The 72,089-nt window shown below is 44.0% G+C and overlaps 2 protein-coding genes across 2 annotated transcripts; one reads left to right on the top strand and one right to left on the bottom strand.

Annotated features, from left to right (window-relative positions):
- Positions 1-12,034: 12,034 nt before the first annotated feature.
- LOC149122131 (uncharacterized) lies at positions 12,035-38,733 on the bottom strand. The gene is made up of 5 exons (XM_089313645.1): positions 38,393-38,733; positions 38,082-38,195; positions 19,288-19,460; positions 15,783-15,826; positions 12,035-13,868 (listed from the first exon to the last, which is right to left on the bottom strand). The coding sequence occupies exons 1-4, from the start codon at positions 38,731-38,733 to the stop codon at positions 15,819-15,821; spliced, it is 636 nt and encodes a 211-aa protein (XP_089169771.1). The 3' UTR covers positions 12,035-13,868; positions 15,783-15,818.
- Positions 38,734-38,967: 234 nt separating this feature from the next.
- Positions 38,968-69,309, top strand: LOC149122130 (uncharacterized). Its single transcript, XM_089313643.1, has 6 exons — positions 38,968-39,566; positions 39,764-39,877; positions 58,494-58,666; positions 62,136-62,179; positions 64,094-64,168; positions 68,375-69,309. The coding sequence occupies exons 1-4, from the start codon at positions 38,968-38,970 to the stop codon at positions 62,141-62,143; spliced, it is 894 nt and encodes a 297-aa protein (XP_089169769.1). The 3' UTR covers positions 62,144-62,179; positions 64,094-64,168; positions 68,375-69,309.
- The last annotated feature ends 2,780 nt before the right edge of the window (positions 69,310-72,089 follow it).

Raw genomic sequence — 72,089 nt, 5'->3', positions numbered from 1 at the left:
ACACCCTGGCTATAATGCCTCTTTTTAAAATGTATGTATTTGTGGGCCAGCGCCACAGCTCACTTGGTTAATCCTCCACCTGCAGCGCCGGCATCCCATTTGGGCGCCGGGTTCTAGTCCTGGTTGCTCCTCTTCCAGTCCAGCTCTCTGCTGTGGCCCGGGAAGGCAGTGGAGGATGGCCCAAGTGCTTGCGCCCCTGCACCTGTATGGGAGGCCGGGAGGCGGGACCTGGCTCTTGGCTTTGGATCGGCGCAGCGCGCCAGCCATGGCAACCATTTGGGGGGTGAACCAACGGAAGGAAGACCATTTTCTCTGTCTCTCTCTCTCTCTCTCTCTCACTGTCTAACTCTGTCAAATAAAAAAATTAAAATATATGCATTTGTTCGAAGAACTGGAGGGGAGGGACAGCATTTCACAGTTTTTGCTCTAGCAAAGGCATGTTGGCTAGGTGTCTGAATGCCATACAACAACAAAACGCATGGAGCCAAAAATTGGGTTCTCTTCAAACTAATGGATCTACTGCACAATTCCATTTTTAGAACAGACTTGAAATGATAAAATTTTAATGATGGAGAACAGCCCAGTGGTTGCCAGAGTGAGGGTCAGGGGGAAGGTGTCATTATACAGAGGTTGACTGAAAGAGTTCCTTTGCAGTGATGGAGAGTTTTGTGTCTTGATTGTGGAGGTCTCAATGCTGATTTACACGTGTGGAGAAACCCCACAGCATCACACACCAGCAGCAGCAACAACAAAAACTGATGAAAACCAAACAAGTGCCACAGTTTAACCAACAGTATTGTACCACTGCCAATTTCCTGACTTCGAAAATACGCTCGGAGATACAAGGTGTTGCTGGGAAAAGCTGTGTGAGGCACACATGTAAAATTCCTATGTGATTTTTGCCACTTTTATGGGTTTTAAATTAGCTCAAAATTTTAAAAAGTTTTAAAAATGCAAAACGGAAGTGCACTATTGCTACAAAGGTGAAGATGCTGCTTGGGATGTCCACACCCCTATTCAGAGTGCCTGGGTCTGAGTGCAAGTTCTACTCCAATTCCAGTTCCTAGCTGATGCACATCCTGAAGGGAGTGGGCGGTGGCTCAAAGCAGCTGGGTCCCTGCCACCGATGCGGCTGACCTGGATGGGGTTCCCGGCCCCAGCTTCAGGCTGGCACAGCCCTGGCTGCTGTGGACATTTGGGGAGTGAAGCAGCAGACGGGAGCTTTTTCTCTGTATATCTGCCTGTTTCTCTCCTCCCTCTCTCACAAATAAATAAAATAAATGAATTTAAAAATGTATATACTGTATCTGAGAGACCATGAATTGAGCAGAAAGGAAGAAAAGAAACTCCATAAAATTATTCAACAACTCATGGACTCACCTTCAAGCTGGCCATGAAGGGATCTGATTCTGCTGAGTGTACAAGAGATTTAGAACTAAATCAACCAATGAATCATTGCCCAAGTCTCAGACTGACCACAAAGTGGCACACATGTGGGCCAAATCTGAATCACAGTCCAAAGAAAATGAGTTGAAGCTTGTGGTAGAAATGCAGCCTGGTTATCTGCCTTTAAAAACGACCCAGAGTACAAAATATAGTATTCACACTATTCAGGAAACAATCCTGGATTATGCAGCACCGGAGAATGAGGAAACTCTCAACCTGAGTGGGAAGACTATTATTAACAGGCACAGACGCCAAGATAACACAGATGTTAAAATACTTGGGAGAGACAGTGGCACAGCTATTGTGCAAATGGCCCAACAAGCAATAGTAAACACTCTTGAAAAAAATGACAAATCAGAAGGTTAGCAAATAAGAATGTGTAGGAAGAATCAAATAGGAGTTTTGGAACTGAAAAAAAAAAAATAACAACCAAAATGTAAAATTCATTGGATGAGGCAGAGAATGATAACAGAGAGAAAAGAAAAAAAAAAAAAAGATGGGAGGAAAAAGATGAACAGAGTTTTGGTGATCTGTGTGACCACAATGAAGAATTCAGGCCACTAGAATCCTAGGAACAGAGACTACTGATAAATATAACAGGTTTTTATTTTAAAAGATTTATTTACTTATTTGAGAGGTAGAGTTACAGACAGTGAGATGAAGAGACAGAGAGGAAGGTCTTCCATCCTCTGGTTAACTCCTCAAATGGCCACAACAGCTGGAGCTGTGCTGATCTGAAGCCAGGAGCCAGGAGCTTCTTCCAGGTCTCCCACACAGGTGCAGGGGCTCAAGCACTTGGGCCATCTTCTACTGCTTTCCCAGGCCATAGCAGAGAGCTGGATTGGAAGTGGGGCAGCCAGGACTCAAACTGGCACCCATGTGGGACGCCAACACATCAGGCAGAGACTTAATCAACTGCACCACAGTGCCGGCCCCAAGAGGTTTATAAAATGGATTCAATGGGGGCTGGAGCTGTGGCATAGCATGTAAAGCTGCAGCCTGCAGTGCCAGCATCCCATATGGGCACTGGTTTGAGACTCGGGTCTCACAGAGAACCCTGCCCTGGAGCAGGAGTATCACAGGGCATCATGGTCACTGAAAGGCCAGAGTGGCTGAAGCAGAAACTGCAGTGAAATTGTACAAAATGAGACTGGGAATTCAGAGCCACGTACAGAAGGAACTGCCTCTGTTCTAAGAATATTGGCAAGGCAGAAAGAGAGGGAAAGAGGGGAGAGAGAGAGAGAGAGAGAACTGAATTCTGAAAAAAAAAATTTTGGGCTGCAGAGTGGCAGCCAGTTTGGCGAGGAGCAAGGGCAGGTGCAGGGGAGGCTGAGGCAGCTATGCCAATGTCCATGGTAGGAGAGGGGGATGAGCTCTTGAGTCAGTGTGCTGGGATGAGAGACAAAGCAACAGGCTGGTAAGTTATTTAGAAGATAAAGTCAGCCGTGTGTTGATGTGTTGAACATGGGAGACAACAGATGGAGAGGAGGGTGGAGGTCTGCTCTCAGGAGACTTTGATCTCAGTTCTGGACAGATTGGTTTGCAGGGACTTGCAGGCTTCTAAGAGGAGATACGTATTGCAAGTCTGAACCTCAGAGGAGAGATGAGGTTGCGTACAAATGTGTATGCTGTCTGCATATCGATGATAACCAAAAGTCATATTGTGTAAGAGAATGTCCAGGAAGAAAAATCTAAGCAAGCTGAGAAATGAGAGCTGTGACTGAATTCTGAGAATGCCAACATCTGCTTGCTGCATAGAAAGAAGGAGTTCAAAAAATAAACAGAGAAGACGTGTCCAGAGAAGTAGAGGAAACACCAGGAAAATGCTGTCGTGTGGAAGCCAAGGGAAGAGTGCTTCGAGAACCAGGAGTGACCATGATAACAAAGATGTTGCTGAGAATTTGAGAAGCAGAGCGAGTGGGCGTTTGATGGGCGGGTCAAGGCACTTCTTCAGGCTCCTGTGTGCCGTATCCGAGTGCCTGGTGCAAGTCTGACGATTCCACATCCCACCCAGCTTCCTGCTCACACCCTGGATGTGGCACATGATGGGTCAAGTACTTGAGCCCCTGCTACCCCCGACAAGGGAAACCCAGAGGGAGTCCCTGGATCCTGGACTTGGCCTGACCCAGCCTCAGCCCTGGCTGTTGTAGAAATTTAGGGGAGTGAATGTATACTAAGCTGATCTTCTGTATATTAAGATAATCGAAAATGAATCTTGATGTGAATGGAAGGGGAGAGGGAGTGGGAAAGGGGAGGGTTGTGGGTGGGAGGGACGGTATGGGGGGGAAGCCATTGTAATCCATAATTCGTACTTTGGAAATTTATATTCATTAAATAAAAGTTAAAAAAAAAAAGAAATTTAGGGGAGTGAACCAGCAGATGGAAAATCTACATTTTTTTAACATTTAATAGAAGAAAGAGGGCACAAAGAAATATCTCTCTTCAGTAGAGTTAACAGGATGTGAAATTATGGGAACCAAAACCACACTGGAGTGGTTGAGGGGTGAACGGGGGATGAATAAATGAAAACATTTTGAGAAGTTCAATGAGCGAAGCAGGGAGACACCACAATAGCTAGAAGGAATTTGTGGCTAGGATTTGACTAGTACTTAATGGAAGAGCTTGAACACAATTTAAAAAGCCAGCTGGCACTGCAGCTCAATAGGCTAATCCTCCACCTGCGGTGCCAGCACACCGGGTTCTAGTCCCGGTTGCCCCTCTTCCAGGCCAGCCCTCTGCTATGGTCCGGGAGTGCAGTGGAGGATGGCCCAAGTCCTTGGGCCCTGCATCCGCATGGGAGACCAGGAGAGGCACCTGGCTCCTGGCTTCGGATCAGCATGGTGCGTCGGCCGCAGCGTGCTGGCCGTGGCGGCCACTGGAGGGCGAACCAATGGAGAAGGAAGACCTTTTTCTCTCTCTCACTATCCACTCTGCCTGTCAAAAAATAAAAATAAAAAAATTTTAAAAAATTTAAAAATTTTTAAAAAGCCAATGGGAAAATCTAGTTAACAGGAAGGATGAAGCTGTGGATAAGAAAGAGTACATATAATTAATGTGCTCCAATGCTCCCAGGGAAGCAGAACTGAATAGAATCTATTACTCAATATGAGCTGTGGCTTTAGCTCCTGCGAGAGACGTCTCCCATACTGCAAGGAAATTGAGACACACACACACACACACACACACACACAGAGATAACACAGATGCAAGTCACTGGCAGATCTGGGAAGACAAGCAAATTATTACATGGAAGCTATTATTTCAATGTGGTTTATTTCTGTGAAATGGATCCGGAATAAAATGACTTGAGCCAGGACTTCTGCTTCTACATGGCAGAGCAGATGTGCCTTTCTTTCCCTCCCACCCCCAACGACAATCTGGATCCCTGGATATCACATAGGAAAAACAGAAGAAGACTCTGAAAGGTGGAGAGATGGCAGCAGACTGGCTGGACCTCGGGCTGTGAGGAACAACATGTCGGATGAATCCCCCAGGTTTTCTATTTCTCTCTTATATCCTGGACTTGGAGCTGAAGAAGCACACAACTGGGCAACACCAAGTGGCACTAAGCCCCAGCAGCACAGTACTATTTTCTGTCTCCAAAGTACTAGGAAACATGCAGTTTTGCAAGACAGAAAACTGGGTAATAACTGTTTCACTACAACAAAAATGACAGAGAAAGGACCATGGCCCACCCTCACCTGCACCAGCAAAAACCAAGAGGCAAGCTTAGACGTCCACCTTTGTGGCACTCGAGTGAGGCTTGTCTCCAACGAGGGCGCTCACAGAGAAGGGAAGGGTGAAAATCAGCCCTCTCCATCCATAACTGCCAGGGCAGCGTCAGAGGCATCGTGGTGGGAAACCAGACTTTTATGACTACACATCGGGGTAATGAGCAACTCCCCCCAATCATGGTGTCTGTGAGGACCCAGGGAGGAGCTGGAACTTCCATGTCCAAGCAGAAGTAACAAAGAATTCACCAATTTTGGATCTCAATGGAGGCTGAGCAGGGAATGTGGACCTCTACCCCTTATGTAGCAGTAACCAGGCAGCATCTACACCTTTTCCTACCAGAGCAGAGAGGTCAACCACACAGAGGATTTCATAATCCAGGGCAAGTTTGTCGCACAGTGGGTTAAGGCACTGCTAGGGACGCAGCCACCCCATATAAGAGGGCAGGCTCGCGTCCTGCCACCTGCATCTCCAGTCCAGCTTACTAATGCAGCCTGGCTCAGGGATCACAGCTCAGGTGCCTGGGCCCTTGTAAAGAGACCAGGGTGGAGTTCCAGTTCCATGACCATGACCTGGCCCAGCCTAATCCTGATTATTGCCACCATCTGGAGAGTGAGCCAGCAGATGGAAGATCTCTTTCAATCTGTGTCCCTCCCTCCCCTCTTCCCTCCCTCTTTTACTCTGCCTGTTAATAAATGAAAAAAAAAGGCACAAATGTTAAAAATATTCAGCATCTCCTAGCATAATACCCTAAATGTTCAGATTTCAATTAACATCCTTCATCATAACAAGAACTAGGAAGATTTAAAAAGGTGTCAAGTAAGATGATCAACAGATGTCAACATGGAGATGACATCAATGTCAGAATTAATCTGACAGGTCTTTAAAGCAGCTATCATAAAATTAATCACCAAATGATTGGGAACATACTTGAAACAAAAGACTGGGGGAAACTCAAAATAGAAAGTCTCAGTAAGGAAACAGAAGACATAAGTAATAATCAAACATAAATTTTGAAAGTGAATAATACAACTCCAAGGAAAAAAGAGCAAACACAGGATGGGCTCAAAAGCAAACTGAAGAGCACAGAGGAAAGAAGCAGTGGTCTTAAAGACAGATCAATTAGAATTAGATAATCTGAAGAGTGAAGACAGAAAATAGATTTTAAAAATGAACAGAGCCTCAGGTGTCACTGGGACATTACAAAAACATCTGACATGCACGATATCAGAGTCCCAGAAAGAAGAGAAAGAAGACAAGATTTTAGAGAAAAGTACTCATAAAGTAATAGCTTAAAACTTAAAATTCCATGAAAGACATAAAACATACAAGACACTGAGTGAAACCAAAACAGGATAAACCTAAAGAAAGCCATGGAAGACACACTGTACTCACATATCTGAAAACTAAACACCTAGCAAATATCTTGAAAGCAGTGAAAGCAAAGCATCTTACCTATAAAGCAACAATAATTACAATAACAGCAAATTCCTTCACAGAAAATATGGAGGCTGATATTGCACTCCCAAGTTTACAGCAGCCCAATTCACCATAGTAAAAATATGGAATCAACCTAGATGCCCATCAACCGATGACTGGATAAAGAAAATGTTATATATATATATACACACAACAAACTATTACTCAGCCATTAAAAAAAAAGAAATCCTGACTTTTGCAACAAAATCAGTGAAACTGGATATCATTATGGTAAGTGAAATAAGCCAGACACAGAATGGCAAATACCACATTTTATCTTACTGTGGAAACTACTATCTAGAAAGAGTATAAAAATGAAAATGATATGGATGTCATATTATTTAGTGTATACATAGTTATATGTTTCTCCTCTGAGTTATACCATCTACATGACAAAATACCCTTCATTCTTTTTTATGACCATTGTCATGAATCCCACATTGTGTGACATTAATATCCCTGTGTTCAAGAAAAATAATATATATGTGTATGTGTAGAATATCTACATATGAAGCAATAGCAGCAAAAATGATAAAAAAATGCTAAATCTGGGGTTGGTGTTGTGGTATAATGGGTTAAGCCACTGTCGGTGATGCCAGCATCCCACATGGGCACCAGTTTTAGTGCCAGCTACTCCACTTCAGGTCCAGAACCCTGCTAATACACCCAGGAAAGCAGCAGCAGATTGGCCCCTCAAGTGGGAGACCTGGATGAAGCACTGGCTCCTGGTTTAGCCTGGCCCAGCAGCCATTTGGGGAGTAAACCAGTGGATAGAAGATCTCTCTCTCTCTCTCTCTCTCTCTCTCTCTCTCTCTGTCTCCCTCTCTCTCTCTGTAACTCTGCTTTTCAAATAAATAAATCTTTAAAACATTGTTACATCTTAAAATAAATTTTTAAAATGCTTTGAAAAGTAAATAATGACATTTTTCAAGTGCTAAAAGAAATGTCATCCCAGAATTCTCTATCCAGTGAAAATATACTTCATCAAAACAGGGGACACGAAAATGGTCTCTGACAAATGAAAACAGAGTATTTGTCACCAGCAGAGCAATCCTAAAAGGATGAATAAAAGAAATTCTCTAAACAGAAAGAACAAGGAAGAATCTTGGAAGATCAGGAAGCAAGGAAAAATACAGTGAGAAAAAATAAGAGTAATCAAATAAGCATTCCTCACTGAGTTTACTAAATTATGCTTCATGGTTGAAGGAAGAATTAAACACATTTCTATGTGATTGTAAAGACGTCTAAAGAAAACAATTAAGGTAATTATACTATAGAAAGGAAAGGTAAAAGTGTAGAAAGGGAAGCAGCTCAATATCTCACTGTAAGTGTTAAGAGGAAAACTCTTGTGGAAAGTGAGAAGTTATGTGTGTATAATGTAGTATCTGGAGCAAACACTAGGCAAGCTGAGCACAGAGATTTATCCAAAGACACCATTGGTTTGGGTGTTTGGCACAGTGGTTAAGATGCCACTTGGAACACCAACATCCCATATCAGAGTACCTGGCTTAGAGTTACATATTTCAAAAGGTTCAATATACCAAGAAGTCGCAACATTTCTGAATGTGTATTTGTGTACACCAAACAACAGAACTGCAAAATATGTGAAGCTGAAATGATAAAGTAAAAGGGAAAATGGAAAAACCTACAATTACAGCTGGTGACTTCAACACCCCACTCCCAACAAACAACAGAACAACTAGAAAAAAAAAATATCAGCAAGGATAGAAAAATCAACAACATTATCAGTCAACAGCATCTAATCAATGTTTCTAGAACATTCATCCAACTACAGATTACATTTTTTTATCAAATGCTCACAAAATATTCACAAAGTTACATCAGATTCCAGGCTCTAAAATCATCCCCAACCAATTTAAAAGAGTTAAAGTCATGAGGAGTATATTCTTCTGCCACAATGGAATCAAGCTGGACATCAGTAACAGGAATAAAATGGGGAGAACATCAAAACACTTGGAAAATAAACAACACAGTTGGAAATAATCCATATATGAAAGACAAAGTTTCTAGGGAAATTTTTTTAAAATCTCCAAATTTAAAATCAAAATGTGTGGTACACTGCTATAGCAGTGCTAAGAAGAAAATGTATAGCACTAAATATATACACATATATATAAGAAAAGTAATGTATACATAATTAATACAATAATATAGGCTCCCATCTCAAGACCATGATGGGAGCAGAGCAAAATAAACCCAAAAAAGCAAAAGGAATGCAAAAACCTCCACTCTCAGCAATCTTATTCAATGCAATCTTGGGTTTCAATCCAGCATCAGACAAGAAAATAAAGCATACAGGTTGCAAAGGAAGAAGCAAAACTGTCCCTATGTCCAGATGCCATAATTTTCTACATAGAAAATCTCAGGAAATATACCCCTTGCCTCCAAAAATACTTTTTATACATTTTACCTGAATTTAGTAAGGTTGCAGGATACAAGGTCAATATACACAAAAAACCAACTGATTTTGAAAGTACTATCAATGAGCCCATGAATACAATAATTTAAAATATAGTATCATTAATTTTAAAAATGAGAACCTTTAGTATGTTAAAAATCCACAAAATAATCACAAAATAAATCAAGTAACATCTAATTAGAGAGATATCCTATGTTCATAATATAGTAACTATGTCAATTATCCCCAAATTGAGATACAATCTTAATGTAATTGCTACTAAGTTTATAAGAATCTTAGAGATAAGGGCAAGATTATTCTATAAGGTATATGAAAAGGCAAATAACTAGAATAACTAAAACAACTTTGAAGAAAAAGTGCAATAAATAAGTCTGTCAGGATGGGTGCTGTGGCATAGTACATTATGTCTCTCTGCAGTACCTGCATCCCATATGGGCACTGGTTCAAGTCCCGGCTGCTCCACTTCTGATCCAGCTCACTGCTGATGACCTAGGAAAGCAGTGGAGGGTAGCCCAGGTGCTTGGGTCCCTACAACCACATGGCAGACCCAGAGGAAGCTCCTGGCTTCTGCCTTCTGATCAGCCCAGCTCCACCCGTTGCGGCCATTTGGGGCGTGAACCAGCAGACGAAGGACCTCTCTGTCTGTAACTCTGTCTCCCAAATAAATCTTTAAAAATAAATAAATAAATAAATAAATAAATAAATAAATAAATCTGGTTAAAAGAAATAGCTAAATTAAGAAGACTGTGTGGCATATATAGATGGGTACATGGTTAGACGATGAGAAGAGAACAGGGAACTAAGAAATAAAGCAAAGATGTTCAACTTCATTTGACAAAAGTGAAGAGGAAGTCGACAGCAGAAAGGTAGACTTTTTACACTTGATCTCAGCGAAAAGGCCAAGAAGCGATAAAGGTAAAATTTTTAACAAATAGTCCTGGAGCAACAGGCTACCCAGAGGAAAACAATGAAACTCAACCTAAGTCTCACAGCTTGTTTAAAATGGAGCTCAAAATGAATCACAAACTTAAATATAAAATGACAAAATGTCCAGAAAACTATAAAGCAGTAAAGAATGAGGTAGGGGCCGGCGCTGTGGCTCACTTGGTTAATTCTCTGGCTGCAGTGCTGGCATCCCATATGGGCGCCGGGTTCTAGTCCCAGTTGCTCCTCTTCCAGTCCAGCTCACTGCTGTGGCCCGGGAGGGAAGTGGAGGATGGCCCAAGTGTTTGGGCCCCTGCACCTGTATGGGAGGCCGGGAAGAAGCACCTGGCTCCTGGCTTCGGATCGGCGCAGCGCCGGCTGTGGCGGCCATTTGGGGGGTGAACCAACGGAAGGAAGACCTTTCTCTCTGTCTCCCTCTCTCACTGTCTATAACTCTACCTGTCAAATAAATTTTTTTTTAAGAATTAAAAAAAGAATGAGGTAAATACTTTAAGACATGTATTTACAAACAACACAGAAGACAAAGGACTAGTATCTAGAAAATGTAAAAGACTCTCACAACCGAACAGTAAAATAGCAATCCAGTTAGAAAACACACATTCCACCTAAGAAGTATGCAGTCAGCATATATGCCCATGAAAAGATGTTCAATGTCATTACCCTTGAGGGAAATGCAAGTACAAACCACCCTGGGACATCAGTATATACCTATCAAATTGGCTCAAATAAAAATCACTTAAAATATGCAATGCTAGCAAGGATGTGCAGAAACTGGATCAACCCTACCTTGCTAATGAGACTACAAAATGGTACAGCTACATGGGCAAGCAGCTTGGTAGTCTCTCAACATTAAATTAATAATAAATTAAATTAAAATGCCAGAGGTTTTTATCCTTGAAAAATTAATTCCTACATTCATATAAAATACTTCATGTCTACAGCAGCTTAATTTTTAATAGGCAAGAACTGGAATCAACCCTGATGGACCTTAGTGGGCAATACCAGACCATCCATCCCACAGATGTTAATACAAAGGATGGAACTATGGGTACACACAGTGACCTATAGGAACTATGGGTATGCACAGTGACCTATAGGAACTATGGATACACACAGGAACCTATAGGAACTATGGGTACACACAGGGACCTACAGGAACTATGGGTACGCATGGTGACCCATATGAACTATGGATATGCACAGTGACCTACAGGAACTATGGGTACGCATGATGACCTATATGAACTATGGATATGCACAGTGACCTATAGGAACTATGGATACACACACTGACCTACAGGAACTATGAATACACAGTGACCTATAGGAACTATGGGTACACACGGTGACCTACAGGAACTATGGGTATGCACAGTGGCCTATAGGAATCTCCAGAGAACCATGCTGACTGATAAAACCCAGTCCCCAGGGTACCTACTCTGTGTGACTGCACACAAATGACATTCAGGATGTGACTCAGTCATGGAGCTGTGGGACAGACTGGAGCCTGTCAGAGGAAATGGGTGTGGCTCTATGAGGGTGACGTGAAGTCTTGTGAGGTCCAAAACATTCTCTCCCTTGGCTGTGCCCATTGTGGTCTCCTGGCTTTGGAACTGTACTGTAACTCTGCAAGAGGCTGGTTCTGCAGGAGACTGGATACAGTCTGTACTGTGTCTCACCCCATTACGTGAACTTACAGATACTGCAAAATAAACAGGAAAGTTCGACTTTAGAATTACTGAGTGAGGGAGAAGAGGCATGCTTCCGCACGTTAAAAGTGTGAAAACTTTCTAGGGATAGTAAAGGAAAAGTCAGCCCACAAGTTCTGGTAGGACCCCTGCTGTCTTGGAGATTGGTGATCAGGAATTTAGAATGCGCAATCTGCTCTGTTGTGCGAGTTTTCATTACCTGTGCTACACTGTCTGGGTATAGAAACAGAGAAAACAGGTCGTGGGGTTTGTTCAGGACAGGGACATGACAACAAGGTACAAGAACAATGAGCAACCAAGGACAATTTTTCTCAAATCTCTCCCTGTTCTCTCCATGCTGCTTGGGCTCAGAATCCTGTTTGCACTTCTTATATGGGCCGAGTGTGTGCTCAGGGCCACACGGGTCCCTGGACTCTGCCACACTGCACTGTCTGCCCTCAGCAACCGGAAACTAGCCTGGGCTCAGTCCTCCCACCCTGCACTGTTGCAGGTTCTGTGGTTAAGGATGAAGATGAAGGGGGTCACAGTGACCCGAGTTGCAATGTGGACTGAAGCAGGGAACAGAAATTCTCCTAGTCTCTACTATCTGATTTCATGGTGTAGTGAGAACTAAATGATAACACACACACACACACACACACACACACACATGAACACAGAGCCAATCATTATTGAGTCAGCCCCCAGTATCTACTGACCCAAAGGGCTTGAATCTGGCCCCACCCCCACTGCCACACATCCCTCCTGGGTGGCCGTTCCCTGATTCAAGTTTTACAACCAGCATCTGCGTAAAACAAAGCCCTGGTTTATAGTGCCTGTGGATCTCCATGGAGTACGTGGCCCGTACAATGTACTAAAGTGACCACACATATACACACCATAGGCTCTTGTGAGTTGTTAGCAGCAGGTTCCAGCACTGACAATGGAGCTACCCTGGGCCACAGGTTAAGCCCTGCCTTGGCCCTTTCCCAAGAATTCCTCACTAGCCCATGCCCAAGAGGCCACCTGACCATGATCTGTTAGAAAGCTGCCCCCTTTTCTCTCCCAGGGATGACTCTGGGTAAAGGAGGCAGTAGTGTCATCTCCACACACAAGAGAATGCCAACAATTCTGATGGACAGAGAAACACAACCTCAATTATAGCCAGGGGTCATCTCATTACTTGGATGGCCAACACTGCCCTCTGGGCTCTTTATACCACTTCTGTTTATCTCACAGTTGCTAGGAGCACTGTCTGCAACTTTACTTCTCGTAAGTAAGTTGCCCCAGGTCTTCCCTTTCTACTAAGACCAACATTTCCAAGAACAACAACCAGAAAAACTGCATAAAACAAAAGCATATGGTTGCAGGTTATTTGGGAGCTACTGAAAGATCCAGGAGTTGAGGGCCACAGTCCCATGGAGAATGGTGTGAGGTGCTTCCCACTGGCAGTAGCCACTTTGGTCTGAAGCAAGGAGCTGAGAAGCCAGCCAGAGAATGGACCAGAAGCCAAGGGAAGATCATTACCCAGGCAGAGCTTTCCACATATCAGAACCAGGGGAACAAAAGCTGGAGTTTGGGCCAATGAAAACATCCAGATCTTTTCAATGGCGATGTTTATTTATTTCAGGGAGCTGGGAGAACTCCCATCCATTGGTTTATTCACCAAATGTCCACAGCAGCCAAGGATGAAGCTGGGAACCAGTATCTCCATCCAAGTCTCCCTTGTGAGTGGAAAAAAAAAAAAAAACAATTATTTGAGCCATTATCACTGCCTCCCTGGGTCTGCCTTGAAAGGAAGCTGAAGCCAGGAGCCAGAGCCAGCAATCAAAACTAGATACCGTGACGTGGGCATCTGAGCCACTAGGCTAACTGCCAGTTTCCAGCATCTAGACCTTGAGGGACCAAAATCCCGGAGAACAGCAGGTCACAGTAAAAGACAAGCAGACCAGATGCCAGTTTTCCTACTACAACATTAGGTTAACAGACTAAGAAGTAGAGGGGAAGAAAGAATGGGAAAGAGGAGTGCAGGTTTTGGTCATTTTAGTAAGAGGCCAACTTACGGTTCTGAGAATCAGCCATCAGGAGGCGTTGGTAAACGTCACTGATTTTCACTTGGATCCCTGGAGGTCCACAGCCTAGGGGTGGAGATGAAGCCAGACTCTTCTAAGGAAGGAAATGCAGACTCGAGCCAGGGCCACCCCAAAAGATTGAGTTATGACCCTCATGCTATTTGCCTGGTCTATGATAGAGTGAATTATCTCTGGGCAATGAGATTATCATTCTGAGCCTTCATAAGTTTTTAATACAATGTCCAACTTTCAATAAGATGTTACCAGGCATGAACATAAAATAACCTCGCTGGCATCTAGTCCAGCACACTAAGGAGCTTGTAGTTCATATGCATAACAAGTGAAAAAACACTGCACAAACTCAAAACAAAAACAAAAACTTTTCCTAGCCTGGTCGGAGAAAGGAGCTCACAGGGTAAATCACTCCGGACCAAAATTTTAGACAAAGCAGCAGGGGCAGAGAATCCCAACCGCCATTAGGGGCTCTGGAGAGGAGCGGGATGGGAAAAGTCTCCTCACTCTTCATGAGCTTACTTCTCAGAGTTCTACTATGTGGGCCATGAACACATTAATGATTTTGAAGATTTATTTATTTACTTATTTGAAAGTCATGGTTAGAGAGGGAGAGACAGAGAGAAAGGTCTTCCACCTGCTGGTTCACTCCCCAGATGGCCAGAATGTCTAGGCCAGGGCCAAGGGCGAAGCCAGGAGCCTGTCTCTACCCCTGTCTCCCATGTGGGTGTAGCGGCCCAGGTACTGGGGCCATCCTCCGCTGCTTTCCCAGGGGCACTAGCAGGGAGCTGGATAGGAAGTGGAGCAGCCGAGACTCGAACCAGAACCCAGAATATATTAAATTTGGTGCAGGCTCTTGTCTCCTTCCAAGACAGAAACACAAAATGCAGACCGGCCCCACGTGCAAATAGGAAGGAGGTTATGTAGCACCCAGGAAACACACGCACACATTCAGGCCCAGGATGGGCTGCCCCACACAGAGAAATGCTCAACAAGAGCGGGCCAAGGAACTGCCCGTGGACAAGAGAAAGAGAAAAAAACGAAAATGGTACCTATGGTTGGGGTGGTCCGTGCACGCGTCAGAGATAGAGAGCAGGAAAGCACCAAGGTGGACGGCTCTGCACCGGGAATAGCACGCACAAGCGGTCCCTGGCTCTGGGCGTGCAGCGCTCCACGGAGCAAGAGAGAAAACAGCAGCCTTCATCCGCGCTGGAGGTGCAGCTCCTTCCAGCTGGTGCGCCCTCCGATTGGCTCCAGGAACCTGTGGGGTGCGAGCACGCATCCTGGACCCGGATGTGACAGGTGCATTCTGGGAAGGCGGATGTCATCACACTGACAGTTAAAGACACAGCCTTCCACTGCAGGAGAGGAAAGAGTTCCAAGGCCCCTAACCCTGACTAGTGACACCGTCTCACCGCCACGTTCTCTGAGACTTAACCCACTGCAGCACAGTGCTGGCCCCAATAGGTTTTTAAAATGGATTCAATGGGGGCCGGCGCTGTGGCATAGCAGATAAAGCTGCCTCCTACAGTGCCAGCATCCCATATGGGCACTGGTTTGAGACCCGGTTGTTCCACTTCCGACCAGCTTTCTACTATGACCTGGGAAAGCTGTAGAAGATGGCTCAAGTCCTTGGGCCCCGGCACCCACATGGGGGACCTGGAAGAAGCTCCTGGCTCCTGGCTTCAGATTGGGGCAGCTCTGGCCATTGCAGCCCTCGGGGAGTGAACCAGGGGATGGAAGGATGGAAAACCTCTCTCTCTCTCTCTCTCTCTCTCTGATCTCTCCTTCTCTCTCTCTGTATAACTGTGACTTTCAAGTAAAATAAATAAATCTTTTAAAACAAAATTGATTCAATGATTGAACCAAAAATTATAGCATTCACCTGATGAATTTTTAATGTGGATTGTTGGTATATGTGGAATATGTAAGAAAACTATGACACAGAAGAGAAAAGAAAGGACCTACCTGATGGTAAAATTTCTCCCTGATACGGCAAAACTGTTACGAGCCTATGAAAAAGAAAGTGTGTGTTATACTTCTGAGGGCAATCACTAACAATCTATAGAAACAGATAATGTATACATCACAACTGATAAATTAAAATGGAATGAAAAACCATGCAAGTCACCTGACAGCAAGAAAGGAGAAACTGAAATAAAGGAGTTCAATGTCAAAAAACAGATGATGAAATTGGGCTAAATCCAAAACTATCAATGAGTATGTTGAATGCAGCTAGCCTAAACACAGCAAGTGAAGGAGAGAAATTTTCAGAAAGGATTTTATTTTAAATGACCCCTCCTAATGCTGTCTATGACAAACTTACTTCAAAAACATCGAAATAGATAAAGTAGTAAAGGGGTAAATAAATACATCCTGTGCAACATTAATCCAAAAAATTTGAACGACTGTATTAATACTAGAGAAAGTACAATTTGGAGCAGAGAAAATTAGAAGGAGTTAGAAGGGTCATGGCATGTTGCCCAAAGGTGCAATTAAAAAAAAAACAATAAAATGATTCTACATGCATATTACATAGCAACATAACTTCACTATGCAAAGTTGACGAAAATCGAAAGAGAAATAGAAATATTTACAATTTTATTTGTAACTGTTGATGCATCAGTTAGTAACAGATAGGACTAGAAGACAATCAGTCAAGGATATTGAAGAATTGCATCAAACTTTCAATCAAATGGGTATAACTGATGTTTTTAGAATACTGCACCCAAAAATAACAGAAGACCCATTTTTTAAGTCCATAAGGAAATTCACCAATGTAGTCCATTTCTTCATCATAAAACAGACTTTCAAATTTTTTTAAAAGAAACTAAATGCTATAAAGAATGTTATTAGATGTAAATTGAATTAAGTTAGAAATTAATACTACAAAGATAGCTGGAAAACTTCCAATCTTGGTGTAAAATAACACACTTCCTTTTTTTAAAGATTTATTTATTTTATTTGAAAGGCAGAGCTACATAGAGAGAGAAGGAGAGGCAGAGAGAGAGAGAGAGAGAGAGAGAGAGGTCTTCCATCTACTGGTTCACTCCCCTATTGGCAGCAACAGCCAGAGCTGAGCCAATCTGAAGCCAGGAGCCAGGTCTCCCATGCGGTGCAGGGGCCCAAGGACATAGCCCATCCAGAAAGCTGGATACGAAAAGGAGCAATCGGGACTCAAAGCGGTGCCCATATAGGATGCTGGCATTGCAGGTGGCAGCCTTACATGCTAGGCCACAGTGCTGGCCCCACGATACACTTCTAAATCCCTAAGTCAAAGAGGAAGTCTCAAGATAAATTAGAAAAGGATATAACTTTAAAAAATTTAAAATGCAGATGTATCAGAGTTATACAGATGCAACTTAAGCAGTATTTGGAGTAAAATTCATAGCAATAAAGGCATTTATTAGAAGAGAAGAAAGATATCTATTCAACAATAATTTTTAGTTTAAAAAAATAACAAAGAACAGCAAAATAAACTAAGCCAAGCATAAGGGAGCAACTAATATGTCAAAGAGTGAAACAGATTAAAATTGAAAACAAAACAAAAAACTAGTGAACACAAAAACTGCGTCAGCAAAACTGATATATCTTTATTGCAATGATAAAGAAAAAGAGAAGACAAATTATGGAGGTGCCACACACCACATATACATTAGAAGGATAATAAGTGGGGCCAGTGCTGTGGTGTAGCAGGTAAAGCTGCCTGCAACACTGGCATCCCATATAGGTGATGGTTTGGGTCCCAGCTGCTCCTCTTCTGATCCAGCTCTCTGCTATGGCCTGGGAAAGCAGTGGAAGATGGCCCAAGTGCTTGCACCTCTGCACCCACGTGGGAGACCCAGAGGAAGCTCCTGGCTCAAGCCTGGTCCAGCCCTGGCCGTTGTGGCCATCTGGTGAGTAAAGCAGCAGATGGAAGATCTCTCTGTAACTCTGACTTTCTAATAAATAAATAAATATTTTTAAGAAAGACAGTGAGCTAAAATTCTGCTGAGCTTTATGTACTTAACACTTTATCTGAAATAATACATTTCCCTGAAAGCTATAAACTATAAGCTTAAACAAGATGAAATGAATTAATGATTCTTATAAATATCAAAGCAATAGAATTTTTAGTTTGGCAAAATCTTCTGAAAGATAGCTCTCTACTCCCTGATGGTTTTAGAGGTGAATTATGCCAAATATTCAAAGAAATGACAACAATTATACACACTGTCTTTCAGAAACTAAAAGAAACACTTTCTAAATCATTTTCTCCCACTCTGTGCAATAACTACACAGGCACAACAGAGAAAGGAATATATTTAAGAAGTGGCAGACAAGAATACTAACATGACTTTTAACTTCAATGCTTCAATGAAGGTGCTTGCATCTCTATGCAGTAGCTGCTTAAATCAAAGAGGTCAGGCCCACATATATGATTGTAGAATCGTTACCATAAATCAAATCTCCATTACTTTATATGTATGTTACTAAAAGCAAGGATATCATAAGTTATTTCCTGCAATGAACTTTCATGTATGGTTTCCACTCATCAAAACACAACTAAACGAAACCGCTGTCAGGGACACACATATTTACTACTCCCCGAGGTTATCATTTTCTGAAATCTTTGCGTAGCTACATTTGACAACTGAAATGTCATACTTTGAGGACACAGGCATCAGCCTCTCAAATCTAAGTTGTACAAACAAAAGGACAGCCCCAACTGTTTCAGTTTCATTAGGACAAGAAAGGCATCCACATTCACCTTGGAATCATATATTTGGCCAATGTTCAGTGCAGTCACACTTTTGTTCTTTTATTAAATTTTAAAACCTTAACTGATTCCTTTCTTCCACTTTTTAACCTTTTTTATGGAAGAAATCTTGAAAATTATTAGAATGATAGAATACAGCAGTAAAGTACTTGGCACATTACTGAATTAGTAACTACAGGATGAAAATGTAAGGAACTCATTCCTTACAGGCATGCACGAAGGGGACAAAGAAGAGGGGAACCATCCTTGCAGCGGTTAGCCAAACAGTTAAGAGGCTAGGAAGAGGCCTATGTAGGTCCAATAAGACAGTGCCTGGGTTTAATTCTGGGTTTCATCCTGGGATTCCAGCTTCCTACAAACATGGTTCCAGTGAGACAGCTGATGCTGACTCCAGTAGTTATCTCACATCTGCCCACTTGGGAGACCTGAACTGTGCTTCAAAGCCTTGGTTCTCAGATTCAGCCTGGTCATGTTCCAGGAGTTGCAGGAATACAGGGATTGATCCATCTATGGGATCTGTTCTTGTTTGAACTGGTACATGCCTGTTTTCTTCTTTCTCTTTTGAACAGTTTTTAAGACAGAAAAACAACCATTCCCTTCTCTGTTTTAGCATCAACTAATGCTTATTTTTAAAAAAATCACACACACACACACACACACAGAGAGAGAGAGAGAGAGAGAGAGAGAGAGATAAATAAACATAAGAGACCATACCTGCTGGTGGCCGTGGTCCCTCAGGAGCCCGTGAGGCTGTCTGCTCACTGATGGGAGGGGCGGTGTATTGCTGGAGATGCCACCATACACGGCTATGGGGCCACTGAGAAGGTGGACATGGCTGGGAGCCCACTGTTGACCTCAGCTCCATGCAGCTAGTAGTCCTTATGCTCCTAGTACATAATACCAAATGCACTGTGGCCTCAAAACCTACAACCACTGCCCATCCAGAGGGGTAGGTGGATGAGCTCCCACCCAGCAAGGGCCTGAAACCATCCTGGTCTGAGGGGCTCTAGAGCTCCAAGGAAGGGTGCAGGCTGGCCAGGTAGACAGCTGAGGAGCAGGTGCTACAGGGAGTCTTGGCAGATGGGTAGGCACAGGCATCCCTGCCTTAGTTGCCACCTAAGCTGGGATGGGGTGGGGGGTACAATGAGGAAGGAAGAACAAGTAGAATCTTCTGGACATTCTTGGACTGTGAGCCCAGTGGCCACCTGAGGCTCTCCCCAAGGGTTCGAGGTTACGAGGAAAGTGAGTCCAACGTGGTGGGCCAGAAGGAATGGGAGGATATACAGAGAGGACAGAGTGGGAGGCAAGTATGTAGGCCCTCAAGTAGGTTGAAGTAGGAGGGATGGTGGTGCAATGGTGGAAACTGGGTGGATGAGGGTCTCGTAGATGACTAGAAGTGTAAGGCTGCAACGGAGAAAACAGAAGGAGAATGAAGGCATACACAGATTACAACATTTTTAATGACAGATTTGAGTACGTGATGCAGTTGGGAACCAAATCCTGGTTTGAAATCCAAATTCCATACATGACCAAGCACCAGTTTCGATTCAATTTCCTGCTAATGCACACACATGGAGGCAGTAGATGTTGACTCAATCATCTGGTTCCCTTCCTCCAACGTGGGAGGCTTGGACTGAGTTCCCGGCTCCTAGCTTTGGCCTGGCCCAGCCCCAGCAGTTGCAGGCAGTCGAGCAGTGAAGCAGCAGAGGAAAGGAACTCTGTTGGGATTGCTTTACCGAGCAGGTCTGACCGAAGTGATCTTCCCAAAAGATCTCCAATGTTTTAGAAATGGGCCTGATATGACCTGGCACTATGGCACGGTCAGTTAAGCCGCAGCCCACAATGCCAGCATCCCATGTGAGCACAGGTTCGAGTCCCAATGCTCCACTTCATTCCATCTCCCTGCTAATCTGCCAGTGAAAGCAGTTGATGAGGCCTAAGTGTTTGGGTCCATGCACCACTTTGGGAGACCCGGATGCAGTTCCAGGCTTCTGCCTTTGGCCTGGCCTAACGCTTTCCATTGTGGACATTTGGGGAGTGAAATAGCAGATGGAAGATCTCCCTGTCAACTCTGCCTTTCAACTAAACAAATCTTTAATAAGATGGACCTACAAGACCTTGTTCCGCGGGACCAAAAGTTTCATGAGAAGCCAGTTTCAGTATTTCCCGATACCGATCAGCAAGTAAGTGGTATGTATGTTGAGGAAGTACTTAGTTCTATTTAATCACCTCCTTTCTGAGGATTTCATTAACAAAGACTTATACTATATCCTTCTAATAATACAAATAAAGAGAAGTTTTGTGCCAGCAGCACAAAATCAGTACTTACACATCCTTGAACCTCCAGCATTAGATGTTGCCAAATCAGTACTTACACATCCTTGAGCCTCCAGCATTCACTTACGTGAATTTGACTGCTATTGAATTAATTTCTTCGACTGCTTCTAATTTGGGTGGAGTACAGTCTTACTATGAAGCAGCACAGACTATAATTATGTAAAACATAAAGTTATAAAGACTGTGTAGCAGTTGAATAGTTAATTTACAAGAGTGGAAAGGCAGTGAAATAGAGTAAACGACTGAAAACCAAAGCAGCTTTTACAAAAACATCTAACGTGTGTTGTCAAGTTTGAATCCTCACATGCTATCTATTCCTACAAACACGTTAACTATTCTGTTTTTAAAAACAAAGTATGAAACATCTGATATACCCAGAGTCCATTCTTTATCTCAACTTCCAAACAAATTCTCGGCTTTCCCAAATCTGTGTCACTTCCATGGGCCTTTTACTCACAACTGGGATTGTTGTCACTTCCCAGAGTTCATGACTGACATGAATAAGAAGCCCCATGACACGAAATTTGGGAAGTAAGAAACTGTCCTTTACAACTGTTTCCATAATGAAAGCAAAGTTTGGTTGCCCCACTGAAGGATCTTAAAGAGACCATCACTCTTTTCAGGCTCCTGATTCCATGCACGTCTCCATGAATGGACAACGACAATATAATACTTGGAATGACTCCTGCATCACAAATTGTCTCGAAATTTGAGTTACTAGGTTTTATAAAATACTCATTCTAAATGCTGCGTATCCTCATGAGTAATTTTCCCATCAGCAACACTGAAATGACTGTGAACGTTACTTTCAAAGCCTACACTAAGACCTTGCAGTCACATTTTTCTACCACTTCTTGTGGTAAGTTCCCACATGTGAATCTCTACAGACAACTGTATCTGAGTACTCTGGTTGTGTTGTGTTCTATCAAAAGACTGTAATGCTCTTCATTCCACATTGGAAATACTATTCACAAGGCACCCATGGTGACCTGTGTGTACACAATTATCATTTAGATTCCTACCACTCCTCATGAATCTGGCCACAACAATGACTCTGGTCTGCTCATCCTCCTTGATGGTAACTCTCTTTAAAGGCAAAAAAATGTGGGTCAACACGGATACTGGGTGGAACGTATGGGGAGATGGGAGTAAGAACATTCACTGAGAAAGACTGAAAACGACTACAGCATTTAAAAGAACGAGGCAGGAGGAACAGAAATCACATCCTTGGTCTGAAAAACATTCACGACCAGGTGCAGAAAAGTCATTCTTCATCTCCTATAATATTCCCAGCACACCTTAAACATTTTGGAAGTCTACCTTCTTCAGAACTGGAAAACAACAACATCTATCTCCTTTCCATTGTTAAGAATGACTTGCACTTGAATGCTCTTATGAGTTTTTAAAACCTTTCATGGTTCCCTCATAATATGCCAAGAAGAAGGTGGAATACTGATGGTTATGTGAACAGACGATCTACAAGGTAGTACTAGAAAATGAAAACAGTCCTTTGATTTTTATTTCGGTGAGCCTCTTCTGACACTCCATCATTACAGAAGAATGTAGAGATAACAAGAAAAAAGATAAAAACACAGTAATGCTCAACAATCAGAATGCCTTGCTGTCTAAGATCAAGTGAAATGAAGAGAAGGCAGATCTATTAACTACCTGAAATAACCTTAGGACAAACAGAACTGATGCTTCAGCATAAGATTAGGAAATGGTCCCAAAAGCAATCTCCAAATTCTTCACTTTCACTTATCCAGAAGCCAATCAACGGACCCTGCCTGGCTTCATAAGAACAATAGGTACAGGTTCTAACTTTGAAAGCCTTTACATGGTTTGGCTTCCAAGAAACCAGCATTGATTCAGAAAACTCATTCAACGTTGCATCAGATGGCTAACAGGATGAATCTGGAGTGGTAGCAGAATTCATTGCAAAGAAGTAGAATTTTCTTCAGGCTCACTGAGGAGTACACTTCTAGCATTAAAGAACAGAGATCTAAATATCAGTAAGGACTGATCTGTAATAAATTTATCTAATAGTAAACTTCAAGAAAGTCAGGGATGGGATGATTTTGCAGCATTTTTGCACCATAATGCATGCACCCAAGGCCAAAGACAAGAAGGATCATCTCCCTACATTCCTAAAACTTAAGACCAACCAATCACTGGTTCATTCCACTTTTAGAGTTATTTAGTCGTCAAAGTGACAAGAAAAACAATATTCCAAATTAGTTTGATTATGTTAGCTTCCATGTTCCTTTTACAAAGAGTCTCAAAATGTTCCACCAAAACATGCCTAATGGCAGAATAATCTAACGATGCAATTTGAATGGGCTTATTCATTATTATGGGTGAGAAACTGAACCTGAAATGGCCAAGATGTGTCAAAGAGAACTGGTGTATGGTGAAGTCAGGGCTTGCCTAAGGCAACCTAACCAGACACACCGTTTCACTCTTAATTACCGTTCAACACTATTTGCTCCATATTTTCCATGGCATTCTGTTCAGAAGGTCACTTTGTCAATAACATCATGAGTTTAACATCCTGTGAGTAGATGAATCCTTTCCTTCCTGGAACATGCATAAATGATCTTAAGGCTTCTAAGGCAGCAAGACAGCTGCCACCTGGGCCTCTCCTAACACTGGCTCTATGGGGATCCAGCTATGGTGTAAGAAATCACTCCTACTGCCCATGTTGTGAGGAAGCAGAAGTGAGCCAAGTGGAGACACCACCTGGAGGAAGAAATGGTTACTTTCTGCCAGCTTTCAACAGCCTCATGATGAAGGAACCATCAGCCCAGCCACCACCAGACTATACACACAAGAACTCCAAGTAAGAACCACCCAGCCATCCCCCAAATACTGGGAAATTAATAAGTACCATTTAAACCACAACGTCTGGGATGACTTGTTACACGAGATTAGAAAATTGGAACAAATTTCTTTCTGCACCTAGGACTGCACTGTTTTTCAATATAGAACCATCTAACTAACTGTGTTTAACGCGAGGCTTGGGGCTAATTCTGTGTTTCAATAAAGCTGACAGATGTTTATGAGCACACACTATGTGCTAGGCACTTCTAACACCCTGTTGAACAAAACAAAATGTTCTGCCTTCTCAGAGAGCTTATGTTCCAACAAAGATTAAAACAATTAAAAGTACAAGAGTATTTGCTGAAGTTTGTGGAAAATGACATTTACATATTTACTTTGGTGCAATTTTTTTCACATATTGAAATATATTGCATGCTTCTGGTTTCATTCCTGAGCAATTCACCTTTTCGTTAATCAGTTTTGGACTAGGACTTGAGCTTAAATTGAGTCTTTTTCTTAACATGATTCTCTTGGGAGTTGATGTACGGCTGTTGGTGATGACATTTTGATTCAAACTTATATCTTGACTCTCCTGGTTGTTGCCAATCAGGTCATCACTTGGGGCCACTTGCAGGTGCAATTTATTTTTTAAATCCATGCATGTGAACTTCAGAAAGCTCATGGAAAAGCCCCTCATGAAAAACCCTTGCCAACAGACAACATGGAAGGGTTACTCCGTAACACATGGGCATACCTGTTGTCTGCTAATTCTACTTTCTTGCAGGATATAAATTATGGACCTGAGAAACAATCTTCTGATCCCTTGGCTCAATCTTCCTTTTGCACCTTGCATTCTTGAGATCTATTTCCAAATTGCTTTCCAAACACCAATTTATCAGCATTTGCTGAGACATTACTAGTGCAAATGTTGTGTGAAAAGGAGATTAATGATCAGTAATACAAAGTAGATTCTGTCTGATACTGGATAAATCTGAGTGGATCTGGAGGTGTGGTTCAGAGGGTTAAGCTGCATTTGGGACACCAGCTTCCCATATGGGACTTAAGGTTTTGAATCCTGGCTCTTTGGCTTCTGATTCAGCTCCCTGCTAATGCACCTGGGAGGGCAGAAGACAACCCCGGTGCTTGGACTCCTGCCATCCATGTGGGAGATCTGGATTGGGTTCTTGGCTCCTAGCTTTGGCCTGGCCATTGTGGTCATCCAGCGAGTCAATCAGTGGATTAAAAACCTTGCTCTATTATTCATACACACACACAAACACACACACACACACACACACACACACACACACACGTAATTCAAGAAACCATTCCCGGGGCCCGCGCTGTTTCAAAACTGGTAAAGCCGCCGCCTGCAGTGCTGGCATCCCCCACGGGTGCTGGTTTGAGTCCAGGCTGTCCCACTTCCAATCAAGCTCTATGCTATGACCTGGAAAAGCAGTATAAGATGGCTAAAATCCTCGGGGCCCTGCATCCACACGGGAGACCAGAAGAAACCCTGGATCCCAGCTTTGGACCGGCACAGCTCTGGCCACTGCAGCCCTTTGGGGAATGAACCAGCGTTCTCAATCTCTCTGCCTCTCTGTAATCCTCCCTTTCAAATGAATAAATCTTTTTTTTTTTTAATTTTGTGACAGGCAGAGTGGACAGAGAGAGAGAGAGAGACAGAGAGAAAGGTCTTCCTTTGCCGTTGGTTCACCCTCCAATGGCTGCCGCGGCCGGCGCGCTGCGGCCAGCGCATCGCGCTGATCCGATGGCAGGAGCCAGGTACTTATCCTGGTCTCCCATGGAGTGTAGGGCCCAAGTACTTTGGGCCATCCTCCACTGCACTCCATGGCCACAGCAGAGAGCTGGCCTGGAAGAGGGGCAACCAGGACAGAATCCGGCGCCCCGACCGGGACTAGAACCCAGTGTGCCAGCGCCACAAGGCGGAGGATTAGCCTAGTGAGCCGCGGCGCCGGCCAAAATGAATAAAATTTTAACAACAAGGAAGCCATTCTTCAGGCATTTCCCCAAATATAGCTTCAGTCAATGAGTGACAAAAAGTTACAAACACTTATGCAAACACAGAGGCAGGACACATAAAGCTTCGTAAGCAAAAAATGAAACCAAGTACATTAGAAAGTTTATTGTACTTGTAAGAAAAATGCAGATCAAGTAGAAGTCAATATAAAAGCTTTATATTACATATTTATTATATAAAGACTTTGACCAATGGGCAGAGATCTCTGTGCCATCTAAAGATGTGACTATTTTTCAAAACCTTTCAGTTTTCACAATTAAATTTCATTTTATCAGAGATAAAAAGAATATGATAATTGGGAAAAGCCATGAAATTAGATTTAACGAAAGTAGATCTGGGCTTAAATAGGAGACAAATTAAAACCTAAATTACATTTAGGCTTGGGTAACAAAATGACAACTCTGCGTGAGAATCTATGCACTGTGAACAAACTAGCAAAGCTTAAAAATTTACATGCGGGCATGTATAAAACTAGTCCAGATCCAATTAAATGGGACATTTGGAGGGCTAAAATATTAACTAAAGTCATACACACTCTATTTAAAAACCATGTGAAACTTAAATCAATAATCCTAGAGCTTTAAAAAGGGAAATTGCGTGCATGAACACTCGGTAGCCTTTGTCAATTCAGTGTCTCATGATAACAGATTCAGGTACTTGTGTATTCAGCCTTAAACACAAATGCTTTTGATTATCCAAGGGCCAAGAGACAGCAGGAACAGAAACGAGCAGAAAACCTCAGGAGAAGGCAGAAGGTCACAGAGAACCCTACTCCTTTCAACTTATCTCACTCTACATTCCTACTTCCCTAGCCATCCCAAACCAGAATGCATCTCTTCACAATCAACAGGTAGATAATCCCATGAACCCGGAAACTGTCTGCAAACCTGCTCCTCACTTGGGCTAGCACTGAGGCACAGCAGATGAACCGCCGCCTGTGAGGCCAGCATCCCATACGGGCACTGGTTCGAGTCCCAGCTGTTCCACTGCTGATCCAGCCTCCAGCTAATGTGCCCAGCAAGGCAGCAGATGTCTCTATAGTCGAGCTCTCCCACCAACACGGAAGACCTCAATGGAATTCCAGGCTCAAGGTTTTTGCTCTGGCGAGCCCTGGCAATGGCAATCATTTAGGGAGCGAACCAGTGGATGGAAGAACCCCAGGCCCCCGTCACTCTGTCACTATCTGTACTGTGCCTTTATGTCTTTTAAATAAATAAAACCAAAAAACCATTTTTCAAAACCCAACCATTAAGTGCAAAAAAGTTTTTTCATCACTTTGCATCCTATCCAAAACACCCCAGAGAAACATATTTTTACTAGTATTAGTCTGCTTTTTGACTATCAGCACCGCCCCCCCCCCAACACACACACCAAACTGTCGCTCCCCCTCTTCGTGGAGGAACGACACAGAACCCTGCCTAGGCTTCATATCCGAGTCACGGCACCATTATGTCGCTCCCCGTCTTCATGGAGGAACGACACTAAGCCTTGCCTAGGCTTCATATCCGAGTCACGGCACCATTATGTCGCTCCCCGTCTTCGTGGGGGAGCGGCACACCGCCGGCCGGCTCTCTCGGGGGCTGCACAGGTGTTCCCTCAGATGTTCCCCTTAGATGTTCCTGGTGCATGTTGTCTCTCTCCTCTTTTATAGTCCTCCTCCGCCAATCCCAACTCGGCTGCCCACACGCCAAGTACGCTGCTCTCCTCCAATCAGGAGCAGGATTGGCTCCTGGAGGTCATCACTCAAGTTGGCAAGAGGCAGCTGCGTAGAAGCTGTTTTCTCCTCTCCCAGCGCCATATTGTGGGAGAGCAGATGCATAGAATAAGTCTTAATTCCAGTAACTCAGTCCAGTCCGGGTTGCTCCCCACACCAAACAGACTGCAGAACAGGCCAGAACCTTGCAGAAGCTGCCAAGCGTCAGGTTGTTTCTGACATATTGTCATACAAACACTGAAGTAAAGACTAAACAGAGCAGTGCCTCCTCACACTGGGCACCAAATGCAGGGGAAAGGGTGCAGATCCACAGCAGTCACAATACAAACTCACAGCCAGATCAAACTTAGTCAAAGAAAAGAAACTCCCAGAGTTGGACCAACTGCCAGCGAGCACACAGACTGAACACGTGGCAGACGGCCCAGACCCCAGCAGGAAGGGCCTTTTTAAATCTTAGGTGGGCTAATGGTGGGTGTGGGTGGTAGCAGGTGGAGATGAGCATCTCTATGCAGGTTCTTCAAGTTTGGCCTCCTGGCTTCCAAACCTGGGGACAATGCAGGCAGTGGGGGGTGGAGGGGAGAACAATAGGATGTGAGATGAAACTGGTCTCTTGAAAGAAGGCATGAGTAACCAGGAGTTTTTTAAAATGGCTGAGACATCTGTCCTTGTTCCATCAATCCTGATTTTGAGTATAGATAAGGAAGCGGGGCGCTGGTTTCTTTCTGGCTACTTCCTGCTGATACGGGGTGTAGACGTGGGGCAGGGTATCTATACGCTGGATCAGATTGATTGGAGAAGGAGAGAGCAAGCAGCCTTGTATTGCTCCTGCGTGACGGCTCGAGATACAGCAGTCACAGCCTCCTGTAAGGGCTTCTGAAACATGTACATGTTGTACATGGTAGGAATAGCAGCTAACGATTACGAGGATAAAAAGACAAATCAGAAACATTGCCCATGGTGGGAACGATGCCAAAATGAGGACAATGGGGGATATAGGAAAGAAAGAGTCCTGTCCAGTTAATGCGAAGACAGGTTTATGCCTGACCACTCCATGTGTAGGGTGTCTAACAAGCAGATTAGAAACACAAGGTGTAAGCCACAGGACACAGTCATTGTTACAGGATCTAAGAAAGGAGGGAGTTTTCCTACTGAGATGCAAATGGAAACTGACAGAAGGGGTTCAGTAATAAGCAGGTGTGTTTTAAGGCATGGCCAAGGAATCTGTGAGGTCCAGACCTGCCTGTCTCTTCACATGTAGCCCTGGATGAGACATAGCAAGGGAGATGGGAACCCCCTTGGGGAAGACACCCCGTTGACTTCCATTACCCTTGTTGGCCGGGGAGGAGGGCTGGCCTGAATAGGAAGTTAGTATTGAAGAGGTGGCATCTGCCTTGATTGGTGCTGACCCGAGGCTGTCCTCCTGATGGCGGTGGTTACTTTGGGAGCTGGGCAGAGGGAAACGCTTTTTAGCCTGGGGCCAACAGGGTCTGCGGTTCTGACCCAGGAGTCCTTCAACCCCGAGGGCAGTTCCGTTTTCCAGTGGCCTGGCTCTTGTCACAGCCGACAGGGCTCTTCATGACAGCTACTTGCCCAATGCCCTGACCCCTCATTTCCTAAACAGGTGCCATTCAAGGGTGGACTGGCCTGGCTGGGTCTCCTTGATGGCAGATCATGGTGTAAAGTGGCCATTAACTGGCCTGCCACCTAACTTTACATTGCTATTGCTGCCTCACTCGCTCCTCTTTCTCCTGGTCTCTGTTAAAGTAGAACCCAGAAGCAGCCTTTAGGAATGGCAGCCAAGGGGGCGCTCAATCCCGTCGCTAATCTTTGGTGGCCTGAGCTAGCAATCTACGGTCACAGGCATATTACGACAATATTCTTCCTGTGAGGTAAGATGATGCCAATGAGGAGAGCTATGTTCTTCTATGTAAGATCAAAACCTTGAGACCACCCTATCGAAACTGTCTAATATAAGGTCTGAAGATCAAACTGTACACCCTGATGGGGAGTCCTGCAGAATAGAATCAGTTCCCCATCTTGAAGAGACTAGAGAAATGAGGGAACAAGTCAGATTTCCAGACTGCTTACTGTCAATAACTTAAAATCCCGTGAAAACTTAGCAAACATTTCAGCTGTCAAATAACTTATGAAAACATTTACCGAAAGGTCCAATGCCTTCAACCAATGTTAAGAGTACATATAGTTGGAAATACTTCTCAAATGTCTAACACAAGTGTAACCCAATTGAAACAGAGAGCTGTTAATAAATTTTCCCATGTGGACATACAATACATGCACACATATGACACAGTACAGGAGAGTGACAGAACAGTTTGTTACTAGCAGAGAGATTTTTGTCTGCCACTAGACAAGGGAGGGGAAAAGATGGAAGGCGACTAGGCATGGAGCATTCTTTGGAACACAGTTGCTCAGGACTCACCCCTGCTCCTCAGTTTTTTTGTTTTTTGTTTTGTTTTGTTTTGTTTTGTTTTGATAGCTCTGCGAAACATATTATTAGAGATGGCTGGAAAAGAGGTTCTGTCTTTGTGCAAGAGAGAATTTAGATGTGAGAGCAGCAGTGTGAGATGCAGCTCCATTACATTAAGTTTCAGGATTTTCGGGTTCATAGGAGGAGGGAAGCGACGGGTAGAGAAGACTATTTTAATTAGGACAGAAAGGGGGGAACCGTAAAGAGAGCAGGGGCTTAGCTTGTGGGACAGAGGGTGGCATGTGGGAGTGTGGGTGGTGGTGCTGAAGTCAGGCTTCATTGCATCTGAGCAGCAGGCAGAGTCCTTTCTTAAGCTCTTGTTGGGGGAGGTGCTGAGCACCACATGGACCCTGAGAAGGTGGGCACACGTGAGAAAGGCTCCTAGTTGAAGTTTACAGTGCATTGTCTTTGGAGCTTGGCATGTCTCAGGTGCAGAGCTTTCCAGAGCCAATACACATTCTGCTAGCCTTTACACTATCTTTCTACATCCAGGGGGAGGGACTGGCAGAGGAGACTGGAGAGGAGAGATCAGAAAGAGAGGAAAGAGCCAGTTTTGGCTGCCAGTGACAGGAGTGGGGAAGAGCCAGACAGGGGGAAGGGTAAGGAGAGGGTCATGGTCCAGAGGCTGCAGCATCCCTGAGAGAACAGTGGAAGGGAAAGTCGAGGGTTCTAGGGGAGATTCCAAGTGTTTCTCTGGTTTTTGGTCTTGGAATTAGAAAAGCTGACCTCAGGGGGGCTTAATGAAGGGGAATCAGGTGGGTTGGCCAGACAGGAATCACCAGATGGACGCTTGGGAGGACCCTGGGGTGGGCAGGGAGGAGGGTCACACTCCCGGGCCAGGATCTCAGAGAGGAGGATATGAGGGAGGGACGGAGAGCTTACAGAGAGTTTGATCTCCCTCAGGAAGAGCAGGATAAAGAGAATTCCGGGGAGAAGAGGCTGGAAGGGTGCTAACTTTCCTTGTTGCCAGTGGAGAGGGAAAAGGAGGCACCAGAGAAAGAGGGGGAATGGAGTGAGCAAAGGGTTGTGTTCCTGAAAGGCCAGCTTCTCAGGTGTGGGAGAAAGGAGGGGTGGGCAGGCTGACGATTTAAGGGGTGGCTCCAGGCCTTCTTCCTCCATGAGAAATTAGAGTGAGCAACGTTGACCCCAATGGAGGAAAAGGGCTTGGAATAGGAGCTTCTGACCATTTGCCTTTTCTCTGTGTGAAGTTATTAAAATCTTGGAGAATTTTGAGACAAAAAAAAAAAAAAAAAAAACAACACCAAATTCGTGCTGAGGTGGAATAATCGCTTTGGCTTTGTCTCCCCCTTCAGGCCCAGCTTGTGCAAGTCTGCAGAGGCAGGCCAGAGGGGAGCTGAAATTTGGAACCCATGGATTAAGCAAACTACGGTCTGAGGGAAGAGGTTCTTCTAGCAGGGTTTCCCTGGGAAAAAAATCACCTCAACCGAGCACCTAAGTCCTGAGTCCTCTAACAGGAGGCAGCGATAGAAACCAACTAAACACCCAAGCCCTCCGAGGGGGGGATGAACTGGTCACGAGCATCGCCCCAGCATGCCTGAGGAGAGAGTGACCTCTCTTACCAATCTGATGGGCTGAGAACTAGGTCCGATGTGGGCATGCAGCGATGAGATCAGGCAAAGGCTCTGGCTGTGAATTCGCTCCAAATGAGAAGTGCAAGAGGGAGTGAGAAAATGTTCTGGAGAGGCGTCTCTCAGGGCCTTCCAGGTCAGAAGGGAAAAAGGAGATTGTAGGAAAGAGAAGGTTAGGGGTGGGTGGAGACACTAAAAAGGGGAAGGATTTGTCCAGATGAAGGGTGGGGGGGTCACAGCTCTCACCCAGAGAATACGAGATCGGCAGATTGGGACAAGATGCTGGCCCTTCCCTCTATTTCTCACACGGGGCACCAAATATAAGCAAAAGGGTGCAGATCAGAGAAAAGACAGAATACGAACTCACAGCCAGACAAAGCTTATCCAAAGAAAACAAATCCGCAGAGATGGGTGACCAACAGCTAGCACACAAGCACAAGCGCGCGCACACACACACACACACACACACAATACACAGCAGAGTGCCCAGACCCCAATAGGCTGGACCTTTTTATATCTTAGGTGCACTAGGGGTGGGGGGGGCAGTAAACAGAGGTAACCTTCTCCATACAAGTTTTTTCAAGTTTTGGCCCCCTGGCTTCCAAACATGGGGAATAATGCAGGGGGTGGGGTGGAGAACACCACATTGAGAGACTCAATTGGTCCCTTGAGAGAAGGTAAGGGTCACAGAAACCTAAAGTGGCTGAGGCGCCTGTCCTTGTTCCATCACTATGTACCTATGTCAAATATACACACACTGAATGTCTTGCTAACGGCAGGTAGAACCGTCTCTGCTGTCAAGCGTTAGTTCTACTGCTGGGCATTAGATGGCTGGGCCCCAGGGTGTTAACTCGACTACTTAATGTATATGCAAATCACACTACTTGTGGGTCTAGGGAGATGATGGTGAGGAAAACTAAGGTAGGAATTCAAGCCAGGTATACCACATATGTGGAAGTGATCCAACCTCACCCAGCATATGGGAGTGGAACCAGATCTTGCAAAATAGGCATTCCAATATTCCAAGACTGGGTGTCAGTGTCCCAAATAATGACAAATGACTGCTCCTTGACACTGCACATCCAGTTGAGTAAGAGTATATCTAATAATTTATGGCATTAATGACCAAGCATTTAACTAACTGTTTTAAAAGTATTATATATACAGGATGTCAGTCAAATCTGTAACACTCCCAAGAAAACATATACAAAAACGCAGGAGTGTGCCCAGTGTCGTCCAAGTAGAGGTACTCAAACTTAAACCTAACTAAAAGATTACATCACATATTAGTTAAGGGTAAAGGTAAGTATTACTATTCCCTGAACACTAAAAGTACTCCTGGTCAGTCCTCTCAGACTGACACTGTCAACATCAACCTTCTGCTGAATCCACTATGTAAATACTAAATACAAGTGTATAAAACAAGTTTTATAAAGTGATCTGGAAAGGTTTTATACAACCCTAGTACTTCATGGCATAAAAATTTCCTCCTGGGGAAAAGTAGCAATTGACTCAATGACCGGATTTGATGTAATTTGATTTTTCCTCCATTCCCTGTATTGTCCAAGTCTTCTATAATGAATGTGCACTTACAAAGAATAAAATTAAAACGAGCTGCACCCTATAACTCAAGGTCCCATCAATCCCGACCTTGCTTTGCGTAAATAGAGTAGAGCAGAAATGAGGCACATGAAACTTTTTTTTATAGAACCACAAGGGAGTGGCTGATCTAGATAGTATACTCCAGCACTGTACTGGCCCAGCAGGTGGCCACTACCAATCCTGGGTGACATGCTGGACACACTACACGTGACTAGTCCAAGCTGAAATGGGCTGTAAATGCAAAATATACATTGGATTTTAAACACTTTGGTCCAAAAACACTAAAGAAATCTCTTAACAGTTTTCAGCATATCAATTAAATGTTGAAATGATAGTACTTTGGGTATATTAGGCTAAAAAAACACTGAGGTTGATTTCACATCATTGTCAAATGAGGCTACCAGAAATGAACTCACAGTTTACACTAATTCGTATATTCAAACGAAGCCAGCAGCATGGCCGTCACCTGGGATCTTGTTCAAAGGCAGAGTTTTGGGCCCCAGCCCTGGAGTGCTAAGCAGAATATGCATGTTAACAAGACCCTCAGTTGATCAACATACACACTGAATACTGAGATGCACAGTTAAAGAAAACTTGTATTTTCCCTAAGCGTGACAATCTCACTTTTCTTCAATTTACCCAATCATTAAAATGCTACAAGGCTTTTGTGACAATTCTAGACAACAAGAACCTAAGGTGCATAAAAAATGCAAAAGCGTATTTCACTACCTGTTTTGGTGGTTTCTATTCCACAGAAGATAACAAATTGAAAAATAACAATCCAGTTCTACTATGAACGCTTGTTTTTAAAAATGCAAATTTGCGCAAAAACAACTGATGCATCATGGACTTTCAAACCAACCTATTAATGCACCAAGAACATATCATAGTGTCTGTGCAAAACTGCCAGTGTCAATAGAAAAAAAGACTGAAAATCAATTAAAATACCATAGAGTGTCTATGGAGCCACAAGATGTTAGGAAAATCTAAAGGTGTCCACTTAATAATTTCACCAAAATAAGGAACTTAAAGAATACTAAAAAAATACAAGAAACATTTCAATTTAAAATGTAGGACGAATAGAAAAAAACAGCATATGACAAAAGTAGTGTAAACTTAGTGCACAAGAATACTGTGCTGATACAAACAATGAACTCATTTAGAGGAAGCCACTGTTCTGGTCTCCAAAGTCCTTTCCTGTATGCCACTGCACCTGTTGATTCTACAGAGATGCATTACTCAAAACTAAAGCAAGCAGTTGCTCACGTCCCCATGCTTCTGACTGATTATAATTTAATAAAATTCTGACTGATTATAATTTAATAAAAGGAAATGCGCCCACAGGAAACTGAAAAAGAATTGATTCTCTCTGCTCCACACTCCCACTTAGTTATCCGCCACCCAAGAAAATTTATACAGAGAATCCATACTTATTCACAAGACTATACCAAAAACATCGTTTTGTGTGATTCACCTGCAAAAATGTGAATTTCTGAAGAGCTACTAGTGGAAGTGGGGTACTTAGGCCCTCAAAGATTTGCTGAATAAACGATAACGAGCCTGTGAGTTCACACAATGAAAGAAAAGCTTTATCTGATTAAATTCAGTGTAGGAAGTGCTGGTTTCCTTTTTTTAAATGAAATAAAAAATACAGCTAGTTTGAAGAATAGCTTGACGGTAAATCAGATTTTTTAAAATTTTTCCAATGCTGTTTGTATATCCTCTGTGTTTCTCCCCCATTTTTCACTGTCAAGAAGTAAGGTATAGACAAAGGGATCTGTAAGTTACATATAGGCCTTAATACTAAAGGTATACAAATACTAACACACTTTGAAAAAATAACCTCATTTCCAAGAAAATACAGAACAGATCCAACATGGCTGAATAGGGTATAGCAACAATAATATGTTGCACGTTGCGGCCATCTGGGGAGTGAACCAGGGAAAGGAAGACCTTTCTCTCTGTCTCTCCCTCTCACTGTCTGTAACTCTACCTCTCAAATAAGTAAAATCTTGAAAGAAAATTCATGTGGAATCACAAAAGGCCACAAACAGTTGGAGTGATCTGGAACAAGAAAACCCAACCTGGATGAATCATAATGCTCGATTTCAAAGTATTCTACAAAGTTACAGTAATTAACACAGCTTAGTAATGGCATAAAATCCAACACGTAGCTCAATGGGACAGACGAGAGAGCCCAGAATTTAATCTGCATACAGATAGCCAGCTGACTTCTGACAAAAGTGCTCAGACCACACAGTGGCGTTAAGGATAATATTTTCAAAATGGCGCTGGCAAAACTGAATGCATATACGTAGAAGAACCAAAGTAGATCCATATCTCTCTTCACATACAAAAATCAACTGAAGATACATCAAGGACCCAATTTAAGACCTGACATTATGGACATTATGAGGCTGCTAGAAGAAAACGTGGGGAAACACTCAAAGACGATGGTGTGGGAACAACTTCTTGGATGGGAACCCCCGAAGCACAGGCAGCAAAAGCAAAACTAAGGAAACAGGACTTTATCAAACTCAGAAACAAAGCACATGACAATTAGAGTGGAGAGATGTACAGCAGAACGGAAAAAATAGTTGCAGGGGATTAATATCCCAAATACACATGCAACTTAAAAAAGTCAACAACAACAAAATCAATCCAGTTCGGAAATGGAAAAGGACTTCAAGAGACAATTCTCAGAAAGAAGAAATACAAATACAAATGGCAAACAACCATATGAAAAAATGCTCAACATCTCCAGGCTTCAGGGAAACTCAAATCAAAACCACAATGAGGTATCTCCTTACCCCTATTAGAATGGCTGAAATCCAAACAACAGAGGAACAAGTGCTGGCATGGATGTGGGGAAAGGGGAACACTTAGACGCTGCTGGGAGGAATCTCAGGGAATCGAACAGAAAGAAATGTTTGTGTGTATCAGTACTGATGCGAATACAGTTTGTAAAACTTTGTTTTATGCCTTTGTGAAACCGATGGTTAAAAATGTTATCCTACCACAGTTTCAATGATCTACAGCTACTTAAAGATTTACCACAGAGGGATGAAACGCTCATTTCTCCGTTCAATTACTGTTTACACTCGGTGTCTATAGTCTCACTAAACTGGTATAATTTTGTTTTTTACTCGCTAAACTTATCTAGTGAAGTATTAAGCCTTTTTACTGTAATGTAATTTGAAAACTGGCTCAAAATCTAAACCAAAGACAGAAAGAAAAAGAAGAAGGAAACACAGTGGAAAGGAGAAAGGGGGAGGGAGGAAGGCAATATCATGGTGTTCTTACAGCTGTGTCTACAAAACACACTGAGTCTGCTAAACACTAATTAAAAGAAAAAAAGAAAAGACAAAGAAAACCGACGCACATCCATTTGTTCCCCACATCACCGCTTACCCATTTGCCAAACAAACTGCAAAAACGCAGTACAGAACTAAGAAAATAAGGTACATTCAATAAGTAAGAATTATTGAAATGTATTAACTATAAACAGGATATGGTAAAAAAAAAAAAGCTACATCACAAAGCTCCACAGAGTACCAAAGTATTAACATAAAATGTGTGTACACATGAAAAAGGTAAAGAGTATATGCAGAGAAATAAATATATGAAGGAAATGAAATTAAAACACATTGTAAGTTCTTAATTTCCTTTTTTAAACTGTTGCTAAACTGTCATGGTTTTTCGAATTCAGAGGGACAAGGATTTGAAATCTTGGTTACCAAGCCAATTAAGGTCACCTGCATCCCAACCCTGAAGAACCCGGGTTCAGTATCCACCTCCGGCTCCTGACTCTAGCTTCCTGTTAAGGTGGATGGGGAAGGCAATTGTGATGGCTCAAGAAATCGGGGAGCTGTTTCTGGCTCCTGCGTCTACCTTCCTGTAATGTGGACCTGGAGGGCAGTGGATAGGACTCAGGCATTTGGGTACCCGTCACCCTTGCTGGGAACACGGAATGAGTTCTCCAGTCCTCAACTCAGCCAGGCTCAGGCCCAGTAGTTGTGGGAATTGGGAAGTCAACCAGCAGATGAGAATCCTCTTTATGGCTGTTTCTTGCCGTGTGTGTGTGTGTGTGTGTGCGTGTGTGCGTGTGTGCATGTACATGCATGGGTATGAATATCTGCCTCTGAAATAAATCTTAAGAATACATAGAAACCACCCACTTTGGAAGAATTTTAACTTTAGTTGGTTAAGAGGCAAAGAGATGGAGCTCTCCCATTTACTCCCCCACTCCTTAAATGCCTGCAGCAGCTAGGACTGGGTCAGGCTAAAGTTAAGAGCCAGGAACTCAGTCTCCCATGGGGCTGACAAGTACCCAGACACTTGCCATCACCTGCTATCTCCCCAGGACACACCTCAGCAGGAAAGCTGGAATTGGAAACGATCCAGAGTTCCAATCCAGACGCTGGAACACAGGCCACAGACACCCCAAGCAGAAACTGAACTCCCACATCAAACGTGCGCCCCCAAGCATCTGACAAATGACGCCCACAGGCTGTGAGCCTAAAGCCAGGGCAAGGGGCACTCTCCAAGCTAGAGAAAACCCCCTCGCAACTGCCTGCCTAGCTTCCTTCCCCTTCATTTAGTAGATTACGACTGCTGTGACGTGTCCGGACCCAACCTGTTAATCCGTACTGCCCACCTGATGCCCACGCCACGGCCAACTCAAGCCGCCACCGCGCCCTCTCTCTCTTCTGCTGCCCAACGCAGAGCCACAGCCGCCTGCTTCACTGCCGCCCCAGCGTCACTGAGGCCCCGCCGCCTTCGCCGCGGCTGCCCATCACGTCAGCACCGCCGCCCCTACCTGCTGCTTCCTTCCCGGCCGCCCGACGCCGCTGACCCCGGACTCTGCACCAGAGCCGCCCCGCGGTATCTTTCCGCTCCGCCCCGCCCGCCACCGACCTGCGCCATCCAGAGCACCACGTCCCACGGGACGCCCACACGACAGCAGCCGCTTCCTGGCTTCCTGGTTCACTGCCGCTGCAGCCGTTGCCAGCGAACACTGAGGCTTCCGGCCTAGGAAGTCCCAGGCTTCAGTTAGGCCGAGGCACAGCCGCACTTCCCCGCCCAGGACGTCCGACCCGGAGCCGCCACCGCCGCCTCTATCCCCGCCACGCCTCACCGCCGCCTCTATCCCCGCCACCCCTCACCGCCGCTGCCGCCGCCTCCTTCGCCGCACTTCCCAGGGCTACACTCACACCGTCCCCACCTACCTCTGCTTCCTCGGAGACCTCCGACTTCTCAGACCGCCGCCGCCACTTCCTTCCTCACCGCTGCCGCCGATGAACTTAGCTGCCACGCCCACGACGTCGAACGCGACCCCGACGCTACGCACGCTGGCGCCGACGCTGACGCCGACGCTACGCACACTGACGCCGACGCCGACGCTGACGCCGACGCCGTACAGGACGCTTTGACGCTGACGCTCACTGACACTGCATCTGTGACAGCGTCTGCGTTGTAACGTCGTGTATGGCGTCGGTGTCGGCGTCGGCGCCAGCGTGCGTAGCGTCGGGGTCGCGTTCGACGTCGTGGGCGTGGCAGCTAAGTTCATCGGCGGCAGCGGTGAGGAAGGAAGTGGCGGCGGCGGTCTGAGAAGTCGGAGGTCTCCGAGGAAGCAGAGGTAGGTGGGGACGGTGTGAGTGTAGCCCTGGGAAGTGCGGCGAAGGAAGCGTCGGTGCGGGGTGGCAGGGATAGAGGCGGCAGTGGCTGCTCCGTGCCGGGCATCTTGGGTTGGGAAGTACGGCTGTGCCTCGGCCTCACTGAAGCCTGGGACTTCCTAGGCCGCATGCCTCAGTGTTCGCTGGAAGCGGTGAACCAGGAAGCCAGGAAGCGGCTGCTGTCGTGTGGGCGTCCCGTGGGACATGGTACTCTGGACGGCGCAGGTCGTGGCGGGCGCCGGCGGCGGCGCGGAAAGACTGCCGCCTCTATCCCTGCCACCCCGCACCGCCGCCTCCTTCGCCGCACTTCCCAGGGCTACACTCACACCGTCCCCACCTACCTCTGCTTCCTCGCAGACCTCCGACTTCTCAGACCGCCGCCGCCACTTCCTTCCTCACCGCTGCCGCCGATGAACTTAGCTGCCACGCCCACGACGTCGAACGCGACCCCGACGCTACGCACGCTGGCGCCGACGCCGACACCGACGCCATACACGACGTTACAACGCAGACGCTGTCACAGATGCAGTGTCAGTGAGCGTCAGCGTCAAAGCGTCCTGTACGGCGTCGGCGTCAGCGTCGGCGTCGGCGTCAGCGTGCGTAGCGTCGGCGTCAGCGTCGGCGCCAGCGTGCGTAGCGTCGGGGTCGCGTTCGACGTCGTGGGCGTGGCAGCTAAGTTCATCGGCGGCAGCGGTCTGAGAAGTCGGAGGTCTCCGAGGAAGCAGAGGTAGGTGGGGACGGTGTGAGTGTAGCCCTGGGAAGTGCGGCGAAGGAGGCGGCGGCAGCGGCGGTGAGGGGTGGCGGGGATAGAGGCGGCGGTGAGGCGTGGCGGGGATAGAGGCGGCGGTGGCGGCTCCGGGTCGGACGTCCTGGGCGGGGAAGTGCGGCTGTGCCTCGGCCTAACTGAAGCCTGGGACTTCCTAGGCCGGAAGCCTCAGTGTTCGCTGGCAACGGCTGCAGCGGCAGTGAACCAGGAAGCCAGGAAGCGGCTGCTGTCGTGTGGGCGTCCCGTGGGACGTGGTGCTCTGGATGGCGCAGGTCGGTGGCGGGCGGGGCGGAGCGGAAAGATACCGCGGGGCGGCTCTGGTGCAGAGTCCGGGGTCAGCAGCGTCGGGCGGCCGGGAAGGAAGCAGCAGGTAGGGGCGGCGGTGCTGACGTGATGGGCAGCCGCGGCGAAGGCGGCGGGGCCTCAGTGACGCTGGGGCGGCAGTGAAGCAGGCGGCTGTGGCTCTGCGTTGGGCAGCAGAAGAGAGAGAGGGCGCGGTGGCGGCTTGAGTTGGCCGTGGCGTGGGCATCAGGTGGGCAGTACGGATTAACAGGTTGGGTCCGGACACGTCACAGCAGTCGTAATCTACTAAATGAAGGGGAAGGAAGCTAGGCAGGCAGTTGCGAGGGGGTTTTCTCTAGCTTGGAGAGTGCCCCTTGCCCTGGCTTTAGGCTCACAGCCTGTGGGCGTCATTTGTCAGATGCTTGGGGGCGCACGTTTGATGTGGGAGTTCAGTTTCTGCTTGGGGTGTCTGTGGCCTGTGTTCCAGCGTCTGGATTGGAACTCTGGATCGTTTCCAATTCCAGCTTTCCTGCTGAGGTGTGTCCTGGGGAGATAGCAGGTGATGGCAAGTGTCTGGGTACTTGTCAGCCCCATGGGAGACTGAGTTCCTGGCTCTTAACTTTAGCCTGACCCAGTCCTAGCTGCTGCAGGCATTTAAGGAGTGGGGGAGTAAATGGGAGAGCTCCATCTCTTTGCCTCTTAACCAACTAAAGTTAAAATTCTTCCAAAGTGGGTGGTTTCTATGTATTCTTAAGATTTATTTCAGAGGCAGATATTCATACCCATGCATGTACATGCACACACGCACACACGCACACACACACACACACACACACGGCAAGAAACAGCCATAAAGAGGATTCTCATCTGCTGGTTGACTTCCCAATTCCCACAACTACTGGGCCTGAGCCTGGCTGAGTTGAGGACTGGAGAACTCATTCCGTGTTCCCAGCAAGGGTGACGGGTACCCAAATGCCTGAGTCCTATCCACTGCCCTCCAGGTCCACATTACAGGAAGGTAGACGCAGGAGCCAGAAACAGCTCCCCGATTTCTTGAGCCATCACAATTGCCTTCCCCATCCACCTTAACAGGAAGCTAGAGTCAGGAGCCGGAGGTGGATACTGAACCCGGGTTCTTCAGGGTTGGGATGCAGGTGACCTTAATTGGCTTGGTAACCAAGATTTCAAATCCTTGTCCCTCTGAATTCGAAAAACCATGACAGTTTAGCAACAGTTTAAAAAAGGAAATTAAGAACTTACAATGTGTTTTAATTTCATTTCCTTCATATATTTATTTCTCTGCATATACTCTTTACCTTTTTCATGTGTACACACATTTTATGTTAATACTTTGGTACTCTGTGGAGCTTTGTGATGTAGCTTTTTTTTTTTTACCATATCCTGTTTATAGTTAATACATTTCAATAATTCTTACTTATTGAATGTACCTTATTTTCTTAGTTCTGTACTGCGTTTTTGCAGTTTGTTTGGCAAATGGGTAAGCGGTGATGTGGGGAACAAATGGATGTGCGTCGGTTTTCTTTGTCTTTTCTTTTTTTCTTTTAATTAGTGTTTAGCAGACTCAGTGTGTTTTGTAGACACAGCTGTAAGAACACCATGATATTGCCTTCCTCCCTCCCCCTTTCTCCTTTCCACTGTGTTTCCTTCTTCTTTTTCTTTCTGTCTTTGGTTTAGATTTTGAGCCAGTTTTCAAATTACATTACAGTAAAAAGGCTTAATACTTCACTAGATAAGTTTAGCGAGTAAAAAACAAAATTATACCAGTTTAGTGAGACTATAGACACCGAGTGTAAACAGTAATTGAACGGAGAAATGAGCGTTTCATCCCTCTGTGGTAAATCTTTAAGTAGCTGTAGATCATTGAAACTGTGGTAGGATAACATTTTTAACCATCGGTTTCACAAAGGCATAAAACAAAGTTTTACAAACTGTATTCGCATCAGTACTGATACACACAAACATTTCTTTCTGTTCGATTCCCTGAGATTCCTCCCAGCAGCGTCTAAGTGTTCCCCTTTCCCCACATCCATGCCAGCACTTGTTCCTCTGTTGTTTGGATTTCAGCCATTCTAATAGGGGTAAGGAGATACCTCATTGTGGTTTTGATTTGAGTTTCCCTGAAGCCTGGAGATGTTGAGCATTTTTTCATATGGTTGTTTGCCATTTGTATTTGTATTTCTTCTTTCTGAGAATTGTCTCTTGAAGTCCTTTTCCATTTCCGAACTGGATTGATTTTGTTGTTGTTGACTTTTTTAAGTTGCATGTGTATTTGGGATATTAATCCCCTGCAACTATTTTTTCCGTTCTGCTGTACATCTCTCCACTCTAATTGTCATGTGCTTTGTTTCTGAGTTTGATAAAGTCCTGTTTCCTTAGTTTTGCTTTTGCTGCCTGTGCTTCGGGGGTTCCCATCCAAGAAGTTGTTCCCACACCATCGTCTTTGAGTGTTTCCCCACGTTTTCTTCTAGCAGCCTCATAATGTCCATAATGTCAGGTCTTAAATTGGGTCCTTGATGTATCTTCAGTTGATTTTTGTATGTGAAGAGAGATATGGATCTACTTTGGTTCTTCTACGTATATGCATTCAGTTTTGCCAGCGCCATTTTGAAAATATTATCCTTAACGCCACTGTGTGGTCTGAGCACTTTTGTCAGAAGTCAGCTGGCTATCTGTATGCAGATTAAATTCTGGGCTCTCTCGTCTGTCCCATTGAGCTACGTGTTGGATTTTATGCCATTACTAAGCTGTGTTAATTACTGTAACTTTGTAGAATACTTTGAAATCGAGCATTATGATTCATCCAGGTTGGGTTTTCTTGTTCCAGATCACTCCAACTGTTTGTGGCCTTTTGTGATTCCACATGAATTTTCTTTCAAGATTTTACTTATTTGAGAGGTAGAGTTACAGACAGTGAGAGGGAGAGACAGAGAGAAAGGTCTTCCTTTCCCTGGTTCACTCCCCAGATGGCCGCAACGTGCAACATATTATTGTTGCTATACCCTATTCAGCCATGTTGGATCTGTTCTGTATTTTCTTGGAAATGAGGTTATTTTTTCAAAGTGTGTTAGTATTTGTATACCTTTAGTATTAAGGCCTATATGTAACTTACAGATCCCTTTGTCTATACCTTACTTCTTGACAGTGAAAAATGGGGGAGAAACACAGAGGATATACAAACAGCATTTGAAAAATTTTAAAAAATCTGATTTACCGTCAAGCTATTCTTCAAACTAGCTGTATTTTTTATTTCATTTAAAAAAAGGAAACCAGCACTTCCTACACTGAATTTAATCAGATAAAGCTTTTCTTTCATTGTGTGAACTCACAGGCTCGTTATCGTTTATTCAGCAAATCTTTGAGGGCCTAAGTACCCCACTTCCACTAGTAGCTCTTCAGAAATTCACATTTTTGCAGGTGAATCACACAAAACGATGTTTTTGGTATAGTCTTGTGAATAAGTATGGATTCTCTGTATAAATTTTCTTGGGTGGCGGATAACTAAGTGGGAGTGTGGAGCAGAGAGAATCAATTCTTTTTCAGTTTCCTGTGGGCGCATTTCCTTTTATTAAATTATAATCAGTCAGAATTTTATTAAATTATAATCAGTCAGAAGCATGGGGACGTGAGCAACTGCTTGCTTTAGTTTTGAGTAATGCATCTCTGTAGAATCAACAGGTGCAGTGGCATACAGGAAAGGACTTTGGAGACCAGAACAGTGGCTTCCTCTAAATGAGTTCATTGTTTGTATCAGCACAGTATTCTTGTGCACTAAGTTTACACTACTTTTGTCATATGCTGTTTTTTTCTATTCGTCCTACATTTTAAATTGAAATGTTTCTTGTATTTTTTTAGTATTCTTTAAGTTCCTTATTTTGGTGAAATTATTAAGTGGACACCTTTAGATTTTCCTAACATCTTGTGGCTCCATAGACACTCTATGGTATTTTAATTGATTTTCAGTCTTTTTTTCTATTGACACTGGCAGTTTTGCACAGACACTATGATATGTTCTTGGTGCATTAATAGGTTGGTTTGAAAGTCCATGATGCATCAGTTGTTTTTGCGCAAATTTGCATTTTTAAAAACAAGCGTTCATAGTAGAACTGGATTGTTATTTTTCAATTTGTTATCTTCTGTGGAATAGAAACCACCAAAACAGGTAGTGAAATACGCTTTTGCATTTTTTATGCACCTTAGGTTCTTGTTGTCTAGAATTGTCACAAAAGCCTTGTAGCATTTTAATGATTGGGTAAATTGAAGAAAAGTGAGATTGTCACGCTTAGGGAAAATACAAGTTTTCTTTAACTGTGCATCTCAGTATTCAGTGTGTATGTTGATCAACTGAGGGTCTTGTTAACATGCATATTCTGCTTAGCACTCCAGGGCTGGGGCCCAAAACTCTGCCTTTGAACAAGATCCCAGGTGACGGCCATGCTGCTGGCTTCGTTTGAATATACGAATTAGTGTAAACTGTGAGTTCATTTCTGGTAGCCTCATTTGACAATGATGTGAAATCAACCTCAGTGTTTTTTTAGCCTAATATACCCAAAGTACTATCATTTCAACATTTAATTGATATGCTGAAAACTGTTAAGAGATTTCTTTAGTGTTTTTGGACCAAAGTGTTTAAAATCCAATGTATATTTTGCATTTACAGCCCATTTCAGCTTGGACTAGTCACGTGTAGTGTGTCCAGCATGTCACCCAGGATTGGTAGTGGCCACCTGCTGGGCCAGTACAGTGCTGGAGTATACTATCTAGATCAGCCACTCCCTTGTGGTTCTATAAAAAAAAGTTTCATGTGCCTCATTTCTGCTCTACTCTATTTACGCAAAGCAAGGTCGGGATTGATGGGACCTTGAGTTATAGGGTGCAGCTCGTTTTAATTTTATTCTTTGTAAGTGCACATTCATTATAGAAGACTTGGACAATACAGGGAATGGAGGAAAAATCAAATTACATCAAATCCGGTCATTGAGTCAATTGCTACTTTTCCCCAGGAGGAAATTTTTATGCCATGAAGTACTAGGGTTGTATAAAACCTTTCCAGATCACTTTATAAAACTTGTTTTATACACTTGTATTTAGTATTTACATAGTGGATTCAGCAGAAGGTTGATGTTGACAGTGTCAGTCTGAGAGGACTGACCAGGAGTACTTTTAGTGTTCAGGGAATAGTAATACTTACCTTTACCCTTAACTAATATGTGATGTAATCTTTTAGTTAGGTTTAAGTTTGAGTACCTCTACTTGGACGACACTGGGCACACTCCTGCGTTTTTGTATATGTTTTCTTGGGAGTGTTACAGATTTGACTGACATCCTGTATATATAATACTTTTAAAACAGTTAGTTAAATGCTTGGTCATTAATGCCATAAATTATTAGATATACTCTTACTCAACTGGATGTGCAGTGTCAAGGAGCAGTCATTTGTCATTATTTGGGACACTGACACCCAGTCTTGGAATATTGGAATGCCTATTTTGCAAGATCTGGTTCCACTCCCATATGCTGGGTGAGGTTGGATCACTTCCACATATGTGGTATACCTGGCTTGAATTCCTACCTTAGTTTTCCTCACCATCATCTCCCTAGACCCACAAGTAGTGTGATTTGCATATACATTAAGTAGTCGAGTTAACACCCTGGGGCCCAGCCATCTAATGCCCAGCAGTAGAACTAACGCTTGACAGCAGAGACGGTTCTACCTGCCGTTAGCAAGACATTCAGTGTGTGTATATTTGACATAGGTACATAGTGATGGAACAAGGACAGGCGCCTCAGCCACTTTAGGTTTCTGTGACCCTTACCTTCTCTCAAGGGACCAATTGAGTCTCTCAATGTGGTGTTCTCCACCCCACCCCCTGCATTATTCCCCATGTTTGGAAGCCAGGGGGCCAAAACTTGAAAAAACTTGTATGGAGAAGGTTACCTCTGTTTACTGCCCCCCCCACCCCTAGTGCACCTAAGATATAAAAAGGTCCAGCCTATTGGGGTCTGGGCACTCTGCTGTGTATTGTGTGTGTGTGTGTGTGTGTGTGCGCGCGCTTGTGCTTGTGTGCTAGCTGTTGGTCACCCATCTCTGCGGATTTGTTTTCTTTGGATAAGCTTTGTCTGGCTGTGAGTTCGTATTCTGTCTTTTCTCTGATCTGCACCCTTTTGCTTATATTTGGTGCCCCGTGTGAGAAATAGAGGGAAGGGCCAGCATCTTGTCCCAATCTGCCGATCTCGTATTCTCTGGGTGAGAGCTGTGACCCCCCCACCCTTCATCTGGACAAATCCTTCCCCTTTTTAGTGTCTCCACCCACCCCTAACCTTCTCTTTCCTACAATCTCCTTTTTCCCTTCTGACCTGGAAGGCCCTGAGAGACGCCTCTCCAGAACATTTTCTCACTCCCTCTTGCACTTCTCATTTGGAGCGAATTCACAGCCAGAGCCTTTGCCTGATCTCATCGCTGCATGCCCACATCGGACCTAGTTCTCAGCCCATCAGATTGGTAAGAGAGGTCACTCTCTCCTCAGGCATGCTGGGGCGATGCTCGTGACCAGTTCATCCCCCCCTCGGAGGGCTTGGGTGTTTAGTTGGTTTCTATCGCTGCCTCCTGTTAGAGGACTCAGGACTTAGGTGCTCGGTTGAGGTGATTTTTTTCCCAGGGAAACCCTGCTAGAAGAACCTCTTCCCTCAGACCGTAGTTTGCTTAATCCATGGGTTCCAAATTTCAGCTCCCCTCTGGCCTGCCTCTGCAGACTTGCACAAGCTGGGCCTGAAGGGGGAGACAAAGCCAAAGCGATTATTCCACCTCAGCACGAATTTGGTGTTGTTTTTTTTTTTTTTTTTTTGTCTCAAAATTCTCCAAGATTTTAATAACTTCACACAGAGAAAAGGCAAATGGTCAGAAGCTCCTATTCCAAGCCCTTTTCCTCCATTGGGGTCAACGTTGCTCACTCTAATTTCTCATGGAGGAAGAAGGCCTGGAGCCACCCCTTAAATCGTCAGCCTGCCCACCCCTCCTTTCTCCCACACCTGAGAAGCTGGCCTTTCAGGAACACAACCCTTTGCTCACTCCATTCCCCCTCTTTCTCTGGTGCCTCCTTTTCCCTCTCCACTGGCAACAAGGAAAGTTAGCACCCTTCCAGCCTCTTCTCCCCGGAATTCTCTTTATCCTGCTCTTCCTGAGGGAGATCAAACTCTCTGTAAGCTCTCCGTCCCTCCCTCATATCCTCCTCTCTGAGATCCTGGCCCGGGAGTGTGACCCTCCTCCCTGCCCACCCCAGGGTCCTCCCAAGCGTCCATCTGGTGATTCCTGTCTGGCCAACCCACCTGATTCCCCTTCATTAAGCCCCCCTGAGGTCAGCTTTTCTAATTCCAAGACCAAAAACCAGAGAAACACTTGGAATCTCCCCTAGAACCCTCGACTTTCCCTTCCACTGTTCTCTCAGGGATGCTGCAGCCTCTGGACCATGACCCTCTCCTTACCCTTCCCCCTGTCTGGCTCTTCCCCACTCCTGTCACTGGCAGCCAAAACTGGCTCTTTCCTCTCTTTCTGATCTCTCCTCTCCAGTCTCCTCTGCCAGTCCCTCCCCCTGGATGTAGAAAGATAGTGTAAAGGCTAGCAGAATGTGTATTGGCTCTGGAAAGCTCTGCACCTGAGACATGCCAAGCTCCAAAGACAATGCACTGTAAACTTCAACTAGGAGCCTTTCTCACGTGTGCCCACCTTCTCAGGGTCCATGTGGTGCTCAGCACCTCCCCCAACAAGAGCTTAAGAAAGGACTCTGCCTGCTGCTCAGATGCAATGAAGCCTGACTTCAGCACCACCACCCACACTCCCACATGCCACCCTCTGTCCCACAAGCTAAGCCCCTGCTCTCTTTACGGTTCCCCCCTTTCTGTCCTAATTAAAATAGTCTTCTCTACCCGTCGCTTCCCTCCTCCTATGAACCCGAAAATCCTGAAACTTAATGTAATGGAGCTGCATCTCACACTGCTGCTCTCACATCTAAATTCTCTCTTGCACAAAGACAGAACCTCTTTTCCAGCCATCTCTAATAATATGTTTCGCAGAGCTATCAAAACAAAACAAAACAAAACAAAACAAAAAACAAAAAAACTGAGGAGCAGGGGTGAGTCCTGAGCAACTGTGTTCCAAAGAATGCTCCATGCCTAGTCGCCTTCCATCTTTTCCCCTCCCTTGTCTAGTGGCAGACAAAAATCTCTCTGCTAGTAACAAACTGTTCTGTCACTCTCCTGTACTGTGTCATATGTGTGCATGTATTGTATGTCCACATGGGAAAATTTATTAACAGCTCTCTGTTTCAATTGGGTTACACTTGTGTTAGACATTTGAGAAGTATTTCCAACTATATGTACTCTTAACATTGGTTGAAGGCATTGGACCTTTCGGTAAATGTTTTCATAAGTTATTTGACAGCTGAAATGTTTGCTAAGTTTTCACGGGATTTTAAGTTATTGACAGTAAGCAGTCTGGAAATCTGACTTGTTCCCTCATTTCTCTAGTCTCTTCAAGATGGGGAACTGATTCTATTCTGCAGGACTCCCCATCAGGGTGTACAGTTTGATCTTCAGACCTTATATTAGACAGTTTCGATAGGGTGGTCTCAAGGTTTTGATCTTACATAGAAGAACATAGCTCTCCTCATTGGCATCATCTTACCTCACAGGAAGAATATTGTCGTAATATGCCTGTGACCGTAGATTGCTAGCTCAGGCCACCAAAGATTAGCGACGGGATTGAGCGCCCCCTTGGCTGCCATTCCTAAAGGCTGCTTCTGGGTTCTACTTTAACAGAGACCAGGAGAAAGAGGAGCGAGTGAGGCAGCAATAGCAATGTAAAGTTAGGTGGCAGGCCAGTTAATGGCCACTTTACACCATGATCTGCCATCAAGGAGACCCAGCCAGGCCAGTCCACCCTTGAATGGCACCTGTTTAGGAAATGAGGGGTCAGGGCATTGGGCAAGTAGCTGTCATGAAGAGCCCTGTCGGCTGTGACAAGAGCCAGGCCACTGGAAAACGGAACTGCCCTCGGGGTTGAAGGACTCCTGGGTCAGAACCGCAGACCCTGTTGGCCCCAGGCTAAAAAGCGTTTCCCTCTGCCCAGCTCCCAAAGTAACCACCGCCATCAGGAGGACAGCCTCGGGTCAGCACCAATCAAGGCAGATGCCACCTCTTCAATACTAACTTCCTATTCAGGCCAGCCCTCCTCCCCGGCCAACAAGGGTAATGGAAGTCAACGGGGTGTCTTCCCCAAGGGGGTTCCCATCTCCCTTGCTATGTCTCATCCAGGGCTACATGTGAAGAGACAGGCAGGTCTGGACCTCACAGATTCCTTGGCCATGCCTTAAAACACACCTGCTTATTACTGAACCCCTTCTGTCAGTTTCCATTTGCATCTCAGTAGGAAAACTCCCTCCTTTCTTAGATCCTGTAACAATGACTGTGTCCTGTGGCTTACACCTTGTGTTTCTAATCTGCTTGTTAGACACCCTACACATGGAGTGGTCAGGCATAAACCTGTCTTCGCATTAACTGGACAGGACTCTTTCTTTCCTATATCCCCCATTGTCCTCATTTTGGCATCGTTCCCACCATGGGCAATGTTTCTGATTTGTCTTTTTATCCTCGTAATCGTTAGCTGCTATTCCTACCATGTACAACATGTACATGTTTCAGAAGCCCTTACAGGAGGCTGTGACTGCTGTATCTCGAGCCGTCACGCAGGAGCAATACAAGGCTGCTTGCTCTCTCCTTCTCCAATCAATCTGATCCAGCGTATAGATACCCTGCCCCACGTCTACACCCCGTATCAGCAGGAAGTAGCCAGAAAGAAACCAGCGCCCCGCTTCCTTATCTATACTCAAAATCAGGATTGATGGAACAAGGACAGATGTCTCAGCCATTTTAAAAAACTCCTGGTTACTCATGCCTTCTTTCAAGAGACCAGTTTCATCTCACATCCTATTGTTCTCCCCTCCACCCCCCACTGCCTGCATTGTCCCCAGGTTTGGAAGCCAGGAGGCCAAACTTGAAGAACCTGCATAGAGATGCTCGTCTCCACCTGCTACCACCCACACCCACCATTAGCCCACCTAAGATTTAAAAAGGCCCTTCCTGCTGGGGTCTGGGCCGTCTGCCACGTGTTCAGTCTGTGTGCTCGCTGGCAGTTGGTCCAACTCTGGGAGTTTCTTTTCTTTGACTAAGTTTGATCTGGCTGTGAGTTTGTATTGTGACTGCTGTGGATCTGCACCCTTTCCCCTGCATTTGGTGCCCAGTGTGAGGAGGCACTGCTCTGTTTAGTCTTTACTTCAGTGTTTGTATGACAATATGTCAGAAACAACCTGACGCTTGGCAGCTTCTGCAAGGTTCTGGCCTGTTCTGCAGTCTGTTTGGTGTGGGGAGCAACCCGGACTGGACTGAGTTACTGGAATTAAGACTTATTCTATGCATCTGCTCTCCCACAATATGGCGCTGGGAGAGGAGAAAACAGCTTCTACGCAGCTGCCTCTTGCCAACTTGAGTGATGACCTCCAGGAGCCAATCCTGCTCCTGATTGGAGGAGAGCAGCGTACTTGGCGTGTGGGCAGCCGAGTTGGGATTGGCGGAGGAGGACTATAAAAGAGGAGAGAGACAACATGCACCAGGAACATCTAAGGGGAACATCTGAGGGAACACCTGTGCAGCCCCCGAGAGAGCCGGCCGGCGGTGTGCCGCTCCCCCACGAAGACGGGGAGCGACATAATGGTGCCGTGACTCGGATATGAAGCCTAGGCAAGGCTTAGTGTCGTTCCTCCATGAAGACGGGGAGCGACATAATGGTGCCGTGACTCGGATATGAAGCCTAGGCAGGGTTCTGTGTCGTTCCTCCACGAAGAGGGGGAGCGACAGTTTGGTGTGTGTGTTGGGGGGGGGGGCGGTGCTGATAGTCAAAAAGCAGACTAATACTAGTAAAAATATGTTTCTCTGGGGTGTTTTGGATAGGATGCAAAGTGATGAAAAAACTTTTTTGCACTTAATGGTTGGGTTTTGAAAAATGGTTTTTTGGTTTTATTTATTTAAAAGACATAAAGGCACAGTACAGATAGTGACAGAGTGACGGGGGCCTGGGGTTCTTCCATCCACTGGTTCGCTCCCTAAATGATTGCCATTGCCAGGGCTCGCCAGAGCAAAAACCTTGAGCCTGGAATTCCATTGAGGTCTTCCGTGTTGGTGGGAGAGCTCGACTATAGAGACATCTGCTGCCTTGCTGGGCACATTAGCTGGAGGCTGGATCAGCAGTGGAACAGCTGGGACTCGAACCAGTGCCCGTATGGGATGCTGGCCTCACAGGCGGCGGTTCATCTGCTGTGCCTCAGTGCTAGCCCAAGTGAGGAGCAGGTTTGCAGACAGTTTCCGGGTTCATGGGATTATCTACCTGTTGATTGTGAAGAGATGCATTCTGGTTTGGGATGGCTAGGGAAGTAGGAATGTAGAGTGAGATAAGTTGAAAGGAGTAGGGTTCTCTGTGACCTTCTGCCTTCTCCTGAGGTTTTCTGCTCGTTTCTGTTCCTGCTGTCTCTTGGCCCTTGGATAATCAAAAGCATTTGTGTTTAAGGCTGAATACACAAGTACCTGAATCTGTTATCATGAGACACTGAATTGACAAAGGCTACCGAGTGTTCATGCACGCAATTTCCCTTTTTAAAGCTCTAGGATTATTGATTTAAGTTTCACATGGTTTTTAAATAGAGTGTGTATGACTTTAGTTAATATTTTAGCCCTCCAAATGTCCCATTTAATTGGATCTGGACTAGTTTTATACATGCCCGCATGTAAATTTTTAAGCTTTGCTAGTTTGTTCACAGTGCATAGATTCTCACGCAGAGTTGTCATTTTGTTACCCAAGCCTAAATGTAATTTAGGTTTTAATTTGTCTCCTATTTAAGCCCAGATCTACTTTCGTTAAATCTAATTTCATGGCTTTTCCCAATTATCATATTCTTTTTATCTCTGATAAAATGAAATTTAATTGTGAAAACTGAAAGGTTTTGAAAAATAGTCACATCTTTAGATGGCACAGAGATCTCTGCCCATTGGTCAAAGTCTTTATATAATAAATATGTAATATAAAGCTTTTATATTGACTTCTACTTGATCTGCATTTTTCTTACAAGTACAATAAACTTTCTAATGTACTTGGTTTCATTTTTTGCTTACGAAGCTTTATGTGTCCTGCCTCTGTGTTTGCATAAGTGTTTGTAACTTTTTGTCACTCATTGACTGAAGCTATATTTGGGGAAATGCCTGAAGAATGGCTTCCTTGTTGTTAAAATTTTATTCATTTTGGCCGGCGCCGCGGCTCACTAGGCTAATCCTCCGCCTTGTGGCGCTGGCACACTGGGTTCTAGTCCCGGTCGGGGCGCCGGATTCTGTCCTGGTTGCCCCTCTTCCAGGCCAGCTCTCTGCTGTGGCCATGGAGTGCAGTGGAGGATGGCCCAAAGTACTTGGGCCCTACACTCCATGGGAGACCAGGATAAGTACCTGGCTCCTGCCATCGGATCAGCGCGATGCGCTGGCCGCAGCGCGCCGGCCGCGGCAGCCATTGGAGGGTGAACCAACGGCAAAGGAAGACCTTTCTCTCTGTCTCTCTCTCTCTCTCTGTCCACTCTGCCTGTCACAAAATTAAAAAAAAAAAGATTTATTCATTTGAAAGGGAGGATTACAGAGAGGCAGAGAGATTGAGAACGCTGGTTCATTCCCCAAAGGGCTGCAGTGGCCAGAGCTGTGCCGGTCCAAAGCTGGGATCCAGGGTTTCTTCTGGTCTCCCGTGTGGATGCAGGGCCCCGAGGATTTTAGCCATCTTATACTGCTTTTCCAGGTCATAGCATAGAGCTTGATTGGAAGTGGGACAGCCTGGACTCAAACCAGCACCCGTGGGGGATGCCAGCACTGCAGGCGGCGGCTTTACCAGTTTTGAAACAGCGCGGGCCCCGGGAATGGTTTCTTGAATTACGTGTGTGTGTGTGTGTGTGTGTGTGTGTGTTTGTGTGTGTGTATGAATAATAGAGCAAGGTTTTTAATCCACTGATTGACTCGCTGGATGACCACAATGGCCAGGCCAAAGCTAGGAGCCAAGAACCCAATCCAGATCTCCCACATGGATGGCAGGAGTCCAAGCACCGGGGTTGTCTTCTGCCCTCCCAGGTGCATTAGCAGGGAGCTGAATCAGAAGCCAAAGAGCCAGGATTCAAAACCTTAAGTCCCATATGGGAAGCTGGTGTCCCAAATGCAGCTTAACCCTCTGAACCACACCTCCAGATCCACTCAGATTTATCCAGTATCAGACAGAATCTACTTTGTATTACTGATCATTAATCTCCTTTTCACACAACATTTGCACTAGTAATGTCTCAGCAAATGCTGATAAATTGGTGTTTGGAAAGCAATTTGGAAATAGATCTCAAGAATGCAAGGTGCAAAAGGAAGATTGAGCCAAGGGATCAGAAGATTGTTTCTCAGGTCCATAATTTATATCCTGCAAGAAAGTAGAATTAGCAGACAACAGGTATGCCCATGTGTTACGGAGTAACCCTTCCATGTTGTCTGTTGGCAAGGGTTTTTCATGAGGGGCTTTTCCATGAGCTTTCTGAAGTTCACATGCATGGATTTAAAAAATAAATTGCACCTGCAAGTGGCCCCAAGTGATGACCTGATTGGCAACAACCAGGAGAGTCAAGATATAAGTTTGAATCAAAATGTCATCACCAACAGCCGTACATCAACTCCCAAGAGAATCATGTTAAGAAAAAGACTCAATTTAAGCTCAAGTCCTAGTCCAAAACTGATTAACGAAAAGGTGAATTGCTCAGGAATGAAACCAGAAGCATGCAATATATTTCAATATGTGAAAAAAATTGCACCAAAGTAAATATGTAAATGTCATTTTCCACAAACTTCAGCAAATACTCTTGTACTTTTAATTGTTTTAATCTTTGTTGGAACATAAGCTCTCTGAGAAGGCAGAACATTTTGTTTTGTTCAACAGGGTGTTAGAAGTGCCTAGCACATAGTGTGTGCTCATAAACATCTGTCAGCTTTATTGAAACACAGAATTAGCCCCAAGCCTCGCGTTAAACACAGTTAGTTAGATGGTTCTATATTGAAAAACAGTGCAGTCCTAGGTGCAGAAAGAAATTTGTTCCAATTTTCTAATCTCGTGTAACAAGTCATCCCAGACGTTGTGGTTTAAATGGTACTTATTAATTTCCCAGTATTTGGGGGATGGCTGGGTGGTTCTTACTTGGAGTTCTTGTGTGTATAGTCTGGTGGTGGCTGGGCTGATGGTTCCTTCATCATGAGGCTGTTGAAAGCTGGCAGAAAGTAACCATTTCTTCCTCCAGGTGGTGTCTCCACTTGGCTCACTTCTGCTTCCTCACAACATGGGCAGTAGGAGTGATTTCTTACACCATAGCTGGATCCCCATAGAGCCAGTGTTAGGAGAGGCCCAGGTGGCAGCTGTCTTGCTGCCTTAGAAGCCTTAAGATCATTTATGCATGTTCCAGGAAGGAAAGGATTCATCTACTCACAGGATGTTAAACTCATGATGTTATTGACAAAGTGACCTTCTGAACAGAATGCCATGGAAAATATGGAGCAAATAGTGTTGAACGGTAATTAAGAGTGAAACGGTGTGTCTGGTTAGGTTGCCTTAGGCAAGCCCTGACTTCACCATACACCAGTTCTCTTTGACACATCTTGGCCATTTCAGGTTCAGTTTCTCACCCATAATAATGAATAAGCCCATTCAAATTGCATCGTTAGATTATTCTGCCATTAGGCATGTTTTGGTGGAACATTTTGAGACTCTTTGTAAAAGGAACATGGAAGCTAACATAATCAAACTAATTTGGAATATTGTTTTTCTTGTCACTTTGACGACTAAATAACTCTAAAAGTGGAATGAACCAGTGATTGGTTGGTCTTAAGTTTTAGGAATGTAGGGAGATGATCCTTCTTGTCTTTGGCCTTGGGTGCATGCATTATGGTGCAAAAATGCTGCAAAATCATCCCATCCCTGACTTTCTTGAAGTTTACTATTAGATAAATTTATTACAGATCAGTCCTTACTGATATTTAGATCTCTGTTCTTTAATGCTAGAAGTGTACTCCTCAGTGAGCCTGAAGAAAATTCTACTTCTTTGCAATGAATTCTGCTACCACTCCAGATTCATCCTGTTAGCCATCTGATGCAACGTTGAATGAGTTTTCTGAATCAATGCTGGTTTCTTGGAAGCCAAACCATGTAAAGGCTTTCAAAGTTAGAACCTGTACCTATTGTTCTTATGAAGCCAGGCAGGGTCCGTTGATTGGCTTCTGGATAAGTGAAAGTGAAGAATTTGGAGATTGCTTTTGGGACCATTTCCTAATCTTATGCTGAAGCATCAGTTCTGTTTGTCCTAAGGTTATTTCAGGTAGTTAATAGATCTGCCTTCTCTTCATTTCACTTGATCTTAGACAGCAAGGCATTCTGATTGTTGAGCATTACTGTGTTTTTATCTTTTTTCTTGTTATCTCTACATTCTTCTGTAATGATGGAGTGTCAGAAGAGGCTCACCGAAATAAAAATCAAAGGACTGTTTTCATTTTCTAGTACTACCTTGTAGATCGTCTGTTCACATAACCATCAGTATTCCACCTTCTTCTTGGCATATTATGAGGGAACCATGAAAGGTTTTAAAAACTCATAAGAGCATTCAAGTGCAAGTCATTCTTAACAATGGAAAGGAGATAGATGTTGTTGTTTTCCAGTTCTGAAGAAGGTAGACTTCCAAAATGTTTAAGGTGTGCTGGGAATATTATAGGAGATGAAGAATGACTTTTCTGCACCTGGTCGTGAATGTTTTTCAGACCAAGGATGTGATTTCTGTTCCTCCTGCCTCGTTCTTTTAAATGCTGTAGTCGTTTTCAGTCTTTCTCAGTGAATGTTCTTACTCCCATCTCCCCATACGTTCCACCCAGTATCCGTGTTGACCCACATTTTTTTGCCTTTAAAGAGAGTTACCATCAAGGAGGATGAGCAGACCAGAGTCATTGTTGTGGCCAGATTCATGAGGAGTGGTAGGAATCTAAATGATAATTGTGTACACACAGGTCACCATGGGTGCCTTGTGAATAGTATTTCCAATGTGGAATGAAGAGCATTACAGTCTTTTGATAGAACACAACACAACCAGAGTACTCAGATACAGTTGTCTGTAGAGATTCACATGTGGGAACTTACCACAAGAAGTGGTAGAAAAATGTGACTGCAAGGTCTTAGTGTAGGCTTTGAAAGTAACGTTCACAGTCATTTCAGTGTTGCTGATGGGAAAATTACTCATGAGGATACGCAGCATTTAGAATGAGTATTTTATAAAACCTAGTAACTCAAATTTCGAGACAATTTGTGATGCAGGAGTCATTCCAAGTATTATATTGTCGTTGTCCATTCATGGAGACGTGCATGGAATCAGGAGCCTGAAAAGAGTGATGGTCTCTTTAAGATCCTTCAGTGGGGCAACCAAACTTTGCTTTCATTATGGAAACAGTTGTAAAGGACAGTTTCTTACTTCCCAAATTTCGTGTCATGGGGCTTCTTATTCATGTCAGTCATGAACTCTGGGAAGTGACAACAATCCCAGTTGTGAGTAAAAGGCCCATGGAAGTGACACAGATTTGGGAAAGCCGAGAATTTGTTTGGAAGTTGAGATAAAGAATGGACTCTGGGTATATCAGATGTTTCATACTTTGTTTTTAAAAACAGAATAGTTAACGTGTTTGTAGGAATAGATAGCATGTGAGGATTCAAACTTGACAACACACGTTAGATGTTTTTGTAAAAGCTGCTTTGGTTTTCAGTCGTTTACTCTATTTCACTGCCTTTCCACTCTTGTAAATTAACTATTCAACTGCTACACAGTCTTTATAACTTTATGTTTTACATAATTATAGTCTGTGCTGCTTCATAGTAAGACTGTACTCCACCCAAATTAGAAGCAGTCGAAGAAATTAATTCAATAGCAGTCAAATTCACGTAAGTGAATGCTGGAGGCTCAAGGATGTGTAAGTACTGATTTGGCAACATCTAATGCTGGAGGTTCAAGGATGTGTAAGTACTGATTTTGTGCTGCTGGCACAAAACTTCTCTTTATTTGTATTATTAGAAGGATATAGTATAAGTCTTTGTTAATGAAATCCTCAGAAAGGAGGTGATTAAATAGAACTAAGTACTTCCTCAACATACATACCACTTACTTGCTGATCGGTATCGGGAAATACTGAAACTGGCTTCTCATGAAACTTTTGGTCCCGCGGAACAAGGTCTTGTAGGTCCATCTTATTAAAGATTTGTTTAGTTGAAAGGCAGAGTTGACAGGGAGATCTTCCATCTGCTATTTCACTCCCCAAATGTCCACAATGGAAAGCGTTAGGCCAGGCCAAAGGCAGAAGCCTGGAACTGCATCCGGGTCTCCCAAAGTGGTGCATGGACCCAAACACTTAGGCCTCATCAACTGCTTTCACTGGCAGATTAGCAGGGAGATGGAATGAAGTGGAGCATTGGGACTCGAACCTGTGCTCACATGGGATGCTGGCATTGTGGGCTGCGGCTTAACTGACCGTGCCATAGTGCCAGGTCATATCAGGCCCATTTCTAAAACATTGGAGATCTTTTGGGAAGATCACTTCGGTCAGACCTGCTCGGTAAAGCAATCCCAACAGAGTTCCTTTCCTCTGCTGCTTCACTGCTCGACTGCCTGCAACTGCTGGGGCTGGGCCAGGCCAAAGCTAGGAGCCGGGAACTCAGTCCAAGCCTCCCACGTTGGAGGAAGGGAACCAGATGATTGAGTCAACATCTACTGCCTCCATGTGTGTGCATTAGCAGGAAATTGAATCGAAACTGGTGCTTGGTCATGTATGGAATTTGGATTTCAAACCAGGATTTGGTTCCCAACTGCATCACGTACTCAAATCTGTCATTAAAAATGTTGTAATCTGTGTATGCCTTCATTCTCCTTCTGTTTTCTCCGTTGCAGCCTTACACTTCTAGTCATCTACGAGACCCTCATCCACCCAGTTTCCACCATTGCACCACCATCCCTCCTACTTCAACCTACTTGAGGGCCTACATACTTGCCTCCCACTCTGTCCTCTCTGTATATCCTCCCATTCCTTCTGGCCCACCACGTTGGACTCACTTTCCTCGTAACCTCGAACCCTTGGGGAGAGCCTCAGGTGGCCACTGGGCTCACAGTCCAAGAATGTCCAGAAGATTCTACTTGTTCTTCCTTCCTCATTGTACCCCCCACCCCATCCCAGCTTAGGTGGCAACTAAGGCAGGGATGCCTGTGCCTACCCATCTGCCAAGACTCCCTGTAGCACCTGCTCCTCAGCTGTCTACCTGGCCAGCCTGCACCCTTCCTTGGAGCTCTAGAGCCCCTCAGACCAGGATGGTTTCAGGCCCTTGCTGGGTGGGAGCTCATCCACCTACCCCTCTGGATGGGCAGTGGTTGTAGGTTTTGAGGCCACAGTGCATTTGGTATTATGTACTAGGAGCATAAGGACTACTAGCTGCATGGAGCTGAGGTCAACAGTGGGCTCCCAGCCATGTCCACCTTCTCAGTGGCCCCATAGCCGTGTATGGTGGCATCTCCAGCAATACACCGCCCCTCCCATCAGTGAGCAGACAGCCTCACGGGCTCCTGAGGGACCACGGCCACCAGCAGGTATGGTCTCTTATGTTTATTTATCTCTCTCTCTCTCTCTCTCTCTCTCTCTCTGTGTGTGTGTGTGTGTGTGTGTGTGTGTGATTTTTTTAAAAATAAGCATTAGTTGATGCTAAAACAGAGAAGGGAATGGTTGTTTTTCTGTCTTAAAAACTGTTCAAAAGAGAAAGAAGAAAACAGGCATGTACCAGTTCAAACAAGAACAGATCCCATAGATGGATCAATCCCTGTATTCCTGCAACTCCTGGAACATGACCAGGCTGAATCTGAGAACCAAGGCTTTGAAGCACAGTTCAGGTCTCCCAAGTGGGCAGATGTGAGATAACTACTGGAGTCAGCATCAGCTGTCTCACTGGAACCATGTTTGTAGGAAGCTGGAATCCCAGGATGAAACCCAGAATTAAACCCAGGCACTGTCTTATTGGACCTACATAGGCCTCTTCCTAGCCTCTTAACTGTTTGGCTAACCGCTGCAAGGATGGTTCCCCTCTTCTTTGTCCCCTTCGTGCATGCCTGTAAGGAATGAGTTCCTTACATTTTCATCCTGTAGTTACTAATTCAGTAATGTGCCAAGTACTTTACTGCTGTATTCTATCATTCTAATAATTTTCAAGATTTCTTCCATAAAAAAGGTTAAAAAGTGGAAGAAAGGAATCAGTTAAGGTTTTAAAATTTAATAAAAGAACAAAAGTGTGACTGCACTGAACATTGGCCAAATATATGATTCCAAGGTGAATGTGGATGCCTTTCTTGTCCTAATGAAACTGAAACAGTTGGGGCTGTCCTTTTGTTTGTACAACTTAGATTTGAGAGGCTGATGCCTGTGTCCTCAAAGTATGACATTTCAGTTGTCAAATGTAGCTACGCAAAGATTTCAGAAAATGATAACCTCGGGGAGTAGTAAATATGTGTGTCCCTGACAGCGGTTTCGTTTAGTTGTGTTTTGATGAGTGGAAACCATACATGAAAGTTCATTGCAGGAAATAACTTATGATATCCTTGCTTTTAGTAACATACATATAAAGTAATGGAGATTTGATTTATGGTAACGATTCTACAATCATATATGTGGGCCTGACCTCTTTGATTTAAGCAGCTACTGCATAGAGATGCAAGCACCTTCATTGAAGCATTGAAGTTAAAAGTCATGTTAGTATTCTTGTCTGCCACTTCTTAAATATATTCCTTTCTCTGTTGTGCCTGTGTAGTTATTGCACAGAGTGGGAGAAAATGATTTAGAAAGTGTTTCTTTTAGTTTCTGAAAGACAGTGTGTATAATTGTTGTCATTTCTTTGAATATTTGGCATAATTCACCTCTAAAACCATCAGGGAGTAGAGAGCTATCTTTCAGAAGATTTTGCCAAACTAAAAATTCTATTGCTTTGATATTTATAAGAATCATTAATTCATTTCATCTTGTTTAAGCTTATAGTTTATAGCTTTCAGGGAAATGTATTATTTCAGATAAAGTGTTAAGTACATAAAGCTCAGCAGAATTTTAGCTCACTGTCTTTCTTAAAAATATTTATTTATTTATTAGAAAGTCAGAGTTACAGAGAGATCTTCCATCTGCTGCTTTACTCACCAGATGGCCACAACGGCCAGGGCTGGACCAGGCTTGAGCCAGGAGCTTCCTCTGGGTCTCCCACGTGGGTGCAGAGGTGCAAGCACTTGGGCCATCTTCCACTGCTTTCCCAGGCCATAGCAGAGAGCTGGATCAGAAGAGGAGCAGCTGGGACCCAAACCATCACCTATATGGGATGCCAGTGTTGCAGGCAGCTTTACCTGCTACACCACAGCACTGGCCCCACTTATTATCCTTCTAATGTATATGTGGTGTGTGGCACCTCCATAATTTGTCTTCTCTTTTTCTTTATCATTGCAATAAAGATATATCAGTTTTGCTGACGCAGTTTTTGTGTTCACTAGTTTTTTGTTTTGTTTTCAATTTTAATCTGTTTCACTCTTTGACATATTAGTTGCTCCCTTATGCTTGGCTTAGTTTATTTTGCTGTTCTTTGTTATTTTTTTAAACTAAAAATTATTGTTGAATAGATATCTTTCTTCTCTTCTAATAAATGCCTTTATTGCTATGAATTTTACTCCAAATACTGCTTAAGTTGCATCTGTATAACTCTGATACATCTGCATTTTAAATTTTTTAAAGTTATATCCTTTTCTAATTTATCTTGAGACTTCCTCTTTGACTTAGGGATTTAGAAGTGTATCGTGGGGCCAGCACTGTGGCCTAGCATGTAAGGCTGCCACCTGCAATGCCAGCATCCTATATGGGCACCGCTTTGAGTCCCGATTGCTCCTTTTCGTATCCAGCTTTCTGGATGGGCTATGTCCTTGGGCCCCTGCACCGCATGGGAGACCTGGCTCCTGGCTTCAGATTGGCTCAGCTCTGGCTGTTGCTGCCAATAGGGGAGTGAACCAGTAGATGGAAGACCTCTCTCTCTCTCTCTCTCTCTCTCTCTGCCTCTCCTTCTCTCTCTATGTAGCTCTGCCTTTCAAATAAAATAAATAAATCTTTAAAAAAAGGAAGTGTGTTATTTTACACCAAGATTGGAAGTTTTCCAGCTATCTTTGTAGTATTAATTTCTAACTTAATTCAATTTACATCTAATAACATTCTTTATAGCATTTAGTTTCTTTTAAAAAAATTTGAAAGTCTGTTTTATGATGAAGAAATGGACTACATTGGTGAATTTCCTTATGGACTTAAAAAATGGGTCTTCTGTTATTTTTGGGTGCAGTATTCTAAAAACATCAGTTATACCCATTTGATTGAAAGTTTGATGCAATTCTTCAATATCCTTGACTGATTGTCTTCTAGTCCTATCTGTTACTAACTGATGCATCAACAGTTACAAATAAAATTGTAAATATTTCTATTTCTCTTTCGATTTTCGTCAACTTTGCATAGTGAAGTTATGTTGCTATGTAATATGCATGTAGAATCATTTTATTGTTTTTTTTTTAATTGCACCTTTGGGCAACATGCCATGACCCTTCTAACTCCTTCTAATTTTCTCTGCTCCAAATTGTACTTTCTCTAGTATTAATACAGTCGTTCAAATTTTTTGGATTAATGTTGCACAGGATGTATTTATTTACCCCTTTACTACTTTATCTATTTCGATGTTTTTGAAGTAAGTTTGTCATAGACAGCATTAGGAGGGGTCATTTAAAATAAAATCCTTTCTGAAAATTTCTCTCCTTCACTTGCTGTGTTTAGGCTAGCTGCATTCAACATACTCATTGATAGTTTTGGATTTAGCCCAATTTCATCATCTGTTTTTTGACATTGAACTCCTTTATTTCAGTTTCTCCTTTCTTGCTGTCAGGTGACTTGCATGGTTTTTCATTCCATTTTAATTTATCAGTTGTGATGTATACATTATCTGTTTCTATAGATTGTTAGTGATTGCCCTCAGAAGTATAACACACACTTTCTTTTTCATAGGCTCGTAACAGTTTTGCCGTATCAGGGAGAAATTTTACCATCAGGTAGGTCCTTTCTTTTCTCTTCTGTGTCATAGTTTTCTTACATATTCCACATATACCAACAATCCACATTAAAAATTCATCAGGTGAATGCTATAATTTTTGGTTCAATCATTGAATCAATTTTGTTTTAAAAGATTTATTTATTTTACTTGAAAGTCACAGTTATACAGAGAGAGAGAAGGAGAGATCAGAGAGAGAGAGAGAGAGAGAGAGAGGTTTTCCATCCTTCCATCCCCTGGTTCACTCCCCGAGGGCTGCAATGGCCAGAGCTGCCCCAATCTGAAGCCAGGAGCCAGGAGCTTCTTCCAGGTCCCCCATGTGGGTGCCGGGGCCCAAGGACTTGAGCCATCTTCTACAGCTTTCCCAGGTCATAGTAGAAAGCTGGTCGGAAGTGGAACAACCGGGTCTCAAACCAGTGCCCATATGGGATGCTGGCACTGTAGGAGGCAGCTTTATCTGCTATGCCACAGCGCCGGCCCCCATTGAATCCATTTTAAAAACCTATTGGGGCCAGCACTGTGCTGCAGTGGGTTAAGTCTCAGAGAACGTGGCGGTGAGACGGTGTCACTAGTCAGGGTTAGGGGCCTTGGAACTCTTTCCTCTCCTGCAGTGGAAGGCTGTGTCTTTAACTGTCAGTGTGATGACATCCGCCTTCCCAGAATGCACCTGTCACATCCGGGTCCAGGATGCGTGCTCGCACCCCACAGGTTCCTGGAGCCAATCGGAGGGCGCACCAGCTGGAAGGAGCTGCACCTCCAGCGCGGATGAAGGCTGCTGTTTTCTCTCTTGCTCCGTGGAGCGCTGCACGCCCAGAGCCAGGGACCGCTTGTGCGTGCTATTCCCAGTGCAGAGCCGTCCACCTTGGTGCTTTCCTGCTCTCTATCTCTGACGAGTGCACGGACCACCCCAACCATAGGTACCATTTTCGTTTTTTTCTCTTTCTCTTGTCCACGGGCAGTTCCTTGGCCCGCTCTTGTTGAGCATTTCTCTGTGTGGGGCAGCCCATCCTGGGCCTGAATGTGTGCGTGTGTTTCCTGGGTGCTACATAACCTCCTTCCTATTTGCACGTGGGGCCGGTCTGCATTTTGTGTTTCTGTCTTGGAAGGAGACAAGAGCCTGCACCAAATTTAATATATTCTGGGTTCTGGTTCGAGTCTCGGCTGCTCCACTTCCTATCCAGCTCCCTGCTAGTGCCCCTGGGAAAGCAGCGGAGGATGGCCCCAGTACCTGGGCCGCTACACCCACATGGGAGACAGGGGTAGAGACAGGCTCCTGGCTTCGCCCTTGGCCCTGGCCTAGACATTCTGGCCATCTGGGGAGTGAACCAGCAGGTGGAAGACCTTTCTCTCTGTCTCTCCCTCTCTAACCATGACTTTCAAATAAGTAAATAAATAAATCTTCAAAATCATTAATGTGTTCATGGCCCACATAGTAGAACTCTGAGAAGTAAGCTCATGAAGAGTGAGGAGACTTTTCCCATCCCGCTCCTCTCCAGAGCCCCTAATGGCGGTTGGGATTCTCTGCCCCTGCTGCTTTGTCTAAAATTTTGGTCCGGAGTGATTTACCCTGTGAGCTCCTTTCTCCGACCAGGCTAGGAAAAGTTTTTGTTTTTGTTTTGAGTTTGTGCAGTGTTTTTTCACTTGTTATGCATATGAACTACAAGCTCCTTAGTGTGCTGGACTAGATGCCAGCGAGGTTATTTTATGTTCATGCCTGGTAACATCTTATTGAAAGTTGGACATTGTATTAAAAACTTATGAAGGCTCAGAATGATAATCTCATTGCCCAGAGATAATTCACTCTATCATAGACCAGGCAAATAGCATGAGGGTCATAACTCAATCTTTTGGGGTGGCCCTGGCTCGAGTCTGCATTTCCTTCCTTAGAAGAGTCTGGCTTCATCTCCACCCCTAGGCTGTGGACCTCCAGGGATCCAAGTGAAAATCAGTGACGTTTACCAACGCCTCCTGATGGCTGATTCTCAGAACCGTAAGTTGGCCTCTTACTAAAATGACCAAAACCTGCACTCCTCTTTCCCATTCTTTCTTCCCCTCTACTTCTTAGTCTGTTAACCTAATGTTGTAGTAGGAAAACTGGCATCTGGTCTGCTTGTCTTTTACTGTGACCTGCTGTTCTCCGGGATTTTGGTCCCTCAAGGTCTAGATGCTGGAAACTGGCAGTTAGCCTAGTGGCTCAGATGCCCACGTCACGGTATCTAGTTTTGATTGCTGGCTCTGGCTCCTGGCTTCAGCTTCCTTTCAAGGCAGACCCAGGGAGGCAGTGATAATGGCTCAAATAATTGTTTTTTTTTTTTTTCCACTCACAAGGGAGACTTGGATGGAGATACTGGTTCCCAGCTTCATCCTTGGCTGCTGTGGACATTTGGTGAATAAACCAATGGATGGGAGTTCTCCCAGCTCCCTGAAATAAATAAACATCGCCATTGAAAAGATCTGGATGTTTTCATTGGCCCAAACTCCAGCTTTTGTTCCCCTGGTTCTGATATGTGGAAAGCTCTGCCTGGGTAATGATCTTCCCTTGGCTTCTGGTCCATTCTCTGGCTGGCTTCTCAGCTCCTTGCTTCAGACCAAAGTGGCTACTGCCAGTGGGAAGCACCTCACACCATTCTCCATGGGACTGTGGCCCTCAACTCCTGGATCTTTCAGTAGCTCCCAAATAACCTGCAACCATATGCTTTTGTTTTATGCAGTTTTTCTGGTTGTTGTTCTTGGAAATGTTGGTCTTAGTAGAAAGGGAAGACCTGGGGCAACTTACTTACGAGAAGTAAAGTTGCAGACAGTGCTCCTAGCAACTGTGAGATAAACAGAAGTGGTATAAAGAGCCCAGAGGGCAGTGTTGGCCATCCAAGTAATGAGATGACCCCTGGCTATAATTGAGGTTGTGTTTCTCTGTCCATCAGAATTGTTGGCATTCTCTTGTGTGTGGAGATGACACTACTGCCTCCTTTACCCAGAGTCATCCCTGGGAGAGAAAAGGGGGCAGCTTTCTAACAGATCATGGTCAGGTGGCCTCTTGGGCATGGGCTAGTGAGGAATTCTTGGGAAAGGGCCAAGGCAGGGCTTAACCTGTGGCCCAGGGTAGCTCCATTGTCAGTGCTGGAACCTGCTGCTAACAACTCACAAGAGCCTATGGTGTGTATATGTGTGGTCACTTTAGTACATTGTACGGGCCACGTACTCCATGGAGATCCACAGGCACTATAAACCAGGGCTTTGTTTTACGCAGATGCTGGTTGTAAAACTTGAATCAGGGAACGGCCACCCAGGAGGGATGTGTGGCAGTGGGGGTGGGGCCAGATTCAAGCCCTTTGGGTCAGTAGATACTGGGGGCTGACTCAATAATGATTGGCTCTGTGTTCATGTGTGTGTGTGTGTGTGTGTGTGTGTGTGTTATCATTTAGTTCTCACTACACCATGAAATCAGATAGTAGAGACTAGGAGAATTTCTGTTCCCTGCTTCAGTCCACATTGCAACTCGGGTCACTGTGACCCCCTTCATCTTCATCCTTAACCACAGAACCTGCAACAGTGCAGGGTGGGAGGACTGAGCCCAGGCTAGTTTCCGGTTGCTGAGGGCAGACAGTGCAGTGTGGCAGAGTCCAGGGACCCGTGTGGCCCTGAGCACACACTCGGCCCATATAAGAAGTGCAAACAGGATTCTGAGCCCAAGCAGCATGGAGAGAACAGGGAGAGATTTGAGAAAAATTGTCCTTGGTTGCTCATTGTTCTTGTACCTTGTTGTCATGCCCCTGTCCTGAACAAACCCCACGACCTGTTTTCTCTGTTTCTATACCCAGACAGTGCAGCACAGGTAATGAAAACTCGCACAACAGAGCAGATTGCGCATTCTAAATTCCTGATCACCAATCTCCAAGACAGCAGGGGTCCTACCAGAACTTGTGGGCTGACTTTTCCTTTACTATCCCTAGAAAGTTTTCACACTTTTAACGTGCGGAAGCATGCCTCTTCTCCCTCACTCAGTAATTCTAAAGTCGAACTTTCCTGTTTATTTTGCAGTATCTGTAAGTTCACGTAATGGGGTGAGACACAGTACAGACTGTATCCAGTCTCCTGCAGAACCAGCCTCTTGCAGAGTTACAGTACAGTTCCAAAGCCAGGAGACCACAATGGGCACAGCCAAGGGAGAGAATGTTTTGGACCTCACAAGACTTCACGTCACCCTCATAGAGCCACACCCATTTCCTCTGACAGGCTCCAGTCTGTCCCACAGCTCCATGACTGAGTCACATCCTGAATGTCATTTGTGTGCAGTCACACAGAGTAGGTACCCTGGGGACTGGGTTTTATCAGTCAGCATGGTTCTCTGGAGATTCCTATAGGCCACTGTGCATACCCATAGTTCCTGTAGGTCACCGTGTGTACCCATAGTTCCTATAGGTCACTGTGTATTCATAGTTCCTGTAGGTCAGTGTGTGTATCCATAGTTCCTATAGGTCACTGTGCATATCCATAGTTCATATAGGTCATCATGCGTACCCATAGTTCCTGTAGGTCACTGTGCATATCCATAGTTCATATGGGTCACCATGCGTACCCATAGTTCCTGTAGGTCCCTGTGTGTACCCATAGTTCCTATAGGTTCCTGTGTGTATCCATAGTTCCTATAGGTCACTGTGCATACCCATAGTTCCTATAGGTCACTGTGTGTACCCATAGTTCCATCCTTTGTATTAACATCTGTGGGATGGATGGTCTGGTATTGCCCACTAAGGTCCATCAGGGTTGATTCCAGTTCTTGCCTATTAAAAATTAAGCTGCTGTAGACATGAAGTATTTTATATGAATGTAGGAATTAATTTTTCAAGGATAAAAACCTCTGGCATTTTAATTTAATTTATTATTAATTTAATGTTGAGAGACTACCAAGCTGCTTGCCCATGTAGCTGTACCATTTTGTAGTCTCATTAGCAAGGTAGGGTTGATCCAGTTTCTGCACATCCTTGCTAGCATTGCATATTTTAAGTGATTTTTATTTGAGCCAATTTGATAGGTATATACTGATGTCCCAGGGTGGTTTGTACTTGCATTTCCCTCAAGGGTAATGACATTGAACATCTTTTCATGGGCATATATGCTGACTGCATACTTCTTAGGTGGAATGTGTGTTTTCTAACTGGATTGCTATTTTACTGTTCGGTTGTGAGAGTCTTTTACATTTTCTAGATACTAGTCCTTTGTCTTCTGTGTTGTTTGTAAATACATGTCTTAAAGTATTTACCTCATTCTTTTTTTAATTCTTAAAAAAAAATTTATTTGACAGGTAGAGTTATAGACAGTGAGAGAGGGAGACAGAGAGAAAGGTCTTCCTTCCGTTGGTTCACCCCCCAAATGGCCGCCACAGCCGGCGCTGCGCCGATCCGAAGCCAGGAGCCAGGTGCTTCTTCCCGGCCTCCCATACAGGTGCAGGGGCCCAAACACTTGGGCCATCCTCCACTTCCCTCCCGGGCCACAGCAGTGAGCTGGACTGGAAGAGGAGCAACTGGGACTAGAACCCGGCGCCCATATGGGATGCCAGCACTGCAGCCAGAGAATTAACCAAGTGAGCCACAGCGCCGGCCCCTACCTCATTCTTTACTGCTTTATAGTTTTCTGGACATTTTGTCATTTTATATTTAAGTTTGTGATTCATTTTGAGCTCCATTTTAAACAAGCTGTGAGACTTAGGTTGAGTTTCATTGTTTTCCTCTGGGTAGCCTGTTGCTCCAGGACTATTTGTTAAAAATTTTACCTTTATCGCTTCTTGGCCTTTTCGCTGAGATCAAGTGTAAAAAGTCTACCTTTCTGCTGTCGACTTCCTCTTCACTTTTGTCAAATGAAGTTGAACATCTTTGCTTTATTTCTTAGTTCCCTGTTCTCTTCTCATCGTCTAACCATGTACCCATCTATATATGCCACACAGTCTTCTTAATTTAGCTATTTCTTTTAACCAGATTTATTTATTTATTTATTTATTTATTTATTTATTTATTTTTAAAGATTTATTTGGGAGACAGAGTTACAGACAGAGAGGTCCTTCGTCTGCTGGTTCACGCCCCAAATGGCCGCAACGGGTGGAGCTGGGCTGATCAGAAGGCAGAAGCCAGGAGCTTCCTCTGGGTCTGCCATGTGGTTGTAGGGACCCAAGCACCTGGGCTACCCTCCACTGCTTTCCTAGGTCATCAGCAGTGAGCTGGATCAGAAGTGGAGCAGCCGGGACTTGAACCAGTGCCCATATGGGATGCAGGTACTGCAGAGAGACATAATGTACTATGCCACAGCACCCATCCTGACAGACTTATTTATTGCACTTTTTCTTCAAAGTTGTTTTAGTTATTCTAGTTATTTGCCTTTTCATATACCTTATAGAATAATCTTGCCCTTATCTCTAAGATTCTTATAAACTTAGTAGCAATTACATTAAGATTGTATCTCAATTTGGGGATAATTGACATAGTTACTATATTATGAACATAGGATATCTCTCTAATTAGATGTTACTTGATTTATTTTGTGATTATTTTGTGGATTTTTAACATACTAAAGGTTCTCATTTTTAAAATTAATGATACTATATTTTAAATTATTGTATTCATGGGCTCATTGATAGTACTTTCAAAATCAGTTGGTTTTTTGTGTATATTGACCTTGTATCCTGCAACCTTACTAAATTCAGGTAAAATGTATAAAAAGTATTTTTGGAGGCAAGGGGTATATTTCCTGAGATTTTCTATGTAGAAAATTATGGCATCTGGACATAGGGACAGTTTTGCTTCTTCCTTTGCAACCTGTATGCTTTATTTTCTTGTCTGATGCTGGATTGAAACCCAAGATTGCATTGAATAAGATTGCTGAGAGTGGAGGTTTTTGCATTCCTTTTGCTTTTTTGGGTTTATTTTGCTCTGCTCCCATCATGGTCTTGAGATGGGAGCCTATATTATTGTATTAATTATGTATACATTACTTTTCTTATATATATGTGTATATATTTAGTGCTATACATTTTCTTCTTAGCACTGCTATAGCAGTGTACCACACATTTTGATTTTAAATTTGGAGATTTTAAAAAAATTTCCCTAGAAACTTTGTCTTTCATATATGGATTATTTCCAACTGTGTTGTTTATTTTCCAAGTGTTTTGATGTTCTCCCCATTTTATTCCTGTTACTGATGTCCAGCTTGATTCCATTGTGGCAGAAGAATATACTCCTCATGACTTTAACTCTTTTAAATTGGTTGGGGATGATTTTAGAGCCTGGAATCTGATGTAACTTTGTGAATATTTTGTGAGCATTTGATAAAAAAATGTAATCTGTAGTTGGATGAATGTTCTAGAAACATTGATTAGATGCTGTTGACTGATAATGTTGTTGATTTTTCTATCCTTGCTGATATTTTTTTTTTCTAGTTGTTCTGTTGTTTGTTGGGAGTGGGGTGTTGAAGTCACCAGCTGTAATTGTAGGTTTTTCCATTTTCCCTTTTACTTTATCATTTCAGCTTCACATATTTTGCAGTTCTGTTGTTTGGTGTACACAAATACACATTCAGAAATGTTGCGACTTCTTGGTATATTGAACCTTTTGAAATATGTAACTCTAAGCCAGGTACTCTGATATGGGATGTTGGTGTTCCAAGTGGCATCTTAACCACTGTGCCAAACACCCAAACCAATGGTGTCTTTGGATAAATCTCTGTGCTCAGCTTGCCTAGTGTTTGCTCCAGATACTACATTATACACACATAACTTCTCACTTTCCACAAGAGTTTTCCTCTTAACACTTACAGTGAGATATTGAGCTGCTTCCCTTTCTACACTTTTACCTTTCCTTTCTATAGTATAATTACCTTAATTGTTTTCTTTAGACGTCTTTACAATCACATAGAAATGTGTTTAATTCTTCCTTCAACCATGAAGCATAATTTAGTAAACTCAGTGAGGAATGCTTATTTGATTACTCTTATTTTTTCTCACTGTATTTTTCCTTGCTTCCTGATCTTCCAAGATTCTTCCTTGTTCTTTCTGTTTAGAGAATTTCTTTTATTCATCCTTTTAGGATTGCTCTGCTGGTGACAAATACTCTGTTTTCATTTGTCAGAGACCATTTTCGTGTCCCCTGTTTTGATGAAGTATATTTTCACTGGATAGAGAATTCTGGGATGACATTTCTTTTAGCACTTGAAAAATGTCATTATTTACTTTTCAAAGCATTTTAAAAATTTATTTTAAGATGTAACAATGTTTTAAAGATTTATTTATTTGAAAAGCAGAGTTACAGAGAGAGAGAGGGAGACAGAGAGAGAGAGAGAGAGAGAGAGAGAGAGAGAGAGATCTTCTATCCACTGGTTTACTCCCCAAATGGCTGCTGGGCCAGGCTAAACCAGGAGCCAGTGCTTCATCCAGGTCTCCCACTTGAGGGGCCAATCTGCTGCTGCTTTCCTGGGTGTATTAGCAGGGTTCTGGACCTGAAGTGGAGTAGCTGGCACTAAAACTGGTGCCCATGTGGGATGCTGGCATCACCGACAGTGGCTTAACCCATTATACCACAACACCAACCCCAGATTTAGCATTTTTTTATCATTTTTGCTGCTATTGCTTCATATGTAGATATTCTACACATACACATATATATTATTTTTCTTGAACACAGGGATATTAATGTCACACAATGTGGGATTCATGACAATGGTCATAAAAAAGAATGAAGGGTATTTTGTCATGTAGATGGTATAACTCAGAGGAGAAACATATAACTATGTATACACTAAATAATATGACATCCATATCATTTTCATTTTTATACTCTTTCTAGATAGTAGTTTCCACAGTAAGATAAAATGTGGTATTTGCCATTCTGTGTCTGGCTTATTTCACTTACCATAATGATATCCAGTTTCACTGATTTTGTTGCAAAAGTCAGGATTTCTTTTTTTTTAATGGCTGAGTAATAGTTTGTTGTGTGTATATATATATATAACATTTTCTTTATCCAGTCATCGGTTGATGGGCATCTAGGTTGATTCCATATTTTTACTATGGTGAATTGGGCTGCTGTAAACTTGGGAGTGCAATATCAGCCTCCATATTTTCTGTGAAGGAATTTGCTGTTATTGTAATTATTGTTGCTTTATAGGTAAGATGCTTTGCTTTCACTGCTTTCAAGATATTTGCTAGGTGTTTAGTTTTCAGATATGTGAGTACAGTGTGTCTTCCATGGCTTTCTTTAGGTTTATCCTGTTTTGGTTTCACTCAGTGTCTTGTATGTTTTATGTCTTTCATGGAATTTTAAGTTTTAAGCTATTACTTTATGAGTACTTTTCTCTAAAATCTTGTCTTCTTTCTCTTCTTTCTGGGACTCTGATATCGTGCATGTCAGATGTTTTTGTAATGTCCCAGTGACACCTGAGGCTCTGTTCATTTTTAAAATCTATTTTCTGTCTTCACTCTTCAGATTATCTAATTCTAATTGATCTGTCTTTAAGACCACTGCTTCTTTCCTCTGTGCTCTTCAGTTTGCTTTTGAGCCCATCCTGTGTTTGCTCTTTTTTCCTTGGAGTTGTATTATTCACTTTCAAAATTTATGTTTGATTATTACTTATGTCTTCTGTTTCCTTACTGAGACTTTCTATTTTGAGTTTCCCCCAGTCTTTTGTTTCAAGTATGTTCCCAATCATTTGGTGATTAATTTTATGATAGCTGCTTTAAAGACCTGTCAGATTAATTCTGACATTGATGTCATCTCCATGTTGACATCTGTTGATCATCTTACTTGACACCTTTTTAAATCTTCCTAGTTCTTGTTATGATGAAGGATGTTAATTGAAATCTGAACATTTAGGGTATTATGCTAGGAGATGCTGAATATTTTTAACATTTGTGCCTTTTTTTTTCATTT

This window comes from Oryctolagus cuniculus, chromosome 15 (assembly GCF_051225735.1).
Source record: "Oryctolagus cuniculus isolate XC-2025 breed Fujian yellow rabbit chromosome 15, ASM5122573v1, whole genome shotgun sequence".
Classification (NCBI taxonomy): domain Eukaryota; kingdom Metazoa; phylum Chordata; class Mammalia; order Lagomorpha; family Leporidae; genus Oryctolagus; species Oryctolagus cuniculus.
The sequence above is the reverse complement of the archived record's forward strand: the minus strand, read 5'-3'. Positions and strand labels throughout refer to the sequence as shown.

Coding starts and splice junctions, on each gene's coding strand:
- LOC149122131 (XM_089313645.1), bottom strand. CDS start 38,733: ATGAACTTAGCTGCCACGCCCACGACGTCGAACGCGACCCCGACGCTA. Junction 38,196..38,392: donor AGGTCTCCGAGGAAGCAGAG/GTAGGTGGGGAC, acceptor GGGACTTCCTAG/GCCGGAAGCCTCAGTGTTCG. Junction 19,461..38,081: donor TGGTGCTCTGGATGGCGCAG/GTCGGTGGCGGG, acceptor ATTATGTACTAG/GAGCATAAGGACTACTAGCT.
- LOC149122130 (XM_089313643.1), top strand. CDS start 38,968: ATGCCTCAGTGTTCGCTGGAAGCGGTGAACCAGGAAGCCAGGAAGCGG. Junction 39,567..39,763: donor AGGTCTCCGAGGAAGCAGAG/GTAGGTGGGGAC, acceptor GGGACTTCCTAG/GCCGGAAGCCTCAGTGTTCG. Junction 39,878..58,493: donor TGGTGCTCTGGATGGCGCAG/GTCGGTGGCGGG, acceptor ATTATGTACTAG/GAGCATAAGGACTACTAGCT.